Consider the following 72,089-nt stretch of genomic DNA (forward strand, 5'->3'; position numbering starts at 1 on the left):
CGTGAAATTCGAAAAAAGATTAGAATCGACACAAGCGCTCGAGCAATCTGTAGAGTTGCCTAAAGGAGTGTTCCATAGAATGCTTGACATTTTTTACTTCTCAGAGCAATTGGAGTCCATTATTACCTATGGACAACTGAGTTTCCGAACACACAAGAAAACAACGATGACCCCATGCGAATCAAAGGAAACGGATGCATCCCGTTGCGAGGTAATTCAGGACTACATGGTTTGCGGCAAATCATACTGCCGACTGAGCTTCCAGATCTACAACCCGGACAGGGCCTATCGCTCAATTTATTTCCATTTCAAGAGATTCACAAAAATCGGGGATCACTGGGAAAGGAAGATGACAACTCTCAGTTTGAGAGAGTTCTGTGGGTTGATGATTTACAACCGGAGCTACATGGCAAAAGAAATCAGAAGAGCAAATTAAAGTCAAGGCGAGGTTGAAGATAATCATCCCAGTACAAGTTCTAGTGCTGTTCTGGAGGAAAACGAGGGAAATAATCGAGAGACAGATATTCCGAGGAAAAGACGGATAATGGAGGCAGAAAGAAGAGAGGAGGAGGATGATTAAGTACACTAAACTAAATGGGTATTTGTTTGTAGTTCATAAGACGCAAAACTAGAATATTTAACTAAAATGCGCGATAATTCGATTTTGTTGTGGGAACATTCCAATATCTGTATCATCATTCATTATCTTGTGAGCTTATATCTTTGAATGTTTTCAATGGGATTTTGTTGTGAGCACATTAAAATATATTTGAATATAACTAACATTCATTTTGTTGAGACCATTTAAATATCTTTAACTAACATTTAAATATTAAACGCGTCTTTGAATATATCTTTGAATATAAATAACATTCAAATATTTCACGCTGATTTAGTTTTGATTATCATAGCCGCTTAGCCATATAGCTGTGGCTTAATAAACTTGGTTTTGAAGCTAAAGGAAATATCTCTCCCGTGGCGCAGTGGTTACGTCTTTGAAACCAAAAAAAAAATTAATTTCGCACGCGTAGGTTCGAATCTGGGTGGGGAAAAGGTTTTGGTAGAAATGTGTCAAAAAGTGTGCGGCAGACCCCCCTATTTCTTACTACTGATCTGTCAGTTTTCAAGTTCAATAAAAAGGTATCTTTTCCTCTTAAGTATGATAGATTAATGATAGATTAGCCGATGATTTCTCTTGGCTGGCTCACATCTTTCAGAGATGAAACAAGTTTCAGAGATGTCCCAAAAATTTCCAGTTGTTAGCCTGGGAGTTTGAATCCTGCTGCCGATGAAAGACACTATCAGGAGCCACCATGTAAAACAATCCAATTTGTCTCAAACGAAAACGATGAAGACCTCCTGCAGGCTCAGAAGATACAAGACTGTTATGACTTTAACAGGCGTTGCTCTTTAGAGAAAAATGTACTCGATAAGTTAAATGGTGGACTCAAAACTAAGAAACCAAAACTAAACGAAATAAAACCAATATTCATGTTAGAAACATTGTCATGTTAGAGTTCACTTGACACCCCCAAGCTATCAATCACTTCTTGTGAAATCATAGAACTTGTAGTAAGTGCCGCGCCAGCCCGAGCCTACTGTCCTAATTTCAGTACGGAGACTGTTGTACGCTTTGACTCATTTGCATTTGGTTTAGTGTCATAAGTTCACGATGAGTATGTTTAAAATATTTGACAAAACGTGGGCAAAAAAGTGCTTTCTTCCGTTTTGTTTCAAATATTTTGCATAAATAGTCTGTCAAAAAATCAGACAGAGAAACTCGCTCCTACCTTCGGCTATTTGACTTAAGTAGAAGTGAGCTAAATCAGTTCTAATTCGTCGTTTTCACGCAAACTACAGAGGAAATTTAAAAACGATTACTTAATTTTTTGAGCCATTGAGCCACTAAATGAAAAAATACGTTGCAGGCTTTGAGACCAAAAAAAGGTAAGCTAAATGGTTTTTTTACTTCTGTGCTTCAGAAATTACTCCAAATGTAATAGTTTGCGACAAAACTAGTAAATTTCATGGATCCAAAATTATGAACGGAACTGTAGAAGAGCCCATGTTCAGCCAAAAATTGCTGCTTTTTTACTATTGATAACCATAATACGAAGTTGAGATTATTTTTAATACAGCCTTCAAAAAAGTTTGGAAGGGTGCTTTAAAACAGGAAGAACAATGTGTCTTATTGAACAATGACAGCTGCAAGCCCTCACCATCACGGATAGACAAAAATAGCTTCTTACTGGATTTCGAGTCTTAGCTTGGCTTTTGTGATTATGCTTGAACATCCAGAAAGTTTAGTATGTTTTTCGAAATCATAGCTCGGATCCTTTGGCCTGATCGGATGTCTGCTGCTGTCTAGTTTTATCCTCTTCAGCTTCTCTAGATTCTCTTGTCCTTTTAATGATCTCTTTGAACTCATAGAAGTCTATGTACCTGAAACAGAACGAACTCTCCGTCTTCTATCATGTGACACAGTTAACGCAAGATATGTTAATTGAGGATTTTCCGAAAAATTTAGCAGATGGCTAATAATGATAGCAAAATCAGTTTATAGAATGAAGGGTGTCCCGCCTTTTAGCTCCTAATAACTTCACCCTCCATCATTGCAACTGATTTTAAACTTTTATATAATTGGCATTAACATTAAAGAATAGCAATAAGTATACAGGGTTTTGGGTGGAGAATTTCGGTATTAACTCACAAATTGAGGTATAGGTAGGGATTTGAGGTGTTAAATGAAACGCGGTGAAAAGAAGTTGAACCTCAATAAAGCACCCCAAGAATGAGTTCATTTATCAAGGCACCAAAAGAGCGGGGGACATCGGAGACGCTTATAAATTTGAATTCTGAGATTCAATTTCTGACCACAATTAAACCAAAGTATGAGCAATAACCGGGTTTTATGCGAACCCGTGGATTACTTTATTTTTTGTTATTATTATTATTTCCGTAATTTAAACACTACAAATAAAAATGATCATGCACAAGCCTTACCCAATGACGAGAGACTTGGCGTGGGTTGCAAGTCCAAAATTTGTCCAAAATGATAATTTGGTTTGTTCCTGACTTGAACTAATGATAATTTTGCGATTAACTAAGATTCTATAAAGAGATGTCGAACAAAGGAACTTACATTCTCAGAAAATACCAAAATTTTCAAGAGGGAGTTTTTGTTCGCGCCATACATTACAGTAACATTAGATAGTTTCAAATAAGGCGAACAAATTTAGTGTGTTATATCGTTCTCTAACTCAGGTATACCAACAGTATTGTGCTCAGAGAGAAAGAGCAATGTTTCAGCACAAGTTACATGTCATTTCACCTAAACCAAACTATCCATATCATAATGCCCAATAAAAAGGAACGATTCCTTTTGATGTCTACATTCCATATTTCCAGTTACAAATTAGCGTCGGCTGCTACAATCGCCAGATTACAGCGGTTCGACTTCTTTACACCCCGAATCATTTAATCACCAATTTTCAACATATCTTTGCACCCCGACCCTGCCAACTTTTCGCCCCAAAACCCCTCTCCAAATCCCTGCACATACTTAATGGAAATTGTACCAATTAATTAAGGAATTAAAATTGGGGTGGCATGATAGAGGGGTAATTGTGGCGAGTTCAAATGATTGATGAAGGGAGAAGTGAAAGGGCAGACAACCCTTTACCAAATTATAATCATCTAGCACAAAAGCGAGGGGGATGAGAGGGTATTAACATTCGATTCTAACCCGTCGTTATTCTTGTCGTAGTCTCTCAAGAGTGAGTCAATGTGTTCCACAATTTCATTGAGAGACCAATTTCGAGGGTGATCTCTTTCCTCTTCCGCTTTCTTTTCTTCTTTCCCTTTCTCTTCCTCAGTTTTGGAACCGTGCTCCTACAAAAAATCCAAACCTCAGTTTACAACTATCAGTTTTCTTGCTTTTTCAAAGCCAACTGTTCTTATATTTATATAATCGTTGCTCAATCCGATTATGAGGAACAAACCTAAATTTGCATAATCATACATACGGAAAACGATTTCCTAAATTTGTTTCAGAACAGCTGACACCCGATTGACCCAGGCATTATCACAGTTTAATAATTTAACCTTGAATCAAATTTGATAATACTTTACATCAATTAAATCAATTTCATGCATAGTCTGATGAGAATAAAAAGTTTAAAACATAACCGACTAACGTTGAAGAATTGCACTCGAATGACTAGTGGGAGCTCTAATCAACTGCAACCTTCTTCGCTCCGGGGAAGGGTGGACTGTTAGAGGTTAATATACACTATGGTACCAAAAAGCTACGTACAGCAAGATTTCTGCTTTCAAAGCATGATTTGCGTTGAGGCGTGAAAAAAGGTGAGAAATTTAGAAGTTTTAAGAGAAATTTCATTCTCACTTTCTCCGCTTAAACAGAAAAGATGGTTAAACCGCTTTGTTCTTTTACCGTTTGCCAAGTTGTTACGCTAAGAGATGTCGGATTTTCATGGTCTAAAATACAAAAAGAACTCAACTTGAAATCAAGATCCAGTGCACGGTATGCATACAAATGTTACCTGAAAAACAACAGTCTCGAGGCCCAAAAGTCGAGCGGAAGACCCCCCAAATTGTCAAAAAATCAGAAATTAGTTGTCGACGTTTTGAAAGATCCCAAAACCTCACTCGAACGCATTCGAGTGGCTCATAACGCCTTCTCTTGCCACGAGACAGTTTCCAGAGGTACAGTTAGACGAATTCTCAAAAAATATGGCGTTTTTTTGAGAAATGCTGCAAAAACAGTCAGTTTGAAGAAGAAAAGCAAGTGTTTTTGTTCAAAATGGTTAATCAATATGCTCAAGAAGCCGTTCTCGTTTTGGCAGAATGTTTTTACTGATGAAACAAGATTGCGCATCTCGAGCGACGGAATTGTTAGTTTTTTTGAAGAAATGGAACGAGATTTCTTGGAAAAAACACAAAAAATTTGAGTTCGGACAAACGATCACTTATGTTTTGGGGTGCATTACGATCAGATGGACGCAAACTGCTTGTTAAGTGTCCAAACAAGCTTAACGCTATCGGTTATTTGAAAATTTTTAAGACTTACGAAAAAAATGCATTTCCTGGACATTATTTTTCAACAAGATAATGCTCCTGTGCATAAATCAAAGATTATTGGCAATTTCTTCCACGAAAACGAGTGAAAGGTACTGGAATGGCCAGCACAGTCCAGATCTGAATCCTATTGAAAATTCATGGGCGATTTTGAAGCAACGATTACGAAAACAGACAGTTATTTGGGAAACTTTAGAAGAAAAAGTGTATGAAATTTGAATTGAAATTGACGCAGACGTCGTGAGAAACCTGTATGAAAACTATACAAACCGTCTATCAGACGTTAAAAAAGCTATCGGTGTAATGACGCGTTATTAGAGAACAAATTTGAACTCAGAATGTTATTTTATTTGTTGTTTGTATTCCTTTTTAAACATAGCTGGCAGATTGCCAGAAAATAGCCGCAATAGATTCGTAGATCGGCCGTCTAAAAAACTAGTAAAAAAGACAGACCAAAAAATTCGTCTTTTCATTGAAGGCTGATCTGTTATATTTTGTTTAAAAATCTGTATAAGATATTGCTGCCTATTAGCTGATCTCAAATAACCTTCATTTAGAGTGACACACACCCATTTGACCTTATCTCTTTGAATTAAAGTAAATAAAAGTCAAATTCAAAGTGAGGAAGTCATTTTTGAGAGTGAGGTAAGTCAAGTGTGACCAAAAATTTAATCACGGGCGTGAACAAAAAACTCGCTCCACTAAGAGCGAAAAATGACGTCACACATGCAATTTAGTTGAAATGCATGAGCGAATGAACAAAAAGTGGCTGTGACGTCATATGGTCGTAACAAAAACCCTGACGACGAAATAAAAAAAACCAAGAGAAGGCCAATAATAGCCCCAGCTATCGCTGTGCGGCTATTAAAAACTCTTTAGGTGTACGTAGCTTTTTGGTACCATAGTGTATATACACCACTATTAAGATAAAATGAAAAAAAGACCAATTTCGGCGCACTTATCATTTGACTTTTAGTATTAAATTGCCGCCAATTGAGTTCAGCTGGTTGAAATTGCGAGAGAATTTTAGATCACGCAAAAAGTCATGAGCGTAGAAGTCACTCAAAAAGGAAAAGCCAAAAAACGGTCAAGCAAAAATTTTACTTAAAAAAGACACGCACTTTTTACAATAACTGTTCCTCTTCGAGAGCAATTAAACACTCACCTTTTGTTCATTTTGCCCTCCTTGCTTGTTCCCGTCGGCTTGACTATTCTTCTGTTCTTCACCTTCGTGTTCAACCTTAAACAATTAAAAGCCTCAGAATAAGAAAAAGCTGTTGAATTTTCCCCGAAATGTCAACTCCTTATGATACATACAGACCATTTATGAAAGCGTCAAAAAACCTGTTATTGTGTGCAAAAAATAAACTTATGAACGGAACGAAACCCAACAACTAAGCCTACTTAATGCGTTAAAAGTTATAGATAATAGTTTTCTCATTTAGTGATATTTAAACGTATTCAACATTACAAGTGAGCATCCATTTCATTTTCAATATGGTTCCGCCACAGTCGAGGCGAGCGTGTAATTTTATTTGAAACCAACTTCGGATCTATTCTGCCTCTTCCCCCCTCCCATTACAATTTACTGTTGTAACGAGTGTAAAAAATAAGCACATGCACCTGGTGGATGTAAAAGTTATATATATGCTCAAATTTCAATAGTTATGATTTCAAATTTCAATAGCCTTTGCTGCTATCTAATATCAAACTTGAGCTCTTTGTTATCAACAGTATACCGACTCATCATCCCGAATATTTGATAAACAAAAAAACAACTGCACAAAGTTTTAAATACATTATGTCTCAGCTTAACGTGTTCTAACTTAAAGTGCATCCTGATTGCTTGGGTATCAAAACCAATGCATCCAATCGTGCCAATCACAAGTCCAGGACATTTCAGAATGATCGATTTCTCTGCATGGTCAAAAATGATGTGAGTTATTAAGAACAACAATCGAAGTGATCAAACGCGCAAAAGTATCGGAGACATGCTATACATGAATTTTGGGATTTATTGTTTCGGCTCCCAGTGTTTTTATGACCCCCAGTTACAAATTAAATGTTGTTATATAGCACGTTACCATGTAAAAAATAGCACGTGCGCCTGGGGGGCGTAAAAGATATAAGCCCACTGAGCTGGGGGGGGGGGGGGGGCAGAATAGATCAGAATTTTGAAAAACATTTCTCAACCAGTCTAATTTTAGCAGTGTTACATAATAAGTTACATACTTCCATGATGCTGTGTAGTATCTCTAGTCCGTCTAGTCTAGTGTCACTGTCCATGTCGTGCAGGTAGAAGAAGTGGAGAGCTCTCTCTTCCTCAGTCATCTCTCCCTCATTCAACTTTGCTATCTGCTCAAGGTGCTCCCTACGACCAATAAAATCGATGTACAACCAGCACGCATACATTACTTCTGACGGACTTTCGTGACGAAGCAAGACTATATATTTGTCTTAGCGCACAAAAAGCTTTCATCAGATTTTTAACATCGCATTGTTTTATTAAATGAGGTAAATAATAGACGCGTTGGAAAATATACAAAAAATTGATTCAAATCAGTTGTAAGTCAAGTACATCATAGGAACTCAACGGGATTCAAGATGTTTTCCACCAATCTCGAGGGTGGGAGAGATCTGAACGATTTGAAGCAAATGCAACTGACCTGATATGTTTTTCTTCGCTCCCATCCAGCACTCTTCCACTGCGCAACTGTTCCAGTCTGATCTTGGCCTGATCCAGACTCACACCCTCTTGAGAATACATCTGCTGCTGTTGCGGGTGGTGACTTCCACTAGATCCAGCAGTTGGATTGGGTTCTGGAGATCTACAACAGATGTAAACTTCAAAACCCAGCTAACCAAATAGATCTTCAAATAGTCTTCGTAATTTATTTCATCTTAACACAAATCATGAACTCAAAAGAACTAGGTCTAAAAGGGGAAGATGAGAAATCGCCATAAAGATCAGTTTTCGAGGCTCTCATTGTGTAAATTGTTGGAAAAGAGTTCAAGTAGCTGATCCATTGCAACAAAATGTCCGACGCAAGATGTCCAATTTTTGGGTTTTTACAATTTCTCTCTGCTCTAATATAATTTTCTCACTTAACATTATCTAGCACTTTTCTACAGCTGATTTACATATCATGTTGCATCAATGAAAAATGTTTACCAGTGATGCCTAAATTAATCGGGAGAGTTAATTAGAATCTGCATCAGTAACTTTCTCACCTGTGATGGGTTCCGTGAGCTGCTACGTGAGGGGGGCTGCAGGTTAAAACGATGAGAACAATTGCACAAAACAAATGCAACCTTAAAGTTGACTTGCGGAACACTACTCGATAAGATGCACAGGATGACGACATTTTGGGTCGTTGATTGTCTCTGATTAGGACAACTTCGAAGTTATTAATGAGGAGTTGGACCTCACGCAATGGGAACACCACCTTTCTCTCTTGCTGATTGGTGTAACACTACTTGCGTATCATTAGGTCACTAAAAACGGATGTTCTATAGCAGGTTGCGATTTTGAAAACTTATTTTGTACACTTTTTTTACGAAATAATCAAGAAAAATGCTGATGTCAATTTGAATTTTCACCTTGTAAAACGCAAAACAAAAACTTCAGATTTCTGTTTAGAAATCGAAAAAAGAACTGTGCTTAAAACGTTTCTATATCAGAATCCAAAACCTACTTCCATGTAATAATGTTGAAAAATATCTGTGACAACTCTGCACTATATAAAAATATGGAATTAAACTTTTCGAACATTTACACGTTTTAGTAAATAAAAGACATTATTTACTACGTTGCATGCGGCAACAACGTCACGTCATGGGAACTGAAATATCTTCCAGTAACTATACAAACGACACATCAAATATGAGTGGTAATACAGAGATCTGGCAAAAAAGTCTCTTGATGAGTTATCAAAAATAGTATCTTGCTTGGTCGAAGCCAACAAAATTCAAGAATTAAAAATTCACTAATTGACAAAAAATACATGAAGAGATGAACGATCGCTTCAGAGCACAGGAACGTTATACAAGCAAACATTGTACTCCACCTCTTGATTGAAAAGATCAACACGGAGTGCTAAGAAACACTTTAGACATTTTATTGATAGAAATCTTGGAATCAAATTGAGGGAGATCGACTAGAAGCATGACATTTGCTTCCTGGCACAGCATCATATGGTTGTCCTGGCTCAATAATCCTCAAGTTTGAGCAGTTTCACTAGAACATTGAATAATTTTATCGTAAACATCAACCAAACGCCTCCAAAGCATGAAGCACAAATCAACAGAGAAGCTAGACAGATGGTCACACTTATCTCAACTAAAAACAGTGCAGTCTTCGGGAGGATTCTTAACTCTCAAAACAAAACGTCTCTCTAACCATTTAACTATTTCAGCGATGTCAGGATTAAAAATATACATAAACGCCGCCACCAGATGGAGCGTATCTCCTTTAATAGCATAATGAAAAATCCAAGAGCAAAAGTCGTACAACCAAGTTAAAATGCCGCAAATTAGAAACCTTACAAAAGCTTCTACTTGACAAGAGAAAGTCAAAAAATTCCAACCAGAACATAAAAATCAGCTGAGCAATCCAAAAATCAACCCCACTATAAACCAAATTAACACAATTCAATTTTTTGGCTTGTTAAAAAATAGGTTCGCAATAATAGCCTGCTTAGATGACAGCGGTTATTAAACTAATAATCTCTGCTCTGCTACAATACTCTTTGGTTTTTGAATGATACCACTCATGTCTTTATCCAAACATTACATTGATATGCCAAATTCAACCGAACAAAATCTACATACCTAGGCTAGAGTGCACTTTAAAATCCTCCTTCCATTAGTTCGGAACGATAAGAAACTTTGTTAAAATCAGAGTCAGATACACTTCCGCAAATTTTCAGTTTAGAAATTTCTAAGGTATTTTTGATAGATTTGCGGAACAAAAAACACATGACATGAATTTTTGGTCTCTCTTACTTGTGATGAGCCCAACTTTTATCAGACACAACTGCACTATTTGATGGCAGATTTGAAATTGATGAGTTGCAAACGCAAAATATGTATCTTTTTTATTCTTCTGAATATTGGCTATTTCTCTCCAACTTAATGCCGATTTCAAAACTTCTGTAAAGACAAGAAACTATAAATTTATGATTCATTCAAATTCAGGTACTCGTCATATCATCATCAAGTTCTCTCGAAAACACACGTTACTAAAATTCGATAAATGATCATCCCCTCAACATCTTTTCAGCAAAAACTTGTAAAAGAGAATTAACAAATTTGGACCAAAACAAATATTAGAAACTTATTTAATGTCATCAAATTTATGAATATATTTGAAAAGATGTTGAAAAAGTTTTTCTCACTTTTAAGCACAGCAAAGTTGAGTTGAAATCAAACAAAACTTATCAAATTACGTCGATAAATATGAATTTGCTCATTCTGCATAAAACTTGTTCAGAAACTGACTCCTCGATTAAAATGAGCAAATTCACCTTTGAGTAGAAAAAGAAAACAAATTGCAAATTAGAACATACAATTTGTAAAACTAAACTGGACACAAATAAGTCATGATCAGTCTAAGTTTCAACAATCGCGAATATGTGAGTTTGTGCCATTTGTATATTTCTCAAACAATAGACAGCTGTTATTAGTTACCTTTTTCTACAGTAAAACACTAAATATAAACGTTTATCATGGCGAAGTGGTGTTTCTTTTAGCAGCAGCTTTTGATGGTAATAAAAAAATTGTTTAAAATGAAAATAACGGGAAGAATATAGTCGTTTTATAATCGTTTTCTCAGCTAAATTTGTGAGATATTTAATTTAGCCAATACAACTAGAAAAAGACAAATATAACAATTCAACTATTTGTTACACATGAGATCTGTCATTCTCTATGTCTTCGATGATGATAATGATGGCGGTATTTAAGTGTTGTGATAGTTAATGCTGCTATTTTGTCGCATCCATGACAACCATATAATGGCCCCATACAAATACAGTAGCGACCAAAACAGATCTGACGAGGGGTTCAAGACACGACTGTTTGGTGGTCAATTTCAGTAGTCAAATTCTGATTCTTATTGAATTGGTCACGCTGCTGTTCATTGAAAGCCTTTGTCATCTTTCGATCCGGATCAAAAAGTTGGTTAAAAAATGATTTTTTTTGTTCCTTTCATCATTCTCTTTTGGCTGTTTGTTTTTTTCTGTTGTCACTGCTGCTGTTTTTGTTGTGGTATTTAAAAAGATTATGCACGGGTGGCCTCTGATACTCCAGGTGCTGAAACACAATCTGCTTATCATTCACAGACAACTGCTGTTTCTATTCGTTTTTGATACAGCAATAAAGTTTATATGCTCAATCAAATAGTATGTTTTTCAAAATTACAACTCGCGTGTTTACAAATACAGACAATCAGGCCGTCCGGAACTCCAGAAATATGTGTCCGATCCTTGAGCGATACTAAATGCAGCAGTAAAAAGCTGTATTGAGCTCCGGGGAGGCGCGGGGGGGGTAGGCTTGACCGCAATGTAATAAATAATGGTTATAGCTCCTATAAGCTTTTAATGCAAACTTTATTACGCAAAGGTCTGTAATGCAATCACTTAGTTGAATACGAGTTGACTCTAGTCAGTTTTTTGGCCGCATCGTTGGTTCACAAATTGAGATCAGAAACAGTTGTCAAAGATAGATAAAAGTTTGAAAAACGAATTACCCGTTCTTTTTCAGTTTCCAGGTTACAAATCTTTTGTTTCTTCTTTCATCCTACAAACACAAAAAGTTTTATAATAAAGCCAATCAGAGTTTTTTTCCGCCACCACTTCAATTTTACATCAATGGTCAAACAGCTTAAATAATATGATTGCATCCCTAACCACCGAAAGCAGTCATCTTTACAACATTCGAGCGGTCGCCAATAAATACCCTGTCAACATTAACACTTTTCAAAATTAATTCGGCTATAATTTATCAATAGCCGCTGTCAGCAACAAAGATAGAAAGAGAACAACAATTTGCAGATTTGCTTACTTTTTCGAGTAGCTGAATTAACACAAAAATGTGAAAGATGCAATTGTGATAAATTATTTCATAAATGTGACATAACTAACGCGAACTTTCATAAATCCTCGTCAAGCTAGCCTCACAAGCAGGCTAGTGAGTCTGCGCAAGACTATTTTGAAATGTCCACCGACAGCTATTTAATCATTAGATTTATTTTTTAAAAAAATCTGTGCAACACAGCTGCCGGTAGATTGTCGCATATCGCTGCGAAATAGACTTGTGTGCACTTTAAAACAAATAGAAACATACCCGGCAGATTGCCGGAAAATAGCCGCCGTTGATTCCAATAAGCATGACTGGGATTGAAATAACAGAAGATATTGAAAAAAAAAGATTTTCGTACAAAAACATTTTTTTAAGTCCGATTTATTTTGATGGCATTTCGTAGTTGAACATACTTCTGTTTCTTAGAGAGAGGCTACAGGGGCTACTATCAATAACAATCAGCATTAGAGAGAGGTAACTAATACTTATAGGACCGACGTTCAAATAGCGGGCATCTAAAATTGGGCTTTATGGGTTTATCCCGTTTCTATTTCTGACTTCAATTTTTTATACTGACTGTTCATTTTGAATTGCTTTGCTGAGCAACTGATGTTCAAAATCACTTTTAGCAGAATGAGAGAAGAGAGAAACTAGCCTAGAGAAGTCAAAAAGATTTCACGCAAAATGTTGAAAAGGCGGCAAAATGAGGTAAAGCGAAACATTTTTTTATTCGACGAAGTAAAAAAAAAAAAAAATAGGAGCGCTATAATAGCCGGCTGAGAAGATGAGGGCGGCTATTAAACATACAGATACAGACGTCTACGCTTGCAAAAAAACCATGATTGCTTGTTGAATTTCGTTTCACAGAAGCATTTTTGTTCCGACCCACTTTAAAACATACTCGGCAGATTGCCTGAAAATAGCCGCCGTTTATTCCAATAAGCATGATTGGGATTGAAAGAATAGAAGATATCGAAAAAAGGATTTTTGTACAAAAACATTTTTAAGTCCGATTTATTTTGATGGCATTTTGTAGTTAAACATACTTATGTTTCTTAGAGAGAGGCTACAGGGGCTACTATCAATACCAATAAGCATAACAGATGGTAACTAAGACTTATAGAAACGACGTTCAAATAGCGGGTATCTAAAATTGGGCTTTATGGGTTTATCCAGTTTCTATTTCTGACTTCAATTTTTATACTGACTCTGTTCATTTTGCATTGCTTTGCTGAGCAACTGATGTTCAAATTCACTTTTAGCAGAATGAGAGAAGAGAGAAACTAGCCTAGAGAAGTCAAAAAAATTTCACGCAAAATGCTGAAAAAGCGGCAAAATGTTAAAGCGAAAAAAGTTCGACGAAGTAAAAAAAAATTACGAGCCCTATAATAGCCGGCTGAGATGAGGGCGGCTATTAAAAAATGAAGAGTTGTGAGTGGTATCATTAGAAAGCCTGTGAAGAGTACAATATCAAAACATAGCCGACAAATAGCCGGAAAATAGCCGCGACATACGCTTGTCGCCTTCCATGGAATTGAAACAACTAAAGAAATAAGATAGATAGATTGACCACCAGTCCTTTAATAGACCACTAGACTTTTTAGGTTAGATTCGGACGGTCATTTTCATGATAAAAACGCTCTATAAGGAAAAAGCTTTAATAGAGCTTTTTCAAAATTTATATTAAAAATCAAAAAGTCATGACTCGAATACTGAAGAATTAGGTCACATACGTTTGGCAATACTTAGAGGCACGCTATTGATCTTTATTACAAATAAATGTCATAAAATTTAAAGTTCGTTAAGTGAGTTCAGAAGTCACTTTTTGAGTAAAATAAATCACGCAATTGACCTAAAAGCAGAACAAATGGCGTCACGTCACTGAAATTGAAAAAGTCAGTGGTCGCAAGAATCGATGGAGTAAAGAGAGACCCCATTTATGTTCAAATGAGGCCCAATGAAAAAATAAGGATTCTGAGTAGGGCTCATGTTTTTTATTGCTCGACAAAATTTTCGTAAAATTTTTTTTACTAATTCTCCACTTTTGCTGACAATAGCTGCTGTTTCAACTAAAAATGTCTAGTCTTCTTACTGAGTCTAAGTAATCAAAGGTTTGATTCGCTATCTATCTAAGAAGCTATTCGTGAAACTATATAATATATATAAACTATAAAAAATAGTGAAATTCACTCTTCGCTAATATAACGTACAATTTATACAAAATTCGTCATTTTTTTATATATTGACATTCTGTCAAATGGTCCAATTCGCTAAAATTAGGAGAAACGATTTTCCTTAAAATGGGCGTTCAGCAATAGCGAGAGTCGTGATGGGCATATCGCGGACGGATCGTTTTTTAAGAATTATTTTGCCTTTTTGTTTTTTGTCAAATACAGACCACAGAGCTTTCAAATTAAAACTCAACTAAGAACAGATCAAATTTACGTGCAAATATAATACATTTAGGTGCAGACAAATGAAAACAGTAATGAAAATAGAATATAAACTAATTTTTGAACATTACCCTTTTTGCTTTTTCTAATTATTGATTAATCTAACAATGAGAGGTGCTATATTTTCTGTTGAAATTTTTAGTTTAGGTTTTATCTGATGCTATTTTGACATTATATCTTTAAAAATAGAAATAGATAGACGGTGAGTTTTGGTAGTAATTAAAGCTTTATTTGATTTTGTCTTTCGTCTTCTCTTTTGATCTCGTTAATTAAACATATCATCTAACCTCTAAAGCGGCATTATTCTATTTGTTAAATGGCATGATTTTAAAGCTATTTTTGAAATATGAATTTTGAAAGTTTTCTATCTCTTCCTCATTAAGCAGACAATTAATTCAAAAATTCGGTTGGTCGGGGCGAAAACATCATGTGTAAACGCACATAACCCAGACTACTTGTTTATTAGAGACTTGCATTTTGACACCAACATTATTTTACATCAGATTAAATTAATGATATTTAAGTTTCAAAAACAGAAGTTACATTGAAGTCTGAGGCAAGTCAAAATAATCACAATAATCTTGCGAGATGGGTGAGAAACGACGTCATGGACACAAAAACTGCCAAAGTTATTCAACAAATGTGACCTTTTCGGCTGTTCTTTGTGAGGAAAAAAACATACCCGCCAGATTGCCAAAAAATATCCGCCGTTGATTCCTAAAAACACCATTGGGAATGAAAAATGCAAACGACTTTGATGTCAATCCCGTTTCTGTTTTTGCTTTCATTTTTATGAATCTTTCATTTTAGATTGCTTCGCTGAGCAACTGCTGCTTAAGAACACTATCAGCAAAACATGAGAAGGATGAACCTAGCCTAGAGAAGTAAAAAAAAAATATTTCACGCTAACTGTCGAAAAATCAGGTAAAAATCAGGAGGTATATTTTTATTCGAAGTGAAAATTAGGAGCGCAATAATAGCCAGCAGAGAAGATGAAGGCGGCTATTAAACATAACCTACTAATTGGGGCGTATTACTCTCAGATCACTGGCGAGCGTTTGGCTTCGTCAGCAGCTAGCTACCGTTTACGGAGGCTAGCTTTAGTTTAAAGGGCTCTTCAAATTATGTCTCAAAAACTTTCGGTTAATCGCATGCTTAGAGTCAAGTAAGGCAAAAGGCCCTAAGGGAACTCAACGCCTTCCAGCCGTTTCCTGTCTATCCCGTTTTGAAGTAGGAAAACTCAAAAAGATCTGACCGAAAATCTGTTATGCGAAAAATCGCAGGACTCAACTAGTTGCTACAAATATTGTCAGCTCTGGCCGAAGATGTTTTAAAAAGGTAAAATCAATCGAAACTAATGAAACTGAATGCTTAAAAACCGAATGCTTCCGTCAAAACGATTATGGAACAACAAACATCAACACTGCATTCCACAAAAAGGATTTGACTAAAAAAGATGACGTTTAAGCAAAAAACTCATTCATCAGAGACAAATTACCAGAATATGAATCAATAAGCAAACCTGGTTGAAAAGCAAAAACATTTGACAATAAAAACCGCAATAGTCTGGAATATCCTTGATAATTTCACAGCATCAGAAAAGTCGCCGAAAATATGCCAAAACTGGATAGAATTCTATCACAATTTGCTTATCAAACCAACTCAACCTAACTCTTGTGAATCGATTAAAATAGGAATAAAACCTCGTTGACAATCAAAAACCACAAATACTCTTAATACAAAACGGGAACAAATTCGATTTTGATTCATGTCAAATTTATTGTCAAAAGCTGCATAGGTGAAAAAAACACGCCTGGAAGCTAATAGCCGCCTTGAAAACGCCGGATGTGAACCAAAAATTTTGGTCTCCTAGCACTATTTTTTACCCCATTTTAACCTAAATAGCAAGAACCAGTATGAACAAAAGGAACTTATGCCTCCTCATTTCTCGACTTTGTTGATTAAAGCATTTGATTTTCACTTATTAAACCTCCTGGTTCAATGTTAGCTTCAATGGTTGACATATGACTCGCATATTGCCGTAATAACTGCAAAATAATTTGCGTGCCGTGTAAAAAAGATAGAAAGATACAGATATAAGTTAAAAACGTTATCTGCCGCTTGAAAAGCTATGTAATAAACATTCAGCAATAAACTAAAACATAACCAAAAACTAATTCAAATTAAATTTCATTTTAAAAGTGCAAAACTCATTTTTATTGTGTGTGACAAGTCATGTATGATCAAAATCTAATCAAGTAAAAGAGCTAAAAACACTTAGCACAGAGAGTTTCTTTTGACTTTTTCTTTGACTTTTTCTATGCTGTGTGAGCAAATGTAAAACGAAAAAGCGTCAGACGACGAAACAAAAAGACCACGAACACCGCAAAATAGCAATGCTTAGCTGACAGCTTCGAAGCTATAAAAAGTCCATTTCCAAAGCAATGTGACGATAAAATAAATAAACTTCAACAGCAAAATTTTATGTAACAGGTACGCTGGAGAGCTCTTTTTAAAAACTTGAACCTTTAGCAAAATGCAACTAGGCCATTTATCTGACCCTTCAAATAAAAAAGCATCTTACATCTTCCCCCTGTTCTGATTTTATTTTGCACCACTGTTTCTAAATTAGCCATGTGTTTGATTTGGTTTCACTAGCCGTTCAAATCGAAAACTATTCTGCGAATCGAAACTCATGACTTAATATAAAGACTTGCCTTGGACTGATATCCAAAACACAGTGTCTTAATTTGAACAACATCAACGCTTTCTGCAAGGGAAGGACGAAGACGAGCTCAAAAACGCCAAAAAATGCTTTATCGAAACAAATTCTTCAAACAAAACTTCTCCAACAGAAATTACCAATTCTGATCAAGAAACAATTTTCATCAAGATCGAGGAAAAGATTTGCTTTATATAAAGAACAGAAAAACTTGAAAGCATTGCTTCAAAATCTCGGTGAATAAATTCTTTGATCTCGGTGAATACGATTTCCCACAAGATTTATAATGAACTGAATATAGTGAATTGAAAAACTTGAGAAAAATATTGCATGCCCATCAAAAATATCAAGAATCGGCAAACCTCGGACAATACCAGAGCCGAACAAACAGGACCAAAAGCTGCTTTACAAAACAAATAGAAGAAAACAGCAAAAGCTCTCTTAACTGCGTAATTTATTTTTTCGCACGATGGCCTGAATTTGTCAATTTTAAACAACGTTTATTCTGGTTGAATGAATGCCCATCTTTTCGAATCATACCTTGCAGTGCCTCGGCAGCGAAGAATCTAACGTCCACATCTGCATCTTCGGCCAGTTTGTCCAACACTCCTTTCATTTGACTCAATTGGGCCCCACTCAGTTTCGAACCACCACCCGATGCACCACTGCGAAAACAAGATGGAAAAATAATTAATAATGAAAAGACAGTAATGAGGACACAAAACTTTTCTCAACGGTAAATGGTCCTTGTAGTTGAAATTTCTCATTTTTTAATTATCGTTTTCAGTTTATGCGACAGCCCACAGCAATGGAATTCACGCACGCACGCCAGACGCACAACTAGAAATTCACGACACACAGTTAACATTACTGAAAATTGCACTAGTGACTTCTAAATATTTCATTATTCACGTGAAAGTTCTAATTCACAAAAATTTTTTGAGATATTTCAGCCAATAAACTCATCCAAAATGGCGGCACTTCTATAAATACATATCATTCGTTTCATTTTTAATGCTCTCCCATTCTATTTTCGAAAGTAATTATCATTTATGTTTGTGTTTCTTTCAAATTTTAATTTCACAGAATAAGTGAATTTAACAAATTTATTCGTAGAAGTTGAATTTCTAAGCCAAGAAATACTTCACAATTTTAGCGAATTGAATCAACTATGTCTATGTGTGACTAACAAAAAGTGAGAGAGTAACAAATTGAAGAAGACAGAAAAGGAAGAAAAGTTTTGAACTGTAGAGTGACTGTTTGTGTTTTCAAAATCACATTAGTTAACATCTCATTGCGATTAATAATCTAAATAGTACGGGTAGTAATACTACTGGTAGTAAATGGAGTAGTATGTAGGACTCTAAGTAGCATACATATTCTACTCAATCTAAGCTCTTTCTACTAATAGTAATTTCGGCAATTTCATTAGCAACACTATAGATAGAATATTTGACAACGTTTGAAAGTGTCTGTGTCAATGAAGTGTTGAGTTCTAGGTACGGGGAGGGCTTTCTAAATTAAGCATAAAATAAAGTTAAGTAGAGGAGGGAGGGAGGGTTTCTCTAAGATGTGCTACTTCACCTTTTGTTCTTGCTCGATCTGTGACAAAAAATCATATGATGAAGAATTATGATAAACTATTATGTGAAAGCAGTAATCGCGTCAGCGTGTGAAGGTTCCATACCAAAAAGTTCTATTATACGAAAAAAATGTGGCGTATCGCCAAAAGATTGCGGTCTAGTACCAAAAAACATAACCGAATAACGTTGGGCGACTTGACCGGTTGGCTTTGGTAGTAGTTAGCTGGGGCTAGGGATGCTAGCATTAGGGCGGGGTGAGCGGAGTGGGGGGGACCAATCGTTGGGCGGGGGGGGGGGGGTAGGGTTGGAGGGTTTGGACGAGAAGGGGGTGCAAATCGACAGGTGGAGGAGGGTAGACCGGGTTTTATGTTACGCGCAAAATTTATGTTCAAAATTACGAAAAATTGTTAGTTGGAAATAAGCAGGTACAAGCCTGTGAATTTTTTTCAGAGAACAACGTGGCGCAAATTGCTCCCAAACGACTGGGGAGCAGTTGGCTTCTTGAGCTAGTAGTAAGCGGTAAGCTAGTTATAAGCGGTAAGTGGACGCTGAATTGTACATTTATAGACTTATAAAACTCAAGAGTTGCTCAGGAACCCGATACTCTGTGGGATTTACCTGTTTATCACCTTTCTGAAGACAAATGTCAAAAATTCAGACGAAAAATTGCTCAAACAGAAAAGCGCATGAAGACAGGCAAGGCCAAAAATCGCAATAAAAAGATGAAAAAATTGCGCTCAAAAGGAGAGCTGAGAAAGACAAGTCAGGAGCCACATTCGAAAAGCTTAGCTTATGTAAACCAAAAACGTAAGCAAAGCATCAGGTGAATCAACAAAATCTAGCAGAACAGGTAATTTTCACAGAGACCTAGCAAGGATAAGCAACAGATTTGAAAAACATTTAAAAAAATCCCGACTAAACAACACAAAACACAGTTAAATTATAAGTTGCCCGCGTGATTAAAAAAACCACGATCAAGAAAGCAAAATTTTGTTCAAACACAGTATTCTCATTCTACTTACAAATAAGAGTAAAAACATAACTGACTAAAGTCGGGCGAATTGCTCTCAAACGACTGGTGAGTGGCTAGCTCCATCGGTAACTTGCTACTTTTGAGGGAGGCTAGCTCTTGATTAATAGGGGAGTGCAGTGAGCACGGCTGGGGGCACGGACGGTCAAACTCCAAAAACTGCCCTTCACACCAAGAATTTATTACTCCAAAAAGTTTGTGACCTCATACTTAGAGTCTAGTAAACCGAAAGGCTCTAAAAGAACTTATTTCACTCTGTGTTTCATGTTTATGCCGTTTTTAGGGCGAAAGTTAAAAGGGTGAGACGAAGAATCGGTTAGGCGCAAACATCGCATTAAAAAAGACCCCAGGACTAACTACTTCCATAAACTTCATTTAAGAGCAATTAAAAACTCACACAGCGAACCCACTTGCTTTTCTCTCCATTTGCTGTTTCTGAGTGTTACTGAAAACAATTGTCTTCAGAAAAAATATCAGGAAGTGTCAACATAGACAAAAAAAGCACAAGACAATACAATTCAAATAACTCAAATACAATTCAAGTAATAGATGACAACTCTTATAAAAAGAAAGGCAACAAGCAGATTGCCGGAAAAAAGCCGTTAATGATTACCATGACCCCGATTGGTACTGAAAAAACCGAAAAAAAGTTAATCTTGTACCAACAGAAAATTTAAAGTGCTAACTTTTTTATTTCATTTCGTTGTTACAAATGCTGCCGCTTCATAATGAGAGGATAGAGACTATTATCAAAGCATTATCTTATTTAAGACTTCTAAAAACAACGTTCAAGTAGTAGGTATCTAAAATTGGGCTTTATGGGATTATCCCGTTTATTTTTTATTCCGTTTTTTGGTCGGGTGATTTGCTCTCAAACTTTGTCAGTAGCTAGCCACGATATAGTGAGGCTAGCTTTAGCTTAATTCAAGGGGCCTGAGGTGAGCGCAGCGGTTTTTGGTTGCACGGAGACCTTACGGCCTGAACGATGTGCAGGGGTGGGGATTGGGGGGGGGGGGCAGATGCGGTGAGGGGGGTTGTGGTGGAGGGGGTGGTTTGCCAACCTCTAAGGACCAGCCTTCACACCAGAAGTATAAGTCTCCAAAACAGTTTCTGTGAATCCAAGCTCAATCATTCCAACTTAGCTATCTGCCTCGAAGTTTAGTGACCGATGAAACTGTACCCAGGCGTCTCTAATGTGGAAAGAAATGAAACATAACCGACTAAAGTTGGGTGAATAGCTCTCAAACGACCGGTTGGCTTCGACAGTAGCTAGCAACGGTTTAGTGAGGCTAGATTTTGTTTAATTGGAGGTGGGTGGGGGGGGGGGGGGGGGTGCATGGGGTGGGGGCAACCGTGGGAGGGGTCTTTGGCTGCATGGGGCCCTTCCGGCCTGAACAATGTGGATGGGTACGGATTGGGGGGGGGGCTCATATGGGGTGGGGGGAGGGTCAACTACTAAGAACCGCCCTTCACACCATAAGTATATGTCTCCAAAATAGTTTGTGAATCGCATACTTGCCTACTAATGAGCTTAAAGGCTCTAAGAGACCTTAATGCCCGATGGGCGCTACCTGTTTATCCCGTTTTTGAGGACGAAATGTCAAATGGGTCAGACGAAAAAACGGTGAAGCAAAAAATCGCATTACAAAAGACCGACAGGACTAATATAATTGCTACCTACTTCGCTTAAGCAAAACAGTAAAAAGCAAAGTCAAACTACCTGTTGTGAAAGAAAAATCACTAGCCAAACTGAATTTTGTTTCAAACACCGCTTTCTTACACTACATTAACAGTAGAGTGAAATTTTTACATGCAGCACCACTCGCTTTTCCCACTACTTTCTGTTCCGGCATAACCAAAACTATCACTTCAATTTGACTTCAAAAATCATGAAAATGAGCCAACATATCCCTAAAAAGACAGCGTCCCAATATAAGTCAAATTCTGTCAATTGTAAAACACTTAGCCGGAAGACTGCGGAACCGACTCGAAGTACAAGTACATATTCACTTAGATCAAAGCTCACAGTTCACTAAACAAAATTAACCTTTACGTTTAAAACACTTAACAAATTGGAAACAACGAAATTAACATTAGAAAAGCCCACTCTGATAACAAAAATTGGTAAAATATCTGAAAAAAACTGCCTTCACAAACTGTGAATCCAATACAACTATTGATTGAAGAACTTGCAATAAAAAGAAGTTTTATCTAATAATCGATTAACAACAGATAAAAAAGAAACTTTATATACAGAGAAAACGAGGAAAGGGAAAGTAAAAACAAGATCAACAACAATTCAACAAAAATCACTTCAAAATGGTAACGTGGTACTTAACAAAAAATTTCAGAGAACACCAAACTAGAACATTGTTTCATCTATTCTTCGGAATTGATAATTGTAGTTTGACAAACATTAACAACAGAAAACTTTACACCACGCGGAAAATTTCATAGCGGGCTCTAAACTCGGTACGGATATACAAAAAAAAGTAACTCTTGAAGTGCCAGAAAATTACCTGTAAATTTACTGACTCTTGAGCAATTTCATCCTTCAATCACAATATTGCTCACGACTGAAGCCCTCGCATAATCGTCTTTTTATAGGTCGCATGTTTCTGCTTTAAGAAAATCACTGACACTCAGGCGTATATACAACATTCATTTACTAGAAAAATAAACACAAACACAATGAAAACCAAAATACACGACCAAAGACTAACCCAATGTAAAGAAAACGGTCAAAATCGCTAAACCATATTAATTATTCTTTCGAAAGTTAGAAAAAAATGTCATCGACAACGCTACGGTTGAACAAAAAATAACTCCTTTAGCAAAACTTGTCTAACACAGCAATTTCACTATTTCACCTTTAAGTCATAACGGCACATGAACATCTGTTTTGAAAAATCCTGTAGAAAACTCCAAGACAAATGTAAGACAACCAAACGAAGGACAACCACAAAATTTCCTCGTTCAGCTTATAGCTTTGCAGCGTTAAACAAAAAAAATACCCGGCAGATTGCAGGGAAACAGCCGCCGTTGATTCTAATAAGCATGATTGGGATTGAAAGAATAGAAGATATCGAAAAAACATAGCTGGCAGATTGCCAGAAAATAGCCGCAATAGATTCGTAGATCGACAGTCTAAAAAAACAGTAAACATACCCGGCAGATTGCCGGAAAATAGCCGCCGTTGATTCCAATAAGCATGATTGGGATTGAAATAATAGAAGATATTGAAAAAAAGATTTTTGTACAAAAAAATTTTTTTAAGTCCGATTTATTTTGATGGCATTTCGTAGTTGAACATACTTATGTTTCTTAGAGAGAGGCTACAGGGGATTCTGTCAATAACAATAAGCATTAGAGAGAGGTAACTAATACTTATAGGACCGACGTTCAAATAGCGGGCATCTAAAATTGGGCTTTATGGGTTTATCCCGTTTCTATTTCTGACTTTTTATACTGACTCTGTTCATTTTGAATTGCTTTGCTGAGCAGCTGCTGTTTAAAAGGACTTTGAGCAGAATGAGAGAAGAGAGAAACTAGCCTAGAGAAGTCAAAAAGATTTCACGCAAAATGTTGAAAAGGCGGCAAAATGAGGTAAAGCGAAACATTTTTTTATTCGACGAAGTAAAAAAAAAAATAGGAGCGCTATAATAGCCGGCTGAGAAGATGAGGGCGGCTATTAAAAAAGAAAGACCAAAAAAATTCGTATTTTCATTGAAGGCTGATCTGTTATATTTTGATTAAAAATCTGTATAAGTTATTGCTGCCTCTATTAGCTGATCTCAAATAACCTTCATTTAGAGTAACACACACCCATTTGACCTTATCTCTTTGAATTAAAGTAAATAAAAGTCAATTTCAAAGTGAGGAAGTCATTTTTGTGAGTGAGGTAAGTCAAGTGTGACCAAAAATTTAATCACGCGCATGAACAAAAAAACTCGCTCCACTAAGAGCGAAAAATGACGTCACACATGCAATTCAGTTGAAATTGCATGAACGAATGAACAAAAAGTGGCTGTGACGTCATATGGTCGTAGCAAAAATCATGACGACGAAATAAAAACCAAGAGAAGGCCAATAATAGCCCCAGCTATCGCTGTGCGGCTATTAAAAAAGATTTTTGTACAAAAACATTTAAGTCCGATTTATTTTGATGGCATTTCGTAGTTGAACATACTTCTGTTTCCTGAAGAGAGGCTACAGGGGCTACTATTAATACCAATAAGCATAAGAGATGGTAACTAAGACTTATAGGAACGACGTTCAAATAGCGGGCATCTAAAATTGGGCTTTATGGGTTTATCCCGTTTCTATTTCTGACTTCAGTTTTTCATTCTGACTCTGTTCATTTTGAATTGCTTTGCTGAGCAACTGATGTTCAAATTCACTTTTAGCAGAATGAAAAGAGAGAAACTAGCCTAGAGAAGTCAAAAAAAAAATTCGCGCAAAATGCTGAAAAAGCGGCAAAATGGTAAAGCGAAAAAAAGTTCGACGAAGTAAAAAAAAGGAGCGCTATAATAGCCGGCTGAGAAGATGAGGGCGGCTATTAACAACGGAACTGTCATCGGGCAAATTGCTCTAAACGACGGCGTTGGTTGTAGGTAGTTTAGGGGGGATCAAAACCTGACACAAATTTAAAATGCTCTTTTTACAATGAATTTCTGCTGGCACTCGGGAACTGCCTATTTATACGGTTTTTGGAGACGCCAACTTAAATCTCTCAAACGTCCAAACGATGTTCTAGCTAAAAAACTCAAACTCTGTTATTCTCTTTCTAACAATTTTGGTGCCTAAGTCTTTGATGTCGGTAGCTAATAGCCAGAAAACACAAAGCGGCATAAAAGATGATACTTTTTTGCTTTGGGATTAAGCAACTATTTGGCTTAATCCTAAAGCCAAATTGGAGCGAAAAATAAGAAACAGAGACAGCCGAAATAGCACCCAAAAAATTTGCATGTAGTAGAATATAGATGGCAAATAAATATCGAACAGATTTGATATTTGAGTTACCGATGCAACCCATAACATCTACTAAGAATTCTTCATTAAAAAACTATCAATTTCTTTCAAATAAAAATCCTATCTCGTTTCACTCTCGAACCCTTAATTCAACCATCCTTTAGTAAGAACCTGTCCTCCGCTAATGAGCATAACAAATGGCGTCATGCGCATGAAAGCGGCTGAAGAGCGGACTGAACATGTGAACAAAACTTCTCGTTTCAAACGAAAACCGAGAATGCTGCAATATAGCTACGCTCAGCCTACAGTTTCGCAGCTATAAATGAAAAAGGAAAAAAATTGCAAACTTCGGTACATACTTAAGAAAATTTGGGTTTATAAGACTCCAATTTCAAACAGAGATGGCAGATTGTCAGAAAACAGCAGAAACTGCTGTGTAGACAGTATTAAAAAACCAAAAATTAGATTTAAAAAACGGAAAAAATAGGCAGTTTATTTGAAACAGCCTCAAAGCAGGGAAAAGGTTAGATGCTTTTGTGGTGCTAAATATTGTTTGTATTACTCACTTGGTGTTCTGTTGTGCTGTCTTTAGTACATTGCAGATTGTGTGAATGGTCTTGCAGACATTGAAGCGGACATTGGGTACTTGGTCAGCCGCCATCTGGTACACAATTGGCAACATGTTCTCCTCCACCAAAGAAGTCTCACAAACCTATACACACGCACACATTCCGCGCATGCCATTCAGTCAATATAATTTGTTACGGATATAATGTTTTCTGACTTACATACACGAAAGACGCCCAATTATTTTTACCCTTTTCCATTTATAGACCAACCACGAAAATGTAGCCCATGGTAACATTTTGTAAATTAGGGTGGGGGTCCTATATGCTCTAGCCACACTATACTGGGGGGATACTGAAAAGGTGCAAAATTTTTACTTTACATAATTTACTACTGTGAGGGTGGGGAAATATATAACTCTTAACCACGAATCAAGGCGACTTATGCGTCTTTAGGTGGTAGTCTTAACTTGTTCTTTGAACGTTAACCAATAATAGTTGGTTGAAAACTTAAAACATAGCTGGCAGATTGCCAGAAAATAGCCGCAATAGCTTCGTAGATCTGCAGTCTCAAAAAACAGTAAAAAAGACAGACCAAAAAATTCGTCTTTTCATTGGAGGCTGATATGTTATATATATTTTGATTAAAAATCCGTAAAAGTTTTTGCTGCCTCTATTAGCTGCTCTCAAATAACCTTCATTTAGAGTGACACACACACACACACACGCACACACACACACACACACACACACACACACCCATTTGACCTTATCTCTTTGAATTAAAGTAAATAAAAGTCAATTTCAAAGTGAGAAAGTCATTTTTGAGAGTGAGGTAAGTCAAGTGTGATCAAAAATTTAATCACGCGAATGAACAAAAAAACTCGCTCCACTAAGAGCAAAAATGACGTCACACATGCACTTCAGTTGAAAGTGCATGAACAAATGAACGAAAAGCAGATTTGAAGTGGTTGTGACGTCATATGGTCGTAACAAAGATCGCGACGAAATAAAAAACATAGCACGACAAGTCCTGAAATAAAATCCAAGGAATTGAATGAAAAACAGGCTTAATGTACCTGACCAGCAAATCAATTGAACAATCCCAGCCAAAAAGACGAAATCTCGAAAGTTGAGAAACTAAAAGAATCAAACTAAACAAAAAAAACAATTATTCCTAAAACTCTTGAAGCTTTTAACTTGCAGGCCATTTATGACACAATTCAATATAGTCATTAACTCACGCAAAAGACTTGAAAGAGATTAATTTGACACTACAGGTAGATAATCTCGAAAAAAATGACAAATCTTCAAAAAGAAAAGTGAAAAATGCTTCAAATTAAAAATTTAAAGATATTTTTCAAAAATGTGTCTGGAAAAAAGTTCAAATCCATTTTTTCTCTGTGGAGTTCTTTCTTGTAACTCGTCTGCAACATCTAAAAAGTTTCGTTGGCCAATAAAGATAGTTAAACTCAGAAAATAACGAAAAAAATTCAAAAAAATTGAAAACAATCAAAAAAATTTAAATTGCAAGCTTTATTTAAAAAATTAATTACATTTGCAATCTAAAAAAACAGAAAACTATTTTGTTGCCAATAGAAACTCTGCAATAACATACTAGCAAACTCAATAGCAGCAAACCCCTGGCCATTGAGGAAAAGACTAAAATTTCAGGAAGTCAAAGAAAAAATTAAAATTTGAAAATCGCTAAAATTTGTAATATTTAAACCTTGAAACACATTCCCCATTACCACTAGAAACTAGGCAGTAACCTATTATTAAAACCTATAGGAAATGTTTTGGCTATTCAGGTTAGAGAAACCTAAAAATTGACAACAATTTTCAAAAATTTGAAAAAATTGGCTTATGCCATGGCCAATAAAAATTTTGCAGTAAACTATTAGCAAATCCTAGACAAGTTTTATCAAAAAATTGGTAAACTTTGTGAAGTTTAAAGCCATTCCATTACCACTAGAAACTAAAAAATAACCTATTATTGTGACACCAAGAGCTGAAACAACAAAATTATTCAAAAACTTGAAAAAATTTTTAAAATTAGAATAAATTACCATGTTTATGTTTGGTGTAGCAATACATATAGCTCTTAAAATGGCCATAAAAAGTAATTACGTCTTGCAAAAGACCTTTACCAACTTTTACAAACCTCAATTTCAGACTGGTGCAACAAAAAATCTGAAAAAAAGACGAAAAAATTGCAACATTTTGGGCTGAAAAACTTCTGAAAATGACCTGTTAACCTTGAATTACGGCCTTCCCAGTAGCTTCACCACTCTAAGTACTTGAAGAACTACTAAACGCGGCTAAGGGCCTCTGATGAAAATTGATGCCCGCTGAGCTTTACCTGTTTATCCCGTTTTGAAAGCTCAAAGTCATGAAAAAAAGGTGTGAAAACATCTTACTAAAATAAAAACATAGCAGGACAAGTCCTGACGTACAATTCAAAGAATTTTCATTGACTAAACAGAAAACTAGACCAAGAACGGACTATGAATGGATTGGAAAACCCATTTAGAACAAAAATCCGATCCAAAAATTCGAAAAAACTGTAAAAATCAAAGTGAAATTGCCGCATGTGAACAACAAACCACTAGGGAGAAAGCGAATTTTTCTTCAGACACTTTTCTCACTCTGCTTAAAATTAGAGCGAAAAAAATTCACACCGCAAAACCACTCGCTTTATCGCTCCACTTCCTGTTTCGGCGTGACCAAAACCACTACACCAATTTGACTTCAAAAATCATGAAAATGTGTGAACAGATCTTAAAAAAAAACATAGCCGGAAGAACTCCGGAAACGACTCGAAGTGAAAATCCATTTAAACGCCATCCAACTACTCATCAAATAAAACGTGCCTTCACTAATTTATGATTATCTTGAAACAAAGTCATGAAACAAAAAAGTAAAAACAATAAAATCAAATCTGTTAAAATTTGTTCAAACACTGTTTTCTCACTCTACTTTAAAACTAGAGCAAAAAAAAATTCACGCCGCAAAACCACTCGCTTTTTCGCTCCACTTACTGTTTCGGCGTGACCAAAATCACTACTCCAATTTGACTTCAAAAATCATGAAAATGTGTGAACAGATCTTAAAAAAAAAGACAGCGCCCCAATACAATTCAAATTCTTTGAATTGTAAAAAGACAGCACCAATACAATCCAATTCTTGGCTTTTAAAAAAACCCAGAGAAGGCCAATAATAGCCCCAGCTATCGCTGTGCGGCTATTAACAAAAAGTTAAAACTTTTTTGAAAACTTGGTAAGCATCTATGGTAAATATTTTGAACTGTGGTCTCCGGTGATAACCAGGTTTTGCAACAATATTGTATCTGTTACGTAATATCTGTTACCTCTAGGCGCAATATACCTTTCTGTCGCGTACGTTCAATCTATTTCAACCTTTTATGAGATTAGATATCGGTTTAAAAATCTATTAATTTTAAGCGGATGTGCTAACTAATTAAAGAGAAGAAATGCAGTGACAGACTGACCTCTGCTAGTACATTAATGCAGAATAGACAAGTCATTCTGTGCAGGTAGTTCTGGTCATTGCTCATCTGGACTATCTTTGGCAGGACAGAGGCACGTGCCCAGTTACTACCAAATATGGCAACCAGTCTCTTCAGGTTGTTCGTTGCTGCCTCCCGAACAGCAAACACTAAAAGACGCGTATGGTCAATTTCTTACATACGCTGATTGAATTTACCTAAAAATAGTTCTGCAGACGTCTTTGCAAATAATAGCATAGACTACTTTTAAAATGATTTAATGGATCTTTACTGTGTGTGCCCCCCAAGACGTTATGCAACCCGACAGACATGGCACGTGTCATTACATGGTAAATCATTATGTAAAATTATAGCACGGTCGTCTGGGGGGTACAAATAATATGCACTCAATAAGCTTGGGGGGCACAAACGGAAAGATGCGATTCAATAAATCAGTCTATTCTTAAGTTTTTGTACAATTTCATTTAAGATGCACTTACGTCGCCATCCTTTCTCAATAAAAAGCTTAACTATCGTTACCTCCTGTCCTATATAATGAAGCATGGTGCATTCTTAGTGAATGGAGGCGGGAGGGAGGTTACAAATATTGTTTACCTCAAAGAAAGCCGACCGTTTATCCGATAATATGCAAAACGTTTACAAATTTCGAACATAGCTGGCAGATTGCCAGAAAATAGCCGCAATAGATTCGTAGATCGGCAGTCTAAAAAAAACAATAGAAAAGACAGACCAAAAAAACTCGTCTTTTCATTGAAGGCTGATCTGTTAAATTTTGATTACAAATCTGTATAAGTTATTGCTGCCTCTATTAGCTGATCTCAAATAACCTTCATTTAGAGTGACACACACCCATTTGACCTTATCTCTTTGAATTAAAGTAAATAAAAGTCAATTTCAAAGTGAGGAAGTCATTTTTGAGAGTGAGGTAAGTCAAGTGTGACCAAAAACTTAATCACGCGCATGAACAAAAAAACTCGCTCCACTAAGAGCGAAAAATGACGTCACACATGCAATTCAGTTGAAATTGCACGAACGAATGAACAAAAAGTGGCTGTGACGTCATATGGTCGTAACAAAAATCATGACGACAAAATAAAAACATAGCAGGACAAGTCCTGACGTACAATTCAAAGAATTTTCATTGACTAAACAGAAAAACTAGACTTAGAATGGTAGAATGGACTATGAGTGAATTGAGAAAACCATTTTAGAAAAAAAAAACAGATAAAAAATAAGAAAAAACAGAAAATCAATGTCAAAATGCCGCATGTGAACCAAAAAAACCACTAGCGAGAAATGAAAAATTAATTCAAACAAAAAACTAGGTCTAGAATGAGCTGTGAATGAACTGTGAAAACCATTTAGAAAAAAATCCGATCCAAAAAATCGAAAAAAAAGTAAAAATCAGAGTGAAATTGCCGCATGTGAACAAAAAACCACTACCGAGAAACCGAATTTTTGTTCAAACACCGTTTTCTCACTCTACTTTAAAATTAGAGCGAAAAAAAATTCACGCCGCAAAACCACTCGCTTTTTCGCTCCATTTCCTGTTTCGGCGTGACCAAAATCACTACTCCAATTTGACTTCAAAAATCATGAAAATGCGTGAACAGATCTTAAAAAAAAAAAAAGACAGCGCCCCAATACAATTCAAATTCTTTGAATTGTAAAAAACATAGCAGGACAAGTCCTGACACACAATTCAAAGAATTTTCATTGACTAAACAGAAAACTAGATCAAGAACGGACTATGATTGGATTGGGAAAACCATTTCGGAAAAAAAATCCGATCCAAAAAATCGAAAAAACTGTAAAAATAAAAGTGAAATTGCCGCATGTGAACAAAAAACCACTAGCGAGAAAGCGAATTTTTGTTCAAACACCATTTTCGCACTCTACTTTAAATTTAGAGCAAAAAAAAATTTCACGCCGCAAAACCACTCGCTTTTTCGCTCCATTTCCTGTTTCGGGGTGACCAAAATCACTACTCCAATTTGACTTCAAAAATCATGAAAATGTGTGAACAGATCTTAAAAAAAGACAGCGCCCCAATACAATTCAAATTCTTTGAATTGTAAAAAAACCAAGAGAAGGCCAATAGTAGCCCCAGCTATCGCTGTGCGGCTATTAAAAATAACTTATCCACATTACCACTAACCGTGGTCAACCAGCCATGCTTGGCAGAGAGCATTGAGACGATCATCGAAGAACTGTACTCCAAGCTGTTCAGCCAAGAGGGGCATGTACTCATTGATGGCCAGTCTCACCCTCCACTTTGTGTCCTCTGCCAGTTCTGTGATTGCTGGCAACAGGGACTGCGAAAGCTGCTGGATTCCAATTACCTAAACAGGACCATTTTTGACAGTATAAAGAAAGTTAATCTCTAATATGTAAAATTTTGATTCTGATGGCTATCCGTTTAGACGTGTAAAATTGTCCGATCTCTGAGAAATCACATTAAAGCTCAATTTAAACAAAAGCTGTTGTTTTCAAATTGAAATAAATTTCTATCAAATATGCGGTCCTAAATTATATATCATTCGCGCAATCAAAATTCGATATCTTTTAGGTATCCAACAGAATGTCGAAATCGATGCTAATCTATTTTCTTTATTGAGCTCTACCTAAGATCAAATAAAGCAATTAATAAGATCTCAGGACAAAACAGACGTCGATATAGCCATGATATCAGTGAAACTTGAGTGAAGAGAGGGTTTCTAACTGACCTTGTTGACAGACTCTAGATTGGAGATGATGTTTAGTCTCACTTCTGCGCAGTCATCCTTCAACTGGGCCAGGAATAATGGCAACAGGTGCTCAATGGTACTGAAACGCAGTTTCAAGTACGAAAATCTAAGTTTCTCCGAGTATCGCACGTTTATTCTCAGTTTAAAATCTCCCATAATTACCAAATTGAGAACCGTAATTAAATTAATTGGACTCGAATGGTGCCGAGGATGATAATGATTAGAAAACTCTTTGCCTTACTAGTTTGAACCACTATGTTATAATCTGAGTTCAAATCTTGATCTTAAAATCATATTTATAACAGCCTTATCGAACGCTTTTTATTACGACGCACTTTGTACGCAATTCTGAAATCGTCATCAAAAATTCGCCAATTAAAATCAAACATAAGCCATTTTATACGTGTCCATAGTTGATAGACAATATCAGAAGGGGTTTGTCTTTTTTCAGATTGACTCACATGTCTTTGCCGACAATAGGAGCAAGTCCCATAATGACAGAAGCCAGAGCTGTCTTCACGTGTTGGTTCGTATCATTCACCAGATCCTAAACACCAGATTGCAAATTTCAAACACTCTCTTCAACGATCTTTTCACTATGGTAACATAAGAGCTGCAGCCGTTTTTCAGAAAAGGTATATACATTTCTATATTTGCTTTTCGCTAATTTTTTTTAATATAATACCTCACAAATTTTCTTCCATTCGTGGATTAGGGAGGTTTCTCCATTAGATTTTTTGCCTCCCAATATTAACAAGCAGCGCAAGATATCTGATCGGAGTTATTTTTTCTTGAATTAGGTAACTGTATGACTCACTTTGACACACGGTAGAATGTTGTTCATGACGACTGTCTCCCTGGACGAGGTAGGAAGCGCCTCCGCGAAGTCTTTGATTTGTTGGGCTGCCATCGAACGCACCTCTGCTTCATTATCCTGCAAAAAAAATAAAGTACACTCATACATCCCCTGAAATGATTTGATATAACTGAAAAACTTTAAAATGACTATGCTCCTATCTAATTCATTCGCGATTCCTTTTCATAATACAATGGGATAAAATTCAGTTTGCACTAACCACTGCGCTATCAGGCACTTATTTTCTGTATGCTGCAACCGATTTTATATTAGCAACAAGTTTTACTTCGGAGTGAAAGCATTAGAGATCATTCAAAAATGAAGCACGAAAGCGTGAAAAAGTCACTTGGGAAGTCAAAGAATGTTCTAGAAGAAAAGCGCAAAACGGTAAAGCAAAAAATTTCCATAAAAAAGACCAACACGTTTACAATAATTGCTATGAATTCGCTCAAGAGCAATTAAAAAGGATTTCTATTCATTCAAGATGTGATCTACAGAGAGGAGAGGGTACCTTAAGGAGTGCCTGGAAAACGGTGACCAGTTCGTTTTTGGTCAGATCTGGTCCCAGTGCCTTCTGCAATTCTGTGAACTTCTCCGCCACCATGTATCGTACTCTCCATGACTTATCCTAGAACACATACACTCCACAACACGCTCAGAACAGTTCTGAAGAGAATTCTAAAATTGTCTTGTCTGACATCAGCGCTAAGATCAACCTGATGAGCTCACAGTCTTTTAATCTCATTAATTGTCGTTTAAGCTTTCCAAAACAAGCAAATACCGTATTTAAGATGTGACAACCAGTAGCATGGGTCAGTTACATGCAACTGCCAAGAAAGTGCCATAAACCAATAACTTTTTCATCAAAGCTGCTACCAACTACAGAAATAAATCTTACAAGACTCGACTCACTTCTCTCTATCCAGAACCTACACTATACGTTCAACGATACGGGCACCGATTCGAGATAAGCCAGTCTTTCGAAGAGTCACATAAATTTGCTGAAAACGCCCGTTCAAAGTTTCAAAATCCGGCACCGTATATAGGAAAACCAGTCAATAAATAGATCTGGCATCTTAAAACTTGTACCGGAGCGTTTCAAGCTGACTTGTAGATATAAATTTGGGTAAATTTTTGCTCTTACACCACAAGCGGTCTTAAGCGTGGGACTACGATGCAGTGATGTTTATATTTCTCATGACGCAGCTCTAAAAGAGCTATAGTGCCTTGTCTTTAAATTATATACGATGCAGTGATGTCTCATAGTGGGGGATCACTACTCATCTATTGGATTGTCCTACGCGGCTTAATATCAACCCCCCCCCCCTTTATTTTATAAAAAAATCTTACGTCACAAGCGGTCTTAAGCGTGGGAATAACATGTAGCTCCTTGTCCTCTGTCTTGTTGAGGAGTGAAGCTATGGAGACACATGCCTCGACTGCCAATAGACGAACACTGTCCTGTTCGTCACTTGCCAAGTTCACAAACATCGGAATCACTACGTTCTTCAACGCATCCACTTCCACGACCTGTATACATGGTATGCATCAAGGTAGCAAAATTTGCGGAGCATAAATTTTTTTTCGCATCATAATTAAAACAATCACTCTAGTGAATAAATAACTTTCTTTGAACTGATGATAATTGGTTTATGCATATTACCATGGTTGGGTTTCACTTAATCGCTTGATAACTTCCTTACCTTAGCAAACTCTCCAAGTTTTCCTGCGGCTGCCCGTCTCACCATAGGAGTATCATCCTGGCAAAGTTGTTTGAAACCTCTGAAAGCATAGGAAATGAGCAATGATTTATCAAACCAATAATTTCCGGAAGCAATTTACGACCATTATTTCTAAAATCTATCTTTCAAGAAAAATATAAACCTAGTGTGCGAAAAGGGAGAAATTATCAACGAATTTACTAACGCTCTTAATTCTTCTTTCATTGTAGCTCCAACATGTGGATATGACACACTGTACAACCCACAAGCTGATGCTCGAGACGTGAACCAGTCGCCTTGAGTCAATCTCTTAATAAGGGGAACAAAAAATCTTTCCATATGGTCAGAGTTATGATCAGCAGCAATTTTTCTCAGCGATTCCACGGCTTTATCTCTGACTACTGTCTCCTCAACAGTTGCTAGACTCTCCAAAGGCGTTAAGAGAATATGTGCATATTCTGCGCCTCCAACAAGAGGAGTAAACGATCCTAATTGCTCGGCGAGAGCAAGTAGTACTTCATCTTCGTCATAAATAGTGTCTGTGAGGAAAGGAATGAGCTCTGATCGTGTGCGCTCAACGCCAAGGGCCAGACTAATGGTAGAAAGCTTTTTGATCGAAGTTAGTCTCAGCTGAAAGACATGAATGCGATTATGTCTGAATAGTATTATGAACAAAAAGTGAAGACAAGGATACCTGAACATCTTCGTTTCTAAGCTCGTCAATGAGAACTGCAATTGGGTACAGGGCTTCATCGCCAGCGGTGTCGGCCATGTTAATAATAATTCTGAAAATAAATACCAGCTGCAACCTTAGTAAGTCATTGCAGATAACAGGCACGTCAGCAAAATGGTAATGCCAAAAGATGTGGCTTTCAATTATAACCCCCTGACAAAACAGTCCATTCACCCAAAAATTTTTCGAGAGAGGGGAAAAGAATTCCATTCAATGTCCGTCAAAACATACCGGCAAGGAATTTTATTGGACTATTTCTAAGACCTATTTTGGGCTATTGAATACTGTCAACGGCACAACGCACCTACTATTTACAATTTCTGATAAAAACTTAGAACATAACCGACAAACATCGGGCGAATTGCTCTCAAACAGCTGGCGAGCAGTTGGCTTCGACAGTCGCCCGGTACTGTTTAGGGAGGCTAGCTTTAGCTTAATTTGAGAGCTTAAGCTTAAAAAAGTTTGAGAGATCTACAGATCTCTTAGTAAAATCTAACACTTTGCCTGCAGAACTTTTAATAAGCCACATGAGCGTTTCAAAACTTAGGAATGATATTTCATTATTGAAATCAGATGGCACTGAGAGTTTTTCTCTGAGTGGTAATGTCTTAGTAAGAAAAAACAAGAGAACTGAACAGCTAATTCTCCTAAGGTCGAGCAGTCGATCATTACAAAAAAGAAGCATCCAAAAATGGAAAAAACTTCCGCGTGAAGTCCGGACTATCAGATCACGCTCAAAGTTTAAACGCATGTTAAAACAGCATCTGCTCCAACAATTCAAACTTGTACCGTTGGAAAGGAACGTTGGTGGCTTCAAAAGTTATTTTTACCTTTAAAAAACGGAACCACTAATTTTGATTTTTAACAATGTACTAATTTTGTATTTATAATTTTAAACTTGTAATATTTAACCCCCGGGTTATAGTTTCAATTTACTTGTTTAAACAAAAAAATTCCTGAGGATGCAGTGGGGTGGGGGTGAAGTATGTGTTTGTGTGTGTGGGGGGGGGGGGGGGGGTCAACCTCTAAGAACCTCCCTTCACACAATATTTATGTCTACAAAACAGTTTAATTGAATTGCATACCTAGAGGATAGTAAGAAGACATGCTTTAAGAGCCCTAATGCCCTCCGGTCGCAAACTGTTTCCTCCATTTTTGAGGAAGAAAACTCAAATGGGTCGGACAGAAATATCCGGACAGATAGCTACAATATCCGTTTCAGCTTATTGATTAATTAATGCAAATAATTAATGAATGCCCGCCTCCACTTTCTGCGTATTCAAAAGCAATCTGTCTGTTTTCAAATGAATTATTTAAAAAAAATTAAACAAACCTGGGATCTTTTCCGTTTGTGCCCCCCCCCCCCCCAGCTTAGTGGGTGCATATTATTTGCAACCCCCAGACGGACGTGCAATATTTTTACATAATGATTTACTATGTAATGACACGTGCTCTGTCACTGGGGAGAGCATAACGTACTGGGGGGAGCATAACGTACTGGGGGGGGGGGGCACAAACGGAAAAGATCCCAAACCTGAAACAAAGGTGTACTGCTTTTCATAACAGGTATGCCGATTAACCAGGTGAAAAAACATATCAGCACCAATAGGAAAAAGAAAGCCGTTAACTGGTTAAAAATCAGTCAAAAAAAAAGGAAAAAGTTTTTGAACAGATTTATGGCGCCATCTCTCCAAAAGCTACAGGGCGCAAACATTGAAATCAAAACACAAGATGCTGAAAGCTTTATTGTCACTTTCTCTTAATGATAAAGATCAGTTTATAAAGGATAGCGGTTTAAAATGCTCATTTTGAATGTAACGGAATCTGGTATGTAAAACTAGCAAACATCGGGATGCAACCGGTACTGCAACGAGTCATCACTACAAAAACCAGAACTCATGGAAAAATCGAAAATTTCTTTAGATGTGATCAAAGCGGAAGGAAACGACTGCAACCTCAGATAGAGTTCCGAGGAAGACAGTTTGTCAGTTATTTGGATTTATACGTACTGCAGCCATCAACAAAACAGGCGTGGCCAGTAGAGCGGAAGTTTTACAAAGTTAGAATGACATTCGCACATTTACTTTCGGCCCAGACGAGTATTTAAGAATTGTAAATTCGATACAAAACACTTACAATTTACGCTAGGAATAGTGACCAACTAAAGAAAACTGCCCTTTCTTGATATCATTATAATTGTGAGCAACGATAATGTTTCCTGTAATTGGTACCAAATAACAACTGACAAAGTAATAGATAAGATAATGAAATACGTAAAGATCAAATGAAAACAAACCAAGAAAATCACAAAAATCAATCTCACTCCAATAAAAAAACCAACGTTGTTTCGAGAATGTGAAGGCAACTTTACACAAAACTTCCCAGGCCAAAGGTAAAAAAGTATGTGACTGGCTAAAAGTGTTCACAACACGAAAACTAAGATCATGCTTTCTCAAAAAAACCTTTTTCAATGTAAACTGAAATCTCACGTGCTATAGATAAAATAAAATGTAATGAATGCGTATTCAACTATGTTATGCAAAAAATTCGGCCTCTTACCAATAGAATATCAAAAAAATAAAAAAAATTCACAGCTGATCAACAAGTTGTTGCTCCACTGGTAGCATTGAATGAAATTTTTTATGCCTGTCACGCAATAACAGAACTGATGACCATCGAAGAAAAATACATCAGCTTGTAGAAGCTGGATCCAAACACACGGAATGATTTTTGTGTCGGGAACTCATACTGAAACAATAGTTAAAATTCTGTTATTGACTAAAATACAGGGCAAAATTTTTTTCTGTATGGCAATAAAATTGCAAAGCATAAACAGGAGAAACGATAAGGGTTAGGCAAAAACTCTCATATACCTCAGAATTACAGAAACATGTCCGAAACAAAAATACGGAAATATAATGTTTTTAAAGACAGTGTTATCAAATGCAATAAAAAAAATTCGCAAATAAAAAAAAATGCAAATATATTTTCAATTGATCCTGTTACAGCTTGTGAAACTGTTCTAACCTGAACAAGAACGTAAATTTCAAATTGAAAAAAATCAATTTTTTCTACATTGCTGAAAAATTATACATCAAAACCACAACAATTTCCTCCAAAATCGTGGCTGTGAACTGGAAACAGGAGGATAACCAGTCTCTTCTCCCGAAAACAATGAAAATTTTAACCCAAAAAAGACTGTAGTACAGACAAAAATTCTATTAACGGGCACTGCTGTTACATTAACAACATTATGGCTGAATAGACCTTGCATCAGATGTATTAGGCAAATAAAACTTTTTTGGAGCATATTGGCAGACCCGAATAGCGAGAAAAGATCTGTAATATATGTACTCTCTTTTTTACTTCATTATGAAAATGTTTTCCTTTCTAAGGACTGAGTGGGTGTTGTTAAAATTTTGGAGCGCGTTTGGATAGTTTTGGCCTCAATCCGTTTAATAGGCCCACTGCTTTCAATAGCCCAATTGCTTTCAATAGGACAATGGCTTTCTAGTTCTTGCTACACATGAAATCAAAACAACCAATGAACAATATCAGCAACGCTCTCATTGTGGTTGACATCATTTTTTTGTCAACCAACTGATCAATTTTTTACTACAGTTGTCCGGAAGAACTGGCCCTTTTAGATGGACTCAGTAGAGGTAATTACGAGCAACAGATATCAGAAGCAGCGAGACGCATTGACTTTGTTCTCAGTACTCAACCAAAAACTCAACCTATTGATGTACAAGTAGACAGTTTTATCAAAAGTTGTTTTGAGTTCTGATAATCAACAATACTCGGCTAAAATATCCATAGAAATGGCCTCTACTTACTAAAAACACATTCGATCAACAATTAAACGTTTTGGATGTTTTGTTTTCAAAAGAGCAAGCTGGAATGAGATAAATCAGTTCATGGAAAAACAAAAATTTGGCCCATACTTTAACTCGAATGTTGATTTGATGTTTGATATCGTGTAAAATTGTTTTTTCGATATACTACAATACCGTATCCCCAAGAAAATTAAGCGCCGGAAAAAGCTTGTAAAAGGGGTCAAACCTGAAAACTCACAACTTGTCAAAAGAGTCAAAACTATTGACGCCAAGAAATCACGTGGAGAACTGAAAAAGTTGAAACATGAGAAGGCAGAAACGGAACTTGCACTAACCTACAGTGTGATCAGAAAGAGCTCCAAACATCTTTTTCACAGCCTTGAGTGTGCAACGACACATTAAAAGTCTTCCAAGTAACAACTACCTAACACGTGAAGTCTCTCTGGAATATCAGACAGCGAGGACAGATGTTGAAAAAGCCGATTTTTTCAATCGATATTTTCAGTGTGGCTTTTCAATTGAAAATCATAAAGAAGCAAAGGATGAAGTGGAAAGTGAAGTCACGAGTGCGCATTTTACGCATAATGATATCTTTGAAATCCTGAAACAACTTGATGTAAATAAATGTACCACTACCAATCTTCATGCAAACTTGATGTACCACTACCAATGTTCATGCAACTAAATGACATTCTACTTTTATCGAAACTGACAGAAGTCGATAGCTTTTTACCAATGCTGAAACAAAATTCAGAAAAAAGGGAGAACAAATGAATTATTCAAGCTCCCGAAAACCAGAACTGAAAAGGCTAGAAATGATCTCTTTTTCCGTACATGCAGAATAGCAAATCGAATAGAAAAATACATTGAATTTAATACGAAAAAAGGCCTTAAAAATCGAATTTTAAATTTCATGTTGAAGTTTGTAAACGAGCGATTCGACGAAAGTAACATCTGTAGCTGGCATCTATGCTCTGACTGTCAGATCTGCAGAAATAATAGGACACTTTTCTAAGACGACGACTGGGACGAAAATCCCATCAGTAAAAACTGTAAATCCCCAATAACAACAACAAAAAAGCTAAAGGACCGGATGGGATTGGTAACCTCCTTCTGAAACGCTGTGCTAGGTCATTGCCGGACACCTTACATCTCCTTTTTAATACAATAACAAACAAGGCAATTTTCCTTAATGCCTGGACAATGAGTGAGATAATCGCCCTGCACAAAGATGGAAAAAACAGGTATCAAGTTATTGCCCAATTAAGAGTTCTAGAGAATTGAAAATTTGACAAAATCTACCCTGTTGTATGTACACGTTTTTTAGTTCATCTACTTTGATGTATGTAAACGGTTTTCCAATCGAAAAAACGGTTTCTGCAAAAGACGCTCAAGACGTCAGAACATCTGCATCAACTAAACATCAGCCTGGTGCACATGACACACATTACCTGATCGCTCTCTATGTTGACTTTCAGAAAGCTTACAACAAAGTTAATCATTTTCTATTTCTGGAAAAATTAGCCTTAATTGGAACTGGAAGAAATTGTCACAAAATATTCCAAAGTTACTCGAAAAATAGAAAACAAACTGTCAGATTTCAGGACTTTGTTTCACAAGAACTTTCGGGCCCCTAATCTTTGAAGTTTTTCTCAATTATCTTCAAAGCTGTGCTATGTAAGATACCTACGAATATGCGGACGATTTCAAACTGATCGGTGTCAATCGCATTACTGTAGGACTAGACCTCGGAAAGATTCTCAAGTGGTGCGACAACAACTTCAAGGCCATTAATTTCGCGTAAACAAAGTATATCCATTTAATATAAACTACATGTCTGAAAGTTGGCTTTTTTCTGTTTGAGTGCATACCAATCAAGAACGACTCATTGTATCAGAAACCTCACTTGGTCAGAGCATGCAAAGAGCGGTTAGAAAAGTCGTTGCAAACACTTTATGCCATCAAACTAAATATAGTGAACTCAGCCTTAAGCAACAAGAAAACTGCCTACAGAAGCTACATTTTGCCCATTCTCGGTTAGGGTCACAACTATGGAAACAAAGCAAATTGCTTTTAACTTTAATTGAAATGGTGTATAGGAAAGCAGTGGCTGGGACTTCTTGTTCAAAAAAAGAGCAATCTTACAAAATTAGTCTAGGGTTTCTTACATTTGTATCCCTATCGCCTTATCAAGAGTTGCATGTCGTCCTAAAGCTTGCTAACATACTGTCTGGAAAAATAAACATTGACAGGCACAAATACGTCTCACTATCAGATATCGGAAACACAAGAGCGCAGAACACTTCAATGCCTCAATTTCCGTTTAAAAAAATGATAGTCAGATGTGATGCCAGCCTGTAATCTCGCCAATATATTTAAAAACTTTTCATGAGCGAATTATTGTTTAAAGAAGATTGCAAGAAAAAATTTTTGGATCTTTACTTTCTGTACTTTCACAATGAATATGTCGAAAATATATCACATGGAAAATTGTTTGCGGATAAACCAAATCCAAAGAAGTGAAAAAACTCTAACTACGACCTTAGGACTACTCAAACTACGACCTTAGGACTACTAAAACTGAGGGTCCGAGGAATCATGAGATTTTGCTCTAGAGTTTTTGTTATTACTATTATTATTATTACTAATATTATTATTACTATTTTTATCATTAATGTTGTGTGCACAAAGCTCCTTTGTGCAGAATGCTGGCTTGCTAGGCTGTAGGCAGTAAAAGGCTGGCGCGATAAGAATAAACTTTCTTGAACACTTCTAACTTCTCTTCTCTTTTGACACCAAGTGCGCTTTTCACTTGCACTCCGATTGGAGCATGCGAATGATGGCTGGTACAAACAGCTTACATAAGAGCAAAGCGTATAACAAATTTACAACTGCGAACGATGATATATTATAACATATGGAGTTTTATACGAGTTTATATTAATACATTTAGTTGCTTAGTTGCAGAGTGAGTTGGTGGCTCACCACATTCCCCCTTTTTGGAGGATGCTAATTTTGGTCAGTTTTCGGCGTTATTGTCAGGGCTATCTTTTTCAGCGTTGTGTGAGACTGTGTCCCGTTCGGGTTCTTGTGGGCCTGGGGTCCAGTCCATGGGTTTGGGTAGTTCGGGTTGTTCGTTACGAGTAGGGATCGAGTTGACGGAAGCTGTGTGAAAGAAGTTGCTGGACTCTTGGGAGTCGGATGATAGGATGATGATATCCTGCACAAAAGAAGAGCAATTTGGGTTGATGCTGAGTGAGAAACTTGGAGGAGGATCAGTTGAAGTGTCGACAAGGTCGACGAAAGTGGTGTCTTTGTTCTTGGATTCGTGTGTTGAATCGTCTGTTGTTGGGGAGAGTGAGATGTTGGCTATTGCTTTTTCGACGTTATGTTTTTTGACTGTGGCTTCGGCCTTGGAATTGCGGATATTGCGCAGCGGAGGTGATTTTGCAATCGTCGCCACAGTGCTCCTCTTGGGGGTTGAGAGCATAAAGTCTGCAGCGGAGGATGTTGTCGCGATATTGAATGGTTTTGTATGCCCTGGGGTTCGTTCCTTGAATATACGTGTTGTTGATTTTTTGTCTATTTCCTCGATGTTAACTGGGCTCTGGCTCAGGTGGAATGCGTAACTTTGTTTTAGGGCTGGCAGTTTCGCCTTTGTCAGTTTGGTGTTGGCAGTTCTTCTGGCTGCTGATACCGTTGCTTTTTTATGGGTGTTTTTTTTCCCTTTTTGGTTGCTCCTGGCGATTTTTTCTTCAATTTTTTCTGTCCTGCAAGTTTCTTTGTCAAAATTGGGGAAACGTTGACCAAGAAACCGCCACGTTGACAAAGAATCCTGCTGACTGCGCCATGTTGTGTGCACAAAGCTCTTTGTGCAGAATACTGGCTTGCTAGGCTGTAGGCAGTAAAAGGCTAGCGCGATAAGAATAAACTTTCTTGAACACTTCTTATTCCTCTTCTCTTTTGAAACCAAGTGCGCTTTTCACTTGCACTCCGATTGGAGCATGCAAATGATGGCTGGTACAACCAACTTACATAAATGCAAAGCGTATAACATATTTACAACTGCGAACGATGATATAGAATAACATATGGAGTTTTATATGAGTTTATATTAATACATTTAGTTGCTTAGTTGCACAATGAGTTGGTGGCTCATCACAATTATCATTACTATTATTATTATTATTATTATTATTATTTTTATTTTTATTTTTATTATTATTATTATTATTATTATTATTTTATTATTATTATTAATATTATTAGTATTATTATTACTATTATTATTATTATTATTATTATAATTATTGTTAGTATTTTTATTATTATTATCTTCATTATTATAATTGTTATTATTTTTATTGTTATTATTATTTTTATTATTATTACTATTATCGTTATTATTTTCCTTAGTATTAATATAATTATTATTATTATTATTATTATTATTATTATCATTATTATTATTATTATTATTATTATTATTATTATTATCATTATTATTATTATTACTATTATTATTATTATTATTATTATTATTATTATTATTATTATTATTATTATTATTATTATATTATTATTACTATTATTATTATTATTGTTATTGTTATTTTTATTTTTATTATGGTTATTATTATTATTATTATTATTATTATTATTATTATTATTATTATTATTATTATTATTATTATTATTATTATTATTATTATTATTAATATTATTATTATTGTCGTATAGAATATCTCAAGATAGCAAAAGAGCAAGTTCGAAGCTTGATTTTTCAACTCTTTCTTGTTTTGCTTTAGGCAGAACTGCAGTTCAGCTTTCACGCTCTACGTGAATTAGACTAAGTACCAGTTGGCACTTGTGGTAACAATGTGTAACAAAGCTGTCACTCAAGTTTACAAATGGTTGTCACCTATTGGTGAAACTCAACATTAAAATAGCAACAAAAGGAATATGAGTTCATTCCGTCAGGAATATAAATATATGTAATATAGTTTATCAGTGTTTATATTAATAGCTGCGATACTTGGTTATCAGCTCTGTGGGTGGATCCGCCACCACACTTCCCCTTGATGGTTTGATTTTTGGACTTAATCAAACATCTTGTTTTGGGCTTCTATGTCCGCTGTGTTGAGCGACGATATTGAACTTTTTCCTGAGTACTCGTCCTCTTCTTCCTCCGTGTGGATGTTTTCTCGTTCGGTGTTCGTATCTTGGCGTTCCTCTGGTGGTTCTACTGATCCTTTGTTTTGTTGTACTGGTGGGTTTATTTTGTCTTTGTGTAGTGTTGATGTAGTGTTGATGCTTATGTTTGAACCAGTTGGTTGCGTTGTATGTTTGTCGATGTTTTGTTGTTGCGTGACTTCGCTGTTACCAATGTGTTGTGGTGGTTGTTTGTCGTCGATGGGTTGTCGTGATTTTGTGTTATCTCCAATTGGTGTGGATGTTGAGGCTGGTATAATCGTTATAATTTGTTCTTTTTCGGGTTCTGTAGTCGCCTTTTTCGGTGAATTTGTAATTTTTTTTATCTTGTCTATATTCGCTTCTCTTTTTGATGGGCTGTCGTCCTTGTTTTTGGGTTGTGCGTAAACAAATGCGTTAGGATTGTTGGATGTAAGGATTTGTAGTGGGCTGTCTTGTGATGAGTCTGATGCGAGGTTGATTATTTGCACTGAATTGTCTCGCTGTAGTTTTTTCATGTCCAGTTGGATACGTGGTGATCTTGCTTTGTCCTTTTGGCGTTGTTTTGCTTTTTCCAATTTTGTTTGTGCGAGAGCTGCCTCTTTTGAACGTATTTCAAATTCTTTATTGGATTTGTGTGCACGTTTCGTTGGGGCCGTTCCTTTTCGTCTGGGCTGCTTGGGGGCTTTTGCTGGTTGGGTCCTTTGTGAGCCGCTCGGGCCGGGTTGGTCCTTCTGTAGGTTGCTCTCTCCTGCCCTGTTTGGTCCCGGTTGGTCCATATGGAATTGTGATTCTGGAGCGTGATCGGTTAGTTTCTTGTTGAGTTGGTTCTTTTGGTTCTTCTTTTCTGTTAACAAAAATTATTTTATTTTTTCTTGGTTCCTATAGTATTCTCGTACAGTTTTACATGCTACGAAGTGCATTAGTCGTGATTTTGTTTCGTTAATTATAGCTAGATCGTTTTTTCTTACTACAACGTTTTTGCGGTTGTGTGTGTCTAGTGTTATTGTTGTTGGAGAATAATTTGTAATTGTACCGTCTGGTATTATGTTCCATAACGGTTTAAGTGTGCCTCGAGGTTCTTGTGATCTACGTGCTAATGTTTTTCGAGCTACTTGCTTTTTTGTTTTGGTGATGGTGGTGGTTTTGTCCCCGAAGGTTAGTGTAAGTTTATTTGGTATAATTTTAATAGGTGATGTGTGCTTACGTTTCACTGCATTTTTCTTCACATTCTGTAGTGTGGAGTTGTCTGAAGCAGAATCTTCGTCCGGGGTGTCTTTGTTGAATCTGATATCAAGTTCGGGTTCCGAGTCGGTCTCGATGTTCCAGATGGATTCTGCGTTCAGCGTTGGTTGTTTGAGGCCTCTCCTTTTGTCTAAATAGAAATTTTTTATGTTTTTGTTTGATAAGTTGTTTTGTGATGGTTTTGTTGTTATGTTTGAAAGTTGTGTATTAGCTTTTTTTCCGAAGTGTAATGTGTATGGTGTTATTTGTGTTGTTGTGTTTGGGATTAGTTTGATTTCTTGTATTATTTCTGCTACTTTGTCTGCGAGTGTTACTTGTGACCAGTTGGTGTCGCTATTTATCGCGGATAGGCGTCTTTTAATTGTTTGTATTAGGCGCTCTATCTTTCCTGTGGCTCTGTGGTCTCCCACTGGAGCTAGTATTAATTTTATGTTGTTGTTTTTACAGAATATTTCAAATTGTCGTGACTTAATTGCTTGTGCTTGGTCGCACCTTATGTTTCTGGGGCTCCCGTGGAATTTTATGTACTGATTGAGATAACTAATGGCGGTCTCCGCGTCGCAATTATGGTATACTTTTGCGTGGGGGTATCTCGAGTATCTATCTACTGATGCTAGTATATATGATTCTTTGTATTGTTCATCAGTTATTAGGCCGGCAAAGTCCAATTGGACTTCTTCATTGGGTTCTACTAGTGCTGGTAATTCTGATATTTTGTTTTTGGGTATGAGTGGTTTGAGGTTCTTACCTGTCTTTATGCATGGTTGGCAATTTTGAGTAAGAGTGACGATTTCCCGGTGTATTCGCGGGAACCAAATGAGGTTTGCTAGGTGCATCGTCCCGGTTTGTCCTGGATGTTTTCTGTGTATGGCGTTCATTATTGGTTTTCTTAGCTGTGTTGGTATGAACAGTTTTCCGTCATATAGGATGCATCCCGTTGGTGTCACCCCTAGGTCGCGTTTAAATGAATGCCAGTACCGGCTAAAGTGTTTCAGTGTTGTCCAGTCTTTGTCCTGTACTATCTGCAATAGGCTTCGGCTCTGGGGATCTGATCTGGTGGCCTCTGCAATGAATTCCTCTCCTAGGACTTTGTGTAAATTCTTGAGGTACTCTGGTAGCTGTTCGTTGTTTGTATTTGCGAATGGGTTGAATTGTTGTTTAGTATTGAGTGGGGTGCGTCCTAGTCCTGTGTTGTTTGTTTCCTCTGTCTGTGTTGCTATTGTGTTTGTGTTTGATTCTATGGGATTGTGTAGTGTGTCCATCTTCTTTTTGTTTTGTGCTCTGTGTCGTTTTGTTATGGGTATGTTGTTTGTGTCCAGATCTGGTCTTCTTCTTGTTGTGATGTATACTTTCGATGTGGATAGATTTTGTGTAATTTGTTTTGAATGATAATGGTTGTGTTGCTTTGAATTGTTAATTTGAAAGTTTGTCAATAAAGAAGGCTTAATAAGTAGCGACTGATTGTTAGCGTTAATTTGGCAAAAAGCGTGTTGCTTTTGTTCGTTCCGATTGGAATGGTTTTTGACGTCATTGTATGCTCTAGTTTTTTGAGCATTCTGATTGGGTAATTTTCTTTGTTGCGTTAACAGAGCGTATTTTAGCGATGTTATTATATTTATGACGTGATTTTCATTCATGTTCTCACCAGTTGGTGGTGAGTTAGGATGGCGGCTTAAATAGTCCTCGAATCCCATATCCTTTCCTGCGATATGTTCGACTTTGAAGTGAAATGGTAATAATCTGTCGACCCCCCTTGTCAGTCGGCTTTGATACGTTTTATTTCCTCTATTATTTTTTAGTGCGGATAATAATGCTTGGTGGTCTGTTTGAAGGGTAAAGTGTGATCCATACAAGTAGTATTTAAAATGTTCCAAAGACCAAACGACTGCTAATAGTTCGAGTTCGTTTATACTGTATCGTTGTTCATTTTTGTTTAAGAACCTACTGGCATATGCGATCGGATGCCAATTATTGTTTTCTTTTTGTTCGAAGCATGCCCCTAATCCTTCTTTGCTAGCGTCGCATTTGACTCGCGTTTCATTGTTTATATTGAAGTGTTTTTGTTCTATTATGTTTTTGATTGCATTTTTTATGTTTTTGAATGCGGTTGAATGTTGTTCGTTCCATTCCAGTTTTTTTTGATGTTGCTGATGATAGTAGTGGTCTTATTGGTGCTGATAGTGTTGCCAATTTTGGTATGAATTTGATTAGGTGATGAATGCTACCCATGAATGATCGTAGTTGTTTGGGTGTTTTAGGGTTATCCAGTTGAATAATTGCGTCCGTTTTTCTTTTGTTTGGCGTTATTCCTTCGGCGTTTATTTTGTAACCCAACCAAGTGATCTCGTTTAGGCCGAATTCGCATTTGTGTAGACTAATTGCAAGGTTTTCTTCATTTAGTCTATTTAGTGTTTTATCAATTTCTTTTTCATGTTTTTCTATTGTGCCTTTTGTAATAACTATTATGTCATCTAAGAATACGTTTGTTGAGTCTAGTCCGTCTAGCGTTGTGTCCATCATTTTTTGGAAGGTTGCTGGTAAGTCTGTTAAGCCATAGAATCCATTTAGAAACTTGTATGTGCCTGTAGCGTTGCCTCCTAATATGTTGAAGTTACAGTGTTTTTGTGTCTCCGGATGGAGAGGTAACTGGCTGTATGCGTATTTTAGATAAATTTTGCTGAAATATAATTGTCCTTCTTGTGTTTTTAATTCTGATATCTTCATACTTATTTTGTCCATTAGGTGGTCTATGCTTTGCATTTGGTATTTGTTTTTGTGTATTGCATCGTTTAATATCTTTGAGTCTAGTGCAATTTTAATTGATTGATCTGATTTTACTGTGATGACCACTGGACTTATGAAGTGATCATTCGAGCATTTTGTTAGTTTTTGGATCTGTTTTTCGTCAATTAATTTTTTGAGTTCTCTCTCGACTTTTTCTGTTAGGTGTAACGGGATTCTTCGTCCTTTGTGTTGTGTCGGGTGGAATTGTTTTTTAAATGTCGATTTCGCCACGTGATTTTTTGATCTTCCCAAACGTGTACATAGGTGGGGGTATTTATTGAATATCCATTTGGTTATTCGTTGATGTGTATTTGTTATGTTGAATAAATTATTCTCACCTTTATTTTTTGTTGTCATTGTTAGGCGTAGGCCGAGTTGGTCCATGATGTCTCTCCCCATGATGATGGTGTTGTTGTTGACCAGTAGTATTGTACAATTTGTGGCGGTGGATGACCCTGATGTTATATCCACTTGGATGATGCCGCTTATATTAATTTTGTTGTTATTGAAGCATCGGAATTCTCCAATTGATTTGTTCGGCTGTTTGATGGTTGTCTTTCCATTAGCCAATAGTCTCTGTGCTGTGTTTATGTTCATGAAGCTACGTGGGCTTCTTGTATCTGCCAACCAGTATATTTGTTGGTTGTTTGTTTTTGTTTTTATCCAGAATTCTCCTCTGTCTGTTTTTTTTACATCTGATACTTTCTCATTTGTGAAGTTTATTGTTTTGATGAAGTTGACGTTTTGCCAGTCCTCCATCATCTCTCTTATATAACACGTCGATTCTGGGTCGATTGTTTCTTCTGTTTCTGTTTGTTCTTCTGTTTCTGTTTCTTCGTTGATGTTCCTTATTTTGTGTTGTGGATTTCTGTGTGCCAATTGGTTGTATCTGTTTTGAGTTTGTAGTCCTGTACCCATTGATTGCGATCTTTGTTGTTGTCTGAATGTGTTACGTGGTGGCATCTCTGATCTACAGAGTTTTGCGAAATGTCCGATCTTCTTGCATATTCTGCAGGCCTCGTTTTTCGCGGGACATGTGTTTAGATGTCCAGGAAGGAATTTGTTTCCGCATCTCCTGCAATTTTTTTTATTTTTGTCCTCTTTGTGGGGTTGGTAGTATCGGTACTCTATTTTGTCTCTTAATGTACTGTATTTTTTCGAACCATGGTTTGTCGTTGTATTTAGATGAGTGTGGCGATTGTGAGTTGTGCATTTTCTGTTGGTTAGCTTGTCCTCGTTCTCTTGCTAGTGCATAGTTTAATGTTTCACTGGGTGTTCTGTCTTCTGATAGTAAGTCCATTTGGATTTGTTGATTACGCATTCCTTGGATGAATATGCTTTTCACCATGCTTTCTTCGAGATGTTCCCAATTGCATAATGCTGCATGCTTTTTTATTCGCGAGTGAAATACTTCGAGTGATTCTCCTTCTTTTTGTTGACATCTGAAAAACTGAAATCTGTCAAATGTTTCGTTTCTTGTTTGTGTGAATGATTCCTTTAATTGTTCAACTAGTGCATCTGTGGTGCATTTTTGTAGGTCCGTGTGTGGACATCTTTGATGGAATATGTTTGTGGCTTGAGCTCCTAGAGATAGATAGATTAAGCTTTTTGCTTTATTGTCTGCGTCGTCCCATGGGATATTATCGACCATTGGTCCTTTATCTTCGATTGCTTTGCAATCGTTTTGCCAGTCTGTTCTTCTTTTTTGATTACGTTGTTCACGTTGCCTTCTTTCGGCCGTGGTTTCATCTGCATGTGCTGGTTCATAATGTGGTTGTGCTGGATAATCTAAGTCCTCGATTTCTGGTTTGGGTTGTAGTAGCTTTTCTACTTGAATATTGTCCTTTACCATGATCGCTAGTTTCACAGTTGATATCCATTTGTCCCAGTCTAGTTCTGGTTGGTGAACTTTGTCCCAAAAGAAGTTAACTCCAAGTGGGGATCTTGCCATTACTGACTGCGCCATGTCGTATAGAATAACTCAAGATAGCAAAAGAGCAAGTTCGAAGCTTGAATTTTCAACTCTTTCTTGTTTTGCTTTAGGCAGAACTGCAGTTCAGTTTCACGCTCTACGTGAATTAGACTAAGTACCAGTTGGCACTTGTGGTAACAATGTGTAACAAAGCTGTCAATCAAGTTTACAAATGGTTGTCACCTATTGGTGAAACTCAACATTAATATAGCACTAAAAGGAATATGAGTTCATTCCATCAGGAATATAAATATATGTAATATAGTTTATCAGTGTTTATATTAATAGTTGCGATACTTGGTTATCAGCTCTGTGGGTGGATCCGCCACCACAATTATTATCATTATTATTACTATCATTATTATTATTATTATTATTATTATTATTATTATTATTATCATTATTATTATTATTATTATTATTATTATTATTATTATTATTATTATTATTATCATTACTTTTATTATTATTATTATTATTATTATTATTATCATTATTTTTTATTATTATTATTATTATTATTATTATTATTATTATTATTATTATTATTATGAATACTATTATTATTGTAATTAGTAAAAGTATTTTTCCTCTATCTGATTATCATAGCAAATTCACCAACAATTGGCATCGACATTATAGATACTCATTTAAACAGCTATTCAAATAATCAAGAGCTTTTATTCTAGTTTAAATAAACATTATACATGTTTGTATGAAATTGGCCATGAATAGTTATAAGTTCCTGAGTTCTGTTATTCAAGTCATAAGGGAATTTATTTGATATTTAATTGAAGGTTGCATCTGGCTAATAGAGATCAAATAGTAAAGCAACATAAATGTCAAACGATTATATCGGTACATTACACTACTATTACAAACTTTTTTCTATATTTTTATTAGATAAATTACACGATGAAAGATTTGTTAGATAAATTGCATTACCGGACGCATTAGACTAACTCTAGCCCTTACCCAACCCTAAAACTAACCGTTTAATCCACCCCAAGGATGTTTTTCCGCATTTTTGCAGAGTTCAATTTTGTCACTGATCAGAATCGAATCGTTGTTGTGTTTATTCTTAGCTGTACATGATGGCCTTTGACTGAAGGTAGTTGTTGGTTGGTAATTTATAGACATCGTTGAGGCTTTTCAACTGTTAGCGGGTTATAGTCGAGATATTTCGTGTTTTTATAAGATTTGTTACGTTATTTGTCTGCTGTTTTTTTTAGATGATATCCATTTTCAGAGTCAACTGACGTTACAGGTTTTAACGGAACAATGTTGTTGTTGTTGTCATATTATAAAAAGGAAGGTGTTAGGGGTGTTAGTGTGGCAAACGGTGATAGAGAAATATAGCAAGAATTTGTAGGAGAAAATTTTTCATAAACACTATTACAGTTAGCGTCAGAGAAAATTTGAGAGTTATGTACTCTTCGAGTCAATGAGCAAGTGTGGATTTCAGTAGTTTCATTCTGTGAGCGATTGGTTTCCCCAGTGTATTAACATGTTTCATTTGAGTTATTTGAGGAATATCGACCAATTCTGGTCTAACTTCATCAGTTTAAATTTCAAAACATAGCAGGTCCTCCATTGACAAAAATTTGGCTATCAAATATTTGAGAGGGTTGGGTAGTTTTACACCGACTCGCATCGCTGGTTTTTTGTCAGAAATTTGGAGGTCAAGTGTTATCTATTGTTTTTACTTATTAGCTGGCAGCCGCATTCAAATGTAATTAAACAGATTTTACATCCGGGGTTTACTTTTTCCGGAAATGTGTTGTTATAAATGTTTTCTTCTCTACGAATAAATGATTCGCTAGCAGAGGCAATGATGCAAATTCAATATTTTAGTTTTTTCGTTTTTTCCGGATTTGTTAATAGGCCTCTCTCGTGGTCACAAACGGCTAGGGCTGCTAGAGTGTTAGAAAAGTAAAGAGTAGCGAGGCAGGATGATGATCGTAATTGTGTTGCAAGGCTTTCGTGACATATTTTGTTTATAGCTAGGCCGAGCTTTTTCTTAAATTTCTCTCGATATCAATTAGCAATTTCCATGGAATCTTATTAGATTGAAAGATCGGAGCCCACATCAATGCCCCAGATGAAGCATGGTTATATGATTAGCTTCGTATACATTGAACGCTGTCTGTCTTGAAGATATTTGAATTGCTAGATTGGGTAGTACAGCTTTTTCAAGTGTCGCAATTTCTCTAATTAATTGTGCATCATAATAAAACAGAAATTCTGTCATAGGTATCGTCAGTGTAGGACAGTATTTTGCTGTGTTTTTACTTCTATGATCAGACTCCAAAACTGCTATCAATGATTCTCTCGGATCTAAATACATTGATTGTCTTCTGTTTAAAAGAAGAGGCACCGAAATAATTAGATTTATTCTATAAGCATGAAGACTTGAACGATAATTTTTAATATCGCCGAAAAGTGACGTAAGGATGGAAGCCAAAGTGTCAAAATTAAAATTGAGATGCTGGTTTGAAGTCAACATTAGCGCGCCATCTTGTGCGATGTGAAGATCGTTATCGATGATTTTGAATTGGGCTTAGGTTGTATTTTAGTTTTCTTTCTGAATTCGGGGCATTTCTTCTTGGAGTTTTTTCTATTTTGCTCAGCACATTGGAGACCATAAAAAGTTTATTGCTTGTCTCCTATTCAAGTTCCACAACTTAGTCTGTAAGCATCGACGTGTATTAGGGGAGGCAGTCATTGTTCTCTGAATCTTCGGTCCTTGCTTCTGGCATTCGCCAAATATTCTCATTATTTAACTTTCACCCGTCTTTCCGACTTAGACTCCATTACCGAAAATACCGAATCCCGCTTGAACTGCAATTCCTAATGACGCTGCTCGCTTTTTTGGGGTGATGTTGGTCCTTTTCTGTCAAAAGTGTTGACATTTATTTTTTGCAAACTTTCTAATTCGCTGGTGGCGGGATATGTTTCGTTTAATATTCTGTCAAGCATTCCATTAAATTTGAAGGGTGTAGCAGATTCAATAAAATTTGAGGAGAGATATAATGAAAAGAATAGAGAAGGAGTTTTCTGCCAGTTTAGATAGCATTATTCTAATTAAGCGTTTCAAAGTCTAAATTGATTATTTTTCCTTGTCGTTGAATAAGATGCTTTTTTCCAGTTTTTAATCATTAATTGTGGCGTTGGAAACTATTAGATAAACAACAACGAGTAAGACTTTTGTCACTAACGTTAACTTGTTGATAGTTTCTGAATGCGTACCTTATTGAAGTTGCAATTGTGTGGTACTTGAGTGGATTTCTCAATACTAAACTCTTTCGATATGTTCAGATATAATACAAAAATATAAATGGTTTTGGTAAAGCTGGTGTATATACTCGGTGTAAAGTTCAGTAGAGTATGTGAGTTTGAGCCTTTTAGAGCAAATTGGGTTTCAACAGAACTTTTGCAAATTTTGTGAACCAATGTTGCAAAAAAGCAACATTCTTGCCCTCAACAGGCTAGTGGACGGCGACAAGACCACGAGTGTGCATTGATAATGCGTCCGCATTAATAATGAGTCTGCATTAATGATGATTGTGCATTAATAAACAGTACCAAACAACTGTTAAGTTTTGGGCCGGAAGGCTTATTCTTGATTTTTTGTATTTGACTATTTTTCCCTGCCAGGTTTGTGGTGACTAGAATTTAACAGAGGGGCATCAGAAATCAGAAATGTAGGTAAGGTGACAGTAGATCAACAGCATAAACATGTGTTTAATAGAAGTATTCAATTATTTAGGTTTTGAGTGTAGAGCAGTTTAAATATATCGGTGTAATTTAATGTTCTATTAACTTCTTTGTGTACTTTTTCTCGAGATATATCGGTTGCGTTATTTAAAAATCTAACTCGAATGAAACACAATTAGTTGTTATTGTTGCTTTTTTGTGACTGTTTTATGTGTAATTAATTTTGATAAACCTTACAATAAGCTTTTTAGAGCTATTTAAACTCGAAAGTACCAGTTTGGCGAAATTGAAGTCAGCAGATTTATGCAAGTTGGAGAATGTGCTTGTTTGTGTTCCTTTTCTTGTAATGCAGCGGATTGTGAAGTACCACAGTAATGAGTTTAATTCGAGTCTTTTTTTGCCTATATTTGTGGGTTATTTCAGTGGCCCCTGCTCTTTTAAAATTGACTTCTTTCAATTTCAGCCATGTCTGCCAAATACCTCTACGTTTAACACAGTGTTTGAGAAGTTTGAGTGGCCCTTGGAGCAAGTAAAATTTGAAGTTAAAACTTATTTATGGTTTTTCTATTGGTATCGAGCTGTCCCCTAACCCATTCGAATTTTCCCAATTCTAAGCAAAAGCTCCCAATTTGTGTACTGACATACAGTCTAGGAAGACGCGAATTGTGACTTTATTATATTACATGAAAAAGGGCTGACAAGTTGGGTGTTATTGCCTTCGTGTTTAGCATATGTTCGAAAAACGATCCCAAACGTGTTGAAAATGATTGAAAACTGATGAGTCACAGTGTTCTTGGGATAAAAAAAGGGGAAAAAGGGGCCAGCTTACAAGTAGCGGGTGAGTTATGTCATTTTAATTTTTTCCCCTTTTTTTGGAACAAAATGTGGAAGAATTGATTTCTCATTGACAGTTTTTATAGGCATCAGAGAACCAAAACTGAGCATTGGTTGTCCTTCACAGCTCAAATGTTGATGCTCTGACAATTTTTGCATCCAGAACATAATTGTTTTGCGAGATATGCCATTTTCTGAAGATTTTGGGCCTGTTTTGGGAGCGATAGTTGCACCATCGGTCAAAAAATGGTCTTATGTGTCTCTTTTGCTACCATGGTCTCAGTTGTGAACATCACAATGGGTCTGATTGAACTAGCATAGAGATTGGGAAGATACGAATGGTGCCTTTGGGACATTACGTGGAAATAGTGGGAAAAATTGCTTGTTATTGCCCCTGTTGAGTGGATCTTAACAAAATGATCCAAAAGGAGTTGAAACGATTGGAAATTGGCGGGTCAGAGTGCTCTTGGTGTGTGCCATAGATTCCCATGAAATAGGCCAGTTTCAAATTAGGGAATGAGTTATGTCGTTTTTAGTATTTTTCACTTTTTTTGGAAAAAGTGTGCAAAAAAATTTTCAAATTGTGGGTGTTTTTAGCCATAAGAGCACTAAAAATGAGTATTGGTTGTCATTCACTGCTCAAATGTTGATGCTCTGGCGAATATGGCATCCAGATCTTAATTTTTTTCAAGGTATGTTATTTTTGAAGATTTTGGGCCTGTTTAAAGGCAGACTAAAGCTGTTTTTTAGGTAGAACACTGTTGAAATTTGTTCATGCTCAGAAAGAAAATTCAGGCTCACTTTTTTATTAACATCCATTTTATCAAAGATAAAGCAACTTGAGCTGCAATACTCATCCGCGATGTAGGCATGGCTTTGCTATAAATGGTTAGCGGATAAAGAGCAACGTATTTATCAAGAATTTTTTGGGACTTGGTGAGACAGCAACTGTCTTCGATCAGAAAATTTACCTCCGATCACATATCAATTTGTCTTTTTGGATCTCTTAGTTTTAGAGAAAACTTTGACAACAAAAAATTCACTTGAGGCAGAGCAATTTTGGTAAATAAGGAATGGACATCCGCAAAAACGATCAAACGAGAAAATATTTTTATACTCAAACGATTGTAATCGCCAGCGTTGCTGATCTAATGTTTTCTACCGAGTTGCAAATTTCAACAATTCGATGTCACTGAAGCGTGATTTCCCCAACTATAACCCATATTCAAGTCCACCCGATTTCAAAACAGAAGTCAAAGAATATCTGTTTGATTTAGCTAAGAACAAATTTAATTACAAACAACACCCATATGGATGGACAGTGTTTGAGGGATATCAAATTCAAGCCCCGTTAGGGACTTACTAAGCTTGGTGAAACTAAGTTTAGTGAAATTCATTATTATTATAATAATTATATGTTAAAAAAATCCCAATTTTTCGAGGCTGATTTTTTCAAAGATGTCTGTCCAATATCTCCGAAACTTTGAAACTTGGTCCAATTTCATTGACTCGTCTACTAGAAATATACAAGACGTAGTCTTAGATCCTAGATCATTTCTGGGCTTGATTCAATCAATATAACTTTGAAGTTTTTCCTGTTGAATTTCAGTTACATTTGAGATGAAGCAAAATATTTAAAAAACAATGCGTCGGACTGACCAATTTGTAAACTGGAAGTCACTGACATAATAGGTGATCTATTGGACTTATTATCGCGGTCTTGAAATGAAAATATCTCGAGATATAAATGGTTTTGGTCCAACTTAAGTGTGTTTTCTGGTTTCTATTTTGTAGATTAAGTAATTTTGAGGATTTCCAGGGAATTGATTCATTTTAACGGGGTTGAAGAGAATAATTGCAGCTCAGATATTGATTTTGGATTTTCCTACTGGGTTCGAGCTGTCCTCAAACACATTCGAGTTCCCAATTTTTAGCAACGGCACCCAAATTGTTCTTTAGCATAGAGATTGCGAAGAAACGAATGATGCCTTTATCACATTACATGGAAAAATTGTGAAATGCCGTCTGTCAAGCGTATGTTTGAAAAATGATCCCGGATGAGTTGACACCGAAAAAAAAAATTGGTGGGTCAGAGTTTTCTCGGGAGTTCTTAAACCATCAGAGCACTAAAAATGAGTATTGGTAGCATTCGTAGCTTACATGATGAAACTCTTTCAATTTTGGCATTTTGAACTCAAATTTTTTGCGAGATATTCTTTTTCCCGATAGTTTTTGGCCTGGTATTTGAGCGAAAGTTGCAGTTTTTTAGTGGGATATCTTCAAAAGTTTTCGGGTTTTTCCAATTTATTTTCGAAATCCACTAGAAGTATATAAGGCGTGGCTCTGGAACCATTTTGGGATTGATTCAAAGAATTTGACTTATGAAATCTTCCTGCGGAAATTTCGCTCCTTTTGAGAAGAAGAAAAGTTTTGAATTTTTTTGTACATTTGGATTTTTACAAAAAAACACTTCAGATTAGCCAATCGGTAAAACAGAAGTCACTGACAAAGTGGTTATCTAGTGGACCTATTATCGTGGTTTTAGAATGAATACAACTAGAGTATTATTATTTTTTGAATTTGCAAATTTCGCAAAAATTACAATTCTCTTATATTTGTCATTGGCGTATATAAGTAGGACCTTCATCACTGATTTGTATAGTTTGGTAGTGCGTTAATTAGTCCGTTTTCGAATTTGCAGTTGTCTTATAATTGAGTGTACTTCTTAACGCGAAAACAGAAAATCGTTTCTATAATTTCAGATATATTACACGAGCATATTTTTGTGCACTTGGTTTAGGTTCAATTGATGTGTCTATTTATTGTAATGTTCAGTTAATTAAATGAGCTTGAGTTTTTAGATCAAAAATTTTTACAAAAAGATCTTTAGCGAAATTTTCAATCAATGTTGCAAAAAAGCAACCTTCTTGCTTCAAAAGGAACGTTGACAACAGCAAGGCTACTAGTGTGCAATAATAATGAGTCCAGGACCTGTAAGGCGTCATGTTTCGGGATGGAAGGACTGTTCGCGGTTTTCTTTACTCTCCTTTTTCCTTGCCATGTTTGTGGTAATTGGACTGGAAACTGGTGGGTCACAGTGCTCTTGAATCATAGTGAACTTTTTGTTCCCCAGGTTTGTGGCAACTAGACTGGAAAATGGTGGATCAGAGTGCTCTTGCGGTGAGCCAAGGACCGCAAAAAGAAGACCAGTTTCAAAGAAGTGGATGAGTTAGGCCCTTTTTATGTTTTTCACTCTATTTAAAGAAATGTAAATTAATTGTTTTCACATTGAGGTTAGTTATAGCAATGATAGCACTAAAATTGAGTATAAGTTTTCTTTGTCAGCTCACATGATGATGCTCGGTCAATTTTTGCATCTAGAAGATAATATTTACATAGCGAAATGTGCTATTTTCCGATAAAGTTTTGCCTGTTCTTGGAAACAAAAGTTATACCATAGGTCACGGTGTGTTGAGGTCAAGAAAATGGTCCGGGATGCATTTTTTGTTACCACGGTCTCCGTTTAGAACATCGCAATAGTTCTGAGTGTTAAACTACGGTCTAAAACCTGCTTTTTTGCCGGAAGACTAATGAAATTTGGTCTTGGTAGAGGTTAGATTTAGGCTCAATTTTAAATAAAAAATTCGGTTTTACCCAAATATAAAAGCAATTTGAGCCGCTATATTCGTCTAAGATTTATCTATAGCAAATATATAGATAGTAAACGGATAAAATGATACCTTTTTATCATCATTTTTTGGGGCCAGGGTAGGATTTGTTTAAAAATTAACAATTTCTTGGTCTTATTTTCCCAAGATTGTGAGTCCGATATCTCCGAAAGTTTTCGGGTTTGTCCAATTTCTTTTCGAAATCCACTAGAAGTATATAAGGCGTGGCTCTGGAACCACTTTGGGATTGATTCAAAGAATTTGACTTATGAAGTCTTCCTGCGGAAATTTTGCTCCGTTTGAGAAGAAGAAAAGTTTTGAATTTTTTTGTACATTTGGATTTTTACAAAAAAACACTTCAGATTAGCCAATCGGTAAAACAGAAGTCACTGACAAAGTGGTTATCTAGTGGACCTATTATCGTGGTTTTAGAATGAATACAACTAGAGTATTATTATTTTTTGAATTTGCAAATTTCGCAAAAATTACAATTCTCTTATATTTGTCATTGGCGTATATAAGTAGGACCTTCATCACTGATTTGTATAGTTTGGTAGTGCGTTAATTAGTCCGTTTTCGAATTTGCAGTTGTCTTATAATTGAGTGTACTTCTTAACGCGAAAACAGAAAATCGTTTCTATAATTTCAGATATATTACACGAGCATATTTTTGTGCACTTGGTTTAGGTTCAATTGATGTGTCTATTTATTGTAATGTTCAGTTAATTAAATGAGCTTGAGTTTTTAGATCAAAAATTTTTACAAATAGATCTTTAGCGAAATTTTCAATCAATATTGCAAAAAAGCAATCTTCTTGCTTCAAAAGGAACGTTGACAACAGCAAGGCTACTAGTGTGCAATAATAATGAGTCCAGGACCTGTAAGGCGTCATGTTTCGGGATGGAAGGACTGTTCGCGGTTTTCTTTACTCTCCTTTTTCCTTGCCATGTTTGTGGTAATTGGACTGGAAACTGGTGGGTCACAGTGCTCTTGAATCATAGTGAACTTTTTGTTCCCCAGGTTTGTGGCAACTAGACTGAAAAATGGTGGATCAGAGTGCTCTTGCGGTGAGCCAAGGACCGCAAAAAGAAGACCAGTTTCAAAGAAGTGGATGAGTTAGGCCCTTTTTATGTTTTTCACTCTATTTAAAGAAATGTAAATTAATTGTTTTCACATTGAGGTTAGTTATAGCAATGATACCACTAAAATTGAGTATAAGTTTTCTTTGTCAGCTCACATGATGATGCTCGGTCAATTTTGGCATCTAGAATTTAAATTTTACATAGCGAGATATGCTATTTTCCAATAAAATTTTGCCTGTTTTTGGAAACGAATGTTATACCATAGGTCACGGTCTGTAGAGGTCAAGAAAACGGTCCGGGGTGCATTTTTTGTTACCATGTTACCATGGTCTCCGCTTTGAACATCGCAATAGTTCTGAGTGTTAAACTACGGTCTAAAACCTGCTTTTCTGCCGCAAGACTACTGAAATTCGGTCTTGGTCGAAGGTAGATTTAGGCTCAATTTTCGATAAAAAACTCTGTTTTACCCAAAGATAAAAGCAATTTGAGCCGCTACATTCATCTACGATTTATCTATGGCAAAGATATAGATAGTAAGTGGATAAAATGATACATATTCATCATCCTTTTTTTGGGCCAGGTATGACTAACCTGTACATTTTGATATTTTGTCAATAGGTACGTATTCGAAGTTGCAGTTGTTTTGTTTTTCAGTGTACTTTTTAATTTGTTCCAATTGAGTGTTGTAGATTTTGTGTATCAATGCCGCGAGTGTGCGTTAATAATCAGTCCAGTACTGAAGAGCTGTCAATTTTTGGGCCGGAAGTCAAGAGACATAAAAATGAGAATTTGCTATTTTCGTAACTCTTCATTTTTCCAAAAATTAATGCTTCAGATTTACCAACTGTTAAACTGGAAACGACCGACATAATGGGTGATATATTGAACCTGTCGTACGCGAGTGAATTTGCGTACTTGTTCTTGAGTCGCGAGTTGTGTTTATGTTCTATGTCCTACTTGCGCGGCGAGTGCGCTTTACAGAATTTCCAAATGAATTCGCTTAGCGAATCGCGTACAGACTAGTGTCTACTTTACTCGGGTTACAAAGACAGTTTGTGTAGAATAAATTAAATTGGGCAACTGTACTCGAGAAGCAAAATAAAGAGAATGAAAGAATAACTCAACTGTTATTCCAGAAGTCAATTAAAGTGTGAACAATGTTTTCCCGTTGTGGGAAATTAGTAGCAACAGACATGCATGTGAAGTAATAATGATTTATACACATGCCCCTCAGGAATGGGTACACTGATTAAATTAAGTACATCGTATGATAAGTTTACTGCACTAAATTATGATGTACGACATTTCTCCCGCTTTCAAAATTAAAATTGCATGAAATAAAATTTTAATAACAATATGAATAATAATAATACTTATTCACCGGTTAAATAGTATCAACAATATATTTACTGGTTATCATAGCTAGTCATAATTAATAATATATCAGTTTTTACATGTCCTCTTCGTCAATAATCAGTTCATTTGAAGTGCTATGATCAGCGGGCCGAATACGGGGGTCCGTCGGAGACACCTGTTCAATGATGGGCGAAGGAAAGTCGTTGCGAATCGGTTCAACTTGAGTAGCAGTGTCCACAATGGTTTGTATCACTGAGGGCTGAATCGATTCTATGTCACCCACTCGACGCTTCCTACGGGGTGGAGCAAAGTTCGGGAGACACGAATTAGTGGATTCACCCGAGGAGTCGTCTTTATCGTAACCATAATATTTGGGGCTTTTTCGAGTTCGTTTAGTGGATCGTGTAAGAGTATCAGCGAAAGATGTTGTTGGAGCAGGATGAGATGGTTCAATTGTTTCTGGCTGCGTATTTGTAGGCGGGGGTGCGATAAGCACTTCTTCCGTTATAATTTGCTGATCGGGAGCAGCCTCTGGAATTACGGGTAGTACTTGCGGGGCGAAATTATCTGGAACTTTTGGCATACGTACTCGCATTGCGCGAGCAATGTTAGATTTGTTCGAAGATACGCCACTGCCAGTCTCCCGTTTTCGATGTTTCATTTTCCTGTCTCCTTTCTGGATGCGGGTACATTCTTTGGTATGGCTGAGTATCTTGGCTTCCGTTGTCTTTTCATGCGTGCGGGGTCCCCTGCGATTGATATACTCCGTCAACTTAGTCTTTCGTTCCTCACGAGCGCCAAATTTTGCAATATCACTATTGCGTACAGTGACTTCAACCTTACCCGGCTCGCGAATGACCGAAGTGTATTGGTCGGTCTTTTGGACAACCGATCCTGGTGCCAACACCTCATACAATCCGTCTAGGTTCTTCTTGGATCGCTTGTGGAGGTGCTTCTTTCTGGCAATATTGAGTTGGACCGCGTGTTCTTTCAATGGGAGTGGACGGTGTGCAGGCGTGGTACGGAGGAAGCGTAATTCGTTGTCTGAGGCTTGCCGTTCACGATTAGTAGCATCCTTAGTCGCCTTGCACATATTGCGCTCAACTTCATCATCACTCCGATGTTTCCCCAATGTTCTTCCGGCAGCAAATCGTTGGGGGTTACAGTTTCTTCATCTAAATAATGATTCAAAATTTTTTCATAACTGAGGTCAGATGATTTAGGTTGAGCGCTTATATTACTAAGTGGTGTATTAGCCGTACGCCCGAAGTGAGATTCGAATGGCGAAAGCTTAGTTGTTTTATGTTTGCATATGCGAAGCTGGTATATAATTGATTTTAATGCTGTTTTAATGGTGAACGTATTTAGTTCTTTGTGTGCGTCTTTAATACATGTCAAGCGTTGTTTAATTGTACCAATTAATCGTTCTACTAAACCTATTGCACGATGATCATTTGCCGGAGCTGGTATTAATGTGATATTGTTTTTGTACAAAAATTTTTTACTTGGTTACCTATAAGACAACGGGCTTGATCTATTCTTAAGGAACGAGGAACTCCGTGAATTTGTATATAATTATCTAAAAATTTTATGACATTCGAGGCATTAGCATTATCAACTAATTCCGCGGAAGGATATTTTGAAAATCTATCGATGCATGTTAAAATATATATTTCATGTTCTTTTTCGTTATTAATGGGCCCTGCAAAGTCTATTTGTATTTCTTGGTTGGGAACTATACATGGTGTATGTGCTTTAAATTGTTTTGCGGGAATATCAGATTTTAAATTTTTACCGATAGCAGTGCAAGATTTGCACTCTATTGCTTTGACTAGCGAATCGAGATTCATGTATGGCCACCAGCAGTGCTGGGCCATACATATCATCCCCCAGCTACCCGGGTGACTGGCATGGAGGTCGTCTATGAGGGCCTCTTTTAGTGCATTGGGGATTGCTACCTTCTCGTCCATGCAGACACACCCGCCTGTCACGTGAAGGTCCCGCCAATAACTGTGAAGGTATGGGTTCAGGGCCTTCAGTCTTTCTTCGTCCCCCCGAATTATGCAGTCTCGCATTTCTTTTAAGACTGCATCCTTACTTGTCAGTGACGCAATGAGGCCTTTGCTGAAAACTTTCCCCACCACTCGTTCGAACGACATTACTTCTGCGAGGCGTGCTCGTTGTCGCATTGTCAGTGAATGACACGCGAGGCGAAGCTCTAGTAGATCGAGTTGAGAGAGATTTTCCTTTGAGAGAAGATGCTTGTTGACTCATTGTTGATGAGGTTGTTGTTTTTTCAATTAGATTGATTGACGAAAAGGAAGGCAACTGAATTTCAGATTGAGTTTGGGCAAAAAGCACTTAATTGTTGTTTACTAATTGGGCACGTGAGTTATTTAAAGTATTTGAGTGTGGCTTACTAAAAAAGGTAGGAATTTGAGGCTGATTTTTGATTGACAAGTGCGAATGACTTAAAGTAGTAGATTTGGATGTATTTTGGTGAGCGAGTGACGCTTTTCTTGTATTTACTAGTCTTTGAGACTCAATTTGTACTGGATTAGTTGTAAATGGTAGACTATGTGACGCATATTTGGAATGATTTGGGTATTTAGTAACTCGCGTTGCAAAAGAGTCATCTAAGGAATGCATTTTAGTCTTTTGAGTAATTAGTAAGGGATTATGCCAGGCGGGTGTTAATTTGTTAAAAGACTTGCGTACTCGCGATGCGAGATTAGGGGTGATATCAATTAAACTAGAAGTGTTAACTTTTGGGGGAGTATATGTGTTAGCGAGTACGAAATTGTTTTGAGTGAAATGTACTCGCTGATCATGTACACTAGTACAATTAATACCATTAGGGGAAGGGATAAATGTATGTTGCATTTGATCCGCGAGTGAATTATTTTTATGAGCTAAATGTACGTCTGGAGCGTGTGTGCTGTACATATGTTTAGATTTGAAAAGGATAATATTAGAATTGTGTTTTTGCGACGCGAGATTTGAATTATTATTTGTCAAGCAAACATGCTGGGCGGGATCCATGTCTGAATTGAAAGTTTGTTTGGATGAGAATTTTAGACTATTAATTCGCCGAGCGAAATTTGATTTAATGTTTGTTAAGCGTACCCGCTGAGCGGGTTTTATATCTGAAGTAGAAGACTGTTTTGAATAGTATTTTGAACTGTTGTTTTGCAAAGCGAGTGAATTAGAAATGTCAGATTGAGGATTTTGAGTTTCATAATCAATGGTTAAAACTTGTTCTGTAATGTTGTTGGAATTTTTATGTTCTCTATCAATATCAATAAAGAATTTATGAAGTGAATTAGCTGTGAGATTGTGTTTTTGTTGAAGTAATTGAGCATCAGTATGTATACTCGATAATGTTGCAACGAGAAATTCTTCGTCATATTTAGAAACACTTTTTGCTGATTGATATGGGTTACGGGATATGTAATCAACTAGGCCCATTTTTGCGCCGGGTAAATGCTCTATTGAGAATTGATAAGGTAAGAGGCGGTCAACCCACCGTGCTAACCTACTATTATAACTTTTATTTGATCGATGCTCTTTTAAAATGGAAAGTAATGCGCGGTGGTCAGTTACAACAGTAAATTCTTTTCCATATAAATAGTTTTTAAAAAATTCTATCGACCACACTACCCCAAGGAGTTCTAATTCGTTAATACCATATCGTTCTTCACTGCTGTTTAAAAATCGGGATGCAAAAGAAATCGGTTTCCAACCATCAACTGTTAGTTGTTCTAGTGCTGCTCCCAAACCAGAACGTGAAGCATCACATTTGATGCGCGTTTCAAATTGGGGATTATAATGCATATTTTCGGTATGATTTGCTATGCGAGTTTTAATTGCATTAAAATGTAATGTGTGCGTGTCAGTCCAGACAAATTTAGTGGATTTACGAAGGAGAGGTCTTAGGTGGATTTACGAAGGATGGCAGAGTTGAGCTAAATTGGGAATAAATTTGCTAATATAGTGGACTGAGCCGAGAAATGAGCGTAATTTTTTGAGTGTATTAGGAGGTTGTAATGATATAATGGATGATGTTTTGGATTCGAGTGGCGAGATTCCAGATTGAGTTATATTATATCCTAACCATGAAATTTGTTGTTTTGCAAAATGACATTTCGGAAGATTGATACGGAGGTTGTCTGCATCTAACTTTCGAAGGCAATCCAGTACGAGTTATATACATATGTAGTCCATTGCCTTCTGAAACTCGGCAGGCATGTCAGTTAGACCGTAGAATCCTGTTTTGAATCGGTATGTGCCTGTCATTTCACCACTGATAATATTAAAATTACAATGATTAGCAGTTTCAGGGTGTAAATTTAGTTGGCTGTAAGCATATTTAAGATCAATAGTAGAGACATATATTTGCTCCGCGGGTTCTGTTTTGTAGTTTGTAATTATTTGTGATATCGAATCTATGAGTGTTTCAATATTTGGCATTTGATATTTGTTCTTATGTATTGCTTTGTTAAGAGTTTTAGAATCTAGTGCTAATTTTATGGTTTGATCTCGTTTGACTGTAATTACAATAGGCGAAATAAAATATTGGTCAGAACAGTTATTCAATTTTTCTATATGTCCCTCTGCAAGAAGTTTTTTAATTTCAGTATTTACTCGTTCTTGTAAGTTGATGGGTACTTTTCTACCCTTTTGATGTTTTGGCTGGAAATGACGATGAAATTTGGATTTTACAATGTGTATTTTTGAACGACTAGTACGTGTTATAAGTTGAGGGAATTGTTGTGCGATGCGTGTTTTGAATGGACATTGTGGTGTGATAGTGTTGACCATACTACCTTCCGGTTTTGGGGTTTGATTTACTGAAATTCCAAGAGCGTCAAATAGATCTCTTCCCACTAGTGGTTTTAGTCCATCACGAACTACAACAAATTCAGCTTCTTCAAGTCGCCATCCATTGCTCGCAATTGTTGCCTGTATCATACCTATCACATTTATAGGTTCATTGGAGAATGTTTTGAGTTCCTGGGGAGGCGCTGTCATCAACCATCGAGCAAGGGGAGAATTATCCACAATTTCCGAAGCAAGGGACTCAGGCAAAATACTGCATACACTGCCGGAGTCGATGAGAAGTCCAACATGGTTGTTACCAATTTGTAGGATAGTGTTCTTTGGTTCAATCTGAATTGCGGTACTTGCGATGCTGGCGACCATATTGTCATCTGAGCTGTCGTAATCCGATTCGCATTGCGGGTTAAAGTTCATATTTTGTATGGCATTTACTGTTTGGTCAGTAGTAGTTTCTTCAACAGAGTTAACATTAGAACGATTAGGTTTGTTTGATGATGTTTTTGGTTTTCTGCATACTCGGGAAAAATGGTTTTGAAGGCCACAATTGTTGCAAGTCTTGCCTCTCGCAATGCATTTGACTCTATGGTTAATTGACCAAGTTAGGCCACAATTCCTGCATAGTTGGTTTGGTGATCGAGTAAAGCTTGATGTATTTGGTCTCTGATTTGATGGTCGGAATGTTCGTTGAGGGGTTATTGCATTGACTTGTGGAGCAGATTGCGAGTTTGTAATTTGTAGCTGGCTTCTTTGGCCTAATTCCATATTTATGGCCAAACGTAATGCTTGGGCTGGTTCTAAGGTTTCTCGCAGCAATTCTCGTTGAATTTCTGGATCCAACATATTTGCAATAAATAGGTCTCTAATGAGGGTTTCTTCCTGGCTTCCGAGCTCACAATTTTCAGAAAGTTCTTTCAATTTTCCGAAAAATTGTTCGATAGACTCTCCTCTTGTCTGTTTCGTGGTGAGAAGAACATATCTGTCGAATGTAATGTTGCGCTGACGAATAAATGCTGTTTCCATGATTGTCCAAAGTTCTGCTGTTGAGAGACTGTCCATCTTGAGGTGGGGGTTTTGACTACAGACAATTCGACGTCCTTCAGTGCCCAAGCTGAGGTATAGCATTGACACAGTTTTTCGATCGGCTTGCGCCCATGGCTTGTCTCCGCACATTATTCCTATTTCCAGTTGTCTCTGACATCGGTTTTCCCAATTTATTTTTGATTGAGCGTTTCTCGCCAATCTTTCCCGCTCCGATTGTGCCGATGATCCTGTTATCGTAACCTCATAGATCGGTTCAAGTGGTAGTTGTACTGTTTCAGGTTTTGGTTCCAATAAAGTGTCTATTGTGATATTTTCCTTTGCAAGAAGCGCTAACTTGGCCTGCATCTGCCACTTTTCCCATTTCAGTGGCTGGTCTACACTTGGTTTATCCCAAAATGGCTCAATGCCAAGTGGAGTTCGTTTTTGAGCTGCTGACTGCGCCATGTCGTACGCGAGTGAATTTGCGTACTTGTTCTTGAGTCGCGAGTTGTGTTTATGTTCTATGTCCTACTTGCGCGGCGAGTGCGCTTTACAGCATTTCCAAATGAATTCGCTTAGCAAATCGCGTACAGACTAGTGTCTACTTTACATGGGTTACAAAGACAGTTTGTGTAGAATAAATTAAATTGGGCAACTGTACTCGAGAAGCAAAATAAAGAGAATGAAAGAATAACTCAACTGTTATTCCAGAAGTCAATTAAAGTGTGAACAATGTTTTCCCGTTGTGGGAAATTAGTAGCAACAGACATGCATGTGAAGTAATAATGATTTATACACATGCCCCTCAGGAATGGGTACACTGATTAAATTAAGTACATCGTATGATAAGTTTACTGCACTAAATTATGATGTACGACAGAACCTATTATCTTGCTTTTGAAATGAAGATAACTTGAGTAATTTCTAATTCGTTTAAAATTCTGATATCTAAGTCTAATTTTGGATTCCGCACGTTTTGGTCACAGTTCTCTTAAATTTATCTTTGAAAAACTGTTTTTGGCAGTGTTGAGTAATATATGTTCGTTTACATTACTGAAAACGAATTTTCTGTCGAACATTGGGGGGAAATCGGAAAACAAATTTTGTATCATTTTATAAAAAGTGTCCCGTTCCGATATCTCGAGTCCTCATCCAAATTGTGGCCAAATTCTGTTATTTATACCGTATTGAAAACGAAAACGTTTTACTCCACTCCATGTGTCTGTGAAAATGCATAATAAATAGGTTTTTTGTGATGTGTATTTGTTACCAAATTGAAGATATTAGGATTTTCATTTGGTCATAGCAGACAATAACAGAACCAATCGCTATTGTTGGAAATTTTTGCACCATTTTTTGCTATGAAGCTTAGCGGTTGGCTAACATTTTTCCTAGACCTGCTGTCATGGCAGCGTCGCTAGATATAGTGTGTACAAGAGTATTTTGTAACATTTTCGAGGAAAATAGCAAAACTTTGATTCAGTTTGAAATGAGATTAACTTAATATGTTGATCGTGTTCTCTATTACGATTACGTGACGTTATCAATGCTGAGCATCCTCATGGGCTCCTATTCTGAAGGTTTCTGATACTAGATTTTATCTTGTCTACCTTTGTGTCAGAGGTAGGTATCTTTGAACCTCGTGTTCTCAAAAAGGAATCGAGAACTGATTGCCGTTTTTTTACTTTTCCATAGTTGGAGGAGAATTTTGTTGATCTGATGTATGTTCTTAGTTGTTGCTGTTGGCAATCGTTCTTAAATAGCAACAGTTTTATTACAGGGCGTATAGTTCAGTCTCAAAACTCTGGAATGGAATATAATTGTGCTGTCTTCGGTATTCCTTTTGGTTTTGGTGTAATTTGGTTGAAACTAATTGTAATGTCAACACTGATGACGATATCTGGTTGAATAGGTTCTAGTTTTTTAGGTGTTTGGCGCTTCTCTTAACAATTTTTTTTGTCGTCAAGTCACTTCGAGTTGGAAAGTAGAGAAATTGATTGATTTTCTCAGAAAACTTTGGTGTTGAATTATTGGAAATTACACATGAGAATTTCAGGTAGATTTACAGGCACTGGCGCTAGTTCAGATGCTGGTTCTGGTGCTGCAATGGGCTCAGATGATCCGGCAATTTGAACAAGGATACTGACACGTTGTTTAATTGCAAGTTGTGGAGACTTTCGTTAATCCTATAGTTCATTTTCCAAGAATTTCTGCAGATGGTTGTCAAAAAATTCTGAATGTCTTTTTATCGTTTTTTGAGTTGGCTGAAACTTGTTTAGGTCAGTAGTTTCAATGTCTCTAATGTTTGTGCTGTTTTAACGAGTCTAGTCTGATGTTGAACAGCGAGAGAGTGATCTGAAAAAAACACTATGTATCATTCGATAGACAGTGTTTTGTTTCGATTTGTTGAGTCCTCATCAAATTTGTGGCCAAATTATCTGAAAACGTATTTTGTGGAAAATTGAGAACACACTTTGTATCATTCGGTAGACAGTGTCTTGCTTCCATTTGTCGAGTCCTCATCCAATTTGTGGCCAAATTATTTTTTTTTACCGTTTTGAAAACGAAAACGTTTTACTCCACTCCATGTGTCTGTGACAACGCACAATAAATAGGTTTTTTGTGATAAGTTTTTGTTACCAAAGTGAAGATATTAGGTTTTTCTTTTGGTCATAGTAGACAATAACAGAACAAATCGTTATTGTTGAACATTTTTGCGCCATTTATTGCTATAAAGGTCAGCGGTTTGCTATCGTTTTTCCTAGACCTGCTTTCATGGCAGCGTTGCTAGACATGCAGTGTGTAAGATGAATAGAATTTTGTATCATTTTCCAGGTAAATAGCAAAATTTTGCTTCAGTTTGAAATGAGATAAATTTAATATCTTGTCCTTGTTCTCTCTTACAATTACGTGACGTTATCAATGCTGAGCATCCTTGTGGGCTCCTATTCTGGTGATTTCTGATTCCGGACGGTACCTGGTCTATTTTTGCGTCACAGGTTTAATTCTTTGAACCTTGTGTTCTGAAAATGGAATCGAGAATTGATTGCCGTTTTTTTACTTTTCCGTGTTTAGAGATGAATTCTGCTGGTCTGAAGTACGTTTTCAATTGGTTGCTGTTAGCAGTGGTTCATAGATAGCAGAAGTTTTATTACGGGGCCTATTATTCCGTCCCACAACTCTGGAATGGCATTTGTTTGCGCTGTCCTCTGTTTTCTATTTGGTTTTGGTGATTTTTTGGTTGTCATTTGTAATATCAACACTGATGTCGCTATCTGTTTGAAAAGTTTCTATTTGTGCAGGTGTTTGGCACTGTTCTTGAGAAGTTTCTTTGTTGTCACGTCACTTTGAGTTGGGCAGTATAGAGTTTGATTACTATTCTCAGAAAAATCTTTGGTGTTGAATTATTGGATTTTACGGATGGAATTTTCAGGTAAATTTACAGGCGCTGGCACTAGTGCAGGTGCTGATGCTGTTGCTGCAATGGGCTCCGATGATCCTGCAATTAGAACAATGATACTGAAACGTGGTTTTATCGCATTTTGTGGAGACTTTTGTTAATCCTATAGTTAATTTTCCAAGAACTTGTCTAGATTCTTGTCAAAAAAAGTCTGCATGTCGTTTTATCGTTTTTACGTTGAATCGGGCTGAAACTTGTTTAGGTCAGTAGTTTCAATGTCTCTAATGTTTGGTGCTGTTTTAACGGGTGTAGTCTAATTGGATTGACGCATTGTATAAAATTTTCTGACCATTTTTGTAATCAAATAACTGGAATTTTTTAGCACTTCCACTACTATATACAATGGTATCCGACTTTGAAATTTGCCAAATTTTTTGTGTCGTATTAGCTTCTGTATCTATTGTATGCATCAAGAAGTTGTACTTTGTTTTCGGTAATTCTTTCCAGCATTGCGTCTTGAAGTGCAACAACATAGCCTGAATTCGCTTCTCCAGCTGCTCTTCCATTTCTGGAGGGAACGAGGTACGAGGTTTTGAACTGTTTTTGTGTTTTGTCGTGGTCAGTTACACGGGTCAAAAGTCTGCAATACGTTGAAATTCAAATTAGAATTGGAACTGAAAATATACGATTTTCAGCTTGCATTTATAGTATTTATCTATACGAAAAAACACAAAAAAAAGATTAGCTGAAAGAGATTCTACTTGATTGACATGTAAATAGATCTTAGTTCAAAATCCCTAAAGTGATTTCTTTTTTTCATCAACATTTCAAGAGAATCATGGCCTAGACAAAACCGAGTTCATCATTTCAACGTCGGTGGATGTTAGAATCAGGTTTCTGTGCGTATTAGAATTTACTGACATCTGATTGATAGATCAATAATAAAATGATAGCGCCAAACCAGAAATAGAATTGAGTTTAGTTTTGTAACTATAACTTATCAACAAATTTCGTCAGGTAAGTTCCTCTTTCGTCTTTGAAACTTTAATGAAGAATACTTCCAACTTTTTTGACGTTTCCTTGAAACCATCCTATCCTTCCTTCTTTATTCAGAAAGTTTGTGGGTATAGGTTCTCCAAATGTCTCGAATCGTTTTCTATTTCCTGTTGATCTGCGTGAAGGCTCTGATGATTCAGTTTGTTGTTGCTCTGCAGATGATGTGGCCGCCAAAGCCCCATCTTGACGTGGAGGTCCCACATCTATGCTCTGAATTTGTGGTTCTGATTAAGATCTGACCTCCTCCACTGTTGGTTCAGATTTCATATTGTCAATCAATAGAACTGTCCGTGCTGAGTTTTCGGGCTGTATGAAACACGTGTTCAAGCCCTTCTTGATGATGATGCTAACTGGAACTGTCTTCGTCTTCTCTTTGGCTTTGAATAGAATGGGTTCGCTCAAGTCGAAATTGGCTATTGCTAGTAGTCTGTGATTTGTCATCAGTGCCCTTTGCAGGAATGCTCAAAATGACACGTTAAGATTGAGACTCCACGTTTGAAATGCCCGGTTCACATTCTGAACTGCTCTTTCAGCTTGTCTATCAGCTCTCGGATGTTAGACGGATGATTCCCTTTTCCTAATGCCCATTGAATTACACCAGTGTTTAAGGTCGCCACTTACAAATTGAGGGCGATTATCAGATATTAAAGTTTTTGGTACTCAAAATTTTGAAAAAATTTGACTAAGATATGTTGGCTGTTTCTGATATTCTAATTCCGGCGGGGAAATTTCCATCCGGCCAGAACCTGCGTCAACAATTACTAAGATAATGCTTGGTCCTTAACATAAAAAACAGTCTATGAGGAGCCATTCACAAACGTCGGCTTCTGGCCACGCAGAGACTGCTTTTCCCGAGCTAGGCTTGTTCAATTGACATTTTTTAATTTTAACAAAATATCGGATATCTTGGTTAATGCCGGGCCACCATGATATTATTCTCACTGATGTCTGAGTTGCAATCTTGCCAGGATGTGTCTCAAGCGCTTTTGCCAAGCCCAAGTG

At 36.7% G+C, this 72,089-nt stretch overlaps 2 protein-coding genes across 3 annotated transcripts; both read right to left on the reverse strand.

The window, feature by feature from the left end:
• Positions 1-2,173: 2,173 nt before the first annotated feature.
• Positions 2,174-8,628, reverse strand: LOC142338687 (uncharacterized). The gene is made up of 6 exons (XM_075388553.1): positions 8,329-8,628; positions 7,764-7,925; positions 7,330-7,468; positions 6,263-6,337; positions 3,746-3,891; positions 2,174-2,442 (listed from the first exon to the last, which is right to left on the reverse strand). The coding sequence occupies exons 1-6, from the start codon at positions 8,460-8,462 to the stop codon at positions 2,322-2,324; spliced, it is 777 nt and encodes a 258-aa protein (XP_075244668.1). The 5' UTR covers positions 8,463-8,628; the 3' UTR covers positions 2,174-2,321.
• Positions 8,629-10,513: 1,885 nt separating this feature from the next.
• Positions 10,514-35,137, reverse strand: LOC142337918 (serine/threonine-protein phosphatase 2A 65 kDa regulatory subunit A beta isoform-like). Of its 2 annotated transcripts, XM_075387558.1 has the most exons (14): positions 35,050-35,137; positions 34,561-34,985; positions 34,338-34,416; positions 33,985-34,164; positions 33,146-33,262; positions 32,596-32,712; positions 32,240-32,325; positions 31,758-31,857; positions 31,190-31,373; positions 29,014-29,180; positions 25,503-25,648; positions 18,937-18,954; positions 17,893-18,017; positions 10,514-11,409 (listed from the first exon to the last, which is right to left on the reverse strand). In XM_075387558.1, the coding sequence occupies exons 1-14, from the start codon at positions 35,125-35,127 to the stop codon at positions 11,378-11,380; spliced, it is 1,854 nt and encodes a 617-aa protein (XP_075243673.1). In that variant the 5' UTR covers positions 35,128-35,137; the 3' UTR covers positions 10,514-11,377. The 2 variants fall into 2 exon arrangements, with proteins under 2 accessions (XP_075243673.1, XP_075243674.1); XM_075387559.1 differs by lacking the exon at positions 18,937-18,954 and having other exon boundaries at positions 10,519-11,409.
• Between the last annotated feature and the right edge of the window lie 36,952 nt (positions 35,138-72,089).

This window comes from Convolutriloba macropyga, chromosome 4 (assembly GCF_964194025.1).
Source record: "Convolutriloba macropyga chromosome 4, txConMacr16.3, whole genome shotgun sequence".
Classification (NCBI taxonomy): Eukaryota; Metazoa; Xenacoelomorpha; order Acoela; family Convolutidae; genus Convolutriloba; species Convolutriloba macropyga.

Excerpts from the sequence above, each read along its gene's own strand:
- LOC142337918 (XM_075387558.1), bottom strand. The coding sequence starts at position 35,127 with ATGGCCGACACCGCTGGCGATGAAGCCCTGTACCCAATTGCAGTTCTC. Across the intron at positions 33,263-33,984 it reads CGCTTAAGACCGCTTGTGAC|GATAAGTCATGGAGAGTACG; the intron begins GTAAGATTTTTT and ends TATGTGTTCTAG. Across the intron at positions 29,181-31,189 it reads AGCATGGCTGGTTGACCACG|TGTTTGCTGTTCGGGAGGCA; the intron begins GTTAGTGGTAAT and ends CGCGTCTTTTAG.
- LOC142338687 (XM_075388553.1), bottom strand. The coding sequence starts at position 8,462 with ATGTCGTCATCCTGTGCATCTTATCGAGTAGTGTTCCGCAAGTCAACT. Across the intron at positions 7,469-7,763 it reads AGCGAAGAAAAACATATCAG|GGAGCACCTTGAGCAGATAG; the intron begins GTCAGTTGCATT and ends TATTGGTCGTAG. Across the intron at positions 3,892-6,262 it reads GAGGGCAAAATGAACAAAAG|GAGCACGGTTCCAAAACTGA; the intron begins GTGAGTGTTTAA and ends GATTTTTTGTAG.